The sequence below is a fragment of the Rosa chinensis genome, chromosome 6, assembly GCF_002994745.2.
Source record: "Rosa chinensis cultivar Old Blush chromosome 6, RchiOBHm-V2, whole genome shotgun sequence".
Taxonomy (NCBI): Eukaryota; Viridiplantae; Streptophyta; class Magnoliopsida; order Rosales; family Rosaceae; genus Rosa; species Rosa chinensis.
In genome coordinates, this window is record NC_037093.1 from 58,239,125 (window position 1) to 58,311,067 (window position 71,943).

General features: G+C 38.5%; 4 protein-coding genes and 1 long non-coding RNA gene across 7 annotated transcripts in view; 4 read left to right on the plus strand and 1 right to left on the minus strand.

The window, feature by feature from the left end:
• Nucleotides 1–507, plus strand: part of LOC112174634 (chloroplast processing peptidase) — a 3,955-nt gene extending 3,448 nt beyond the window's left edge. Inside the window, exon 6 of the mRNA XM_024312435.2 lies at nt 82–507. Within this exon, the coding sequence (XP_024168203.1) occupies nt 82–151 (70 nt within the window). The 3' untranslated portion in view covers nt 152–507. The remainder of the gene's footprint in view (nt 1–81) is intronic.
• Nucleotides 508–18,174: 17,667 nt separating this feature from the next.
• On the plus strand, nt 18,175–20,686 carry LOC112172207 (amino acid permease 3). Its single transcript, XM_024309462.2, has 5 exons — nt 18,175–18,630; nt 18,749–18,982; nt 19,086–19,179; nt 19,277–19,491; nt 19,598–20,686. The coding sequence occupies exons 1-5, from the start codon at nt 18,525–18,527 to the stop codon at nt 20,389–20,391; spliced, it is 1,443 nt and encodes a 480-aa protein (XP_024165230.1). The 5' UTR covers nt 18,175–18,524; the 3' UTR covers nt 20,392–20,686.
• An 11,231-nt stretch (nt 20,687–31,917) lies between these two features.
• On the minus strand, nt 31,918–36,395 carry LOC112169892. The gene is made up of 7 exons (XR_005802364.1): nt 36,230–36,395; nt 35,396–35,495; nt 34,019–34,078; nt 33,049–33,541; nt 32,830–32,942; nt 32,465–32,553; nt 31,918–32,055 (listed from the first exon to the last, which is right to left on the minus strand). It is a non-coding gene; the product is annotated as an uncharacterized LOC112169892 (long non-coding RNA).
• Nucleotides 36,396–44,928: 8,533 nt separating this feature from the next.
• LOC112173544 (amino acid permease 3) lies at nt 44,929–47,834 on the plus strand. 2 transcript variants are annotated; one of them, XM_024311180.2, is made up of 7 exons: nt 44,929–45,051; nt 45,685–45,799; nt 45,982–46,209; nt 46,327–46,420; nt 46,515–46,729; nt 46,819–46,961; nt 47,058–47,834. In XM_024311180.2, the coding sequence occupies exons 2-7, from the start codon at nt 45,685–45,687 to the stop codon at nt 47,715–47,717; spliced, it is 1,455 nt and encodes a 484-aa protein (XP_024166948.1). In that variant the 5' UTR covers nt 44,929–45,051; the 3' UTR covers nt 47,718–47,834. The 2 variants fall into 2 exon arrangements, with proteins under 2 accessions (XP_024166948.1, XP_040365543.1); XM_040509609.1 differs by lacking the exon at nt 44,929–45,051 and having other exon boundaries at nt 45,423–45,799.
• Nucleotides 47,835–48,544: 710 nt separating this feature from the next.
• LOC112172372 (amino acid permease 3) lies at nt 48,545–52,582 on the plus strand. Of its 2 annotated transcripts, none has more exons than XM_024309682.2 (7): nt 48,545–49,464; nt 50,368–50,485; nt 50,577–50,810; nt 50,925–51,018; nt 51,127–51,341; nt 51,463–51,602; nt 51,685–52,582. In XM_024309682.2, exons 1-7 carry the CDS (start codon nt 49,459–49,461, stop codon nt 52,336–52,338), a joined length of 1,461 nt encoding a protein of 486 aa, XP_024165450.1. In that variant the 5' UTR covers nt 48,545–49,458; the 3' UTR covers nt 52,339–52,582. The 2 variants fall into 2 exon arrangements, with proteins under 2 accessions (XP_024165450.1, XP_024165451.1); XM_024309683.2 differs by lacking the exon at nt 48,545–49,464 and adding an exon at nt 49,705–50,221.
• Nucleotides 52,583–71,943: the final 19,361 nt, after the last annotated feature.

Below are 71,943 nucleotides of genomic sequence, written 5' to 3' on the forward strand. Positions count from 1 at the left end.
GTTTCATGAACTTGAAACTGTTCATTATTTTCTTCTCACGCTTCCTTTTCTCATTCTGTAAATCTTTTCTTCTGTGAACAGGGGGCCCCTTCCCATGAAAAACATCATGGCAAGATATGTCACGTGTTGTCACAGACCTCCATGCAGTTAACTCATATTTGAAGACTGACTAGAGGTACTCGAAGCTAAAGGATATGGCATGAGAGGTAGTGTAGATATGCGTCGAATGCAGTCATTCGTACCCCGATTCTGATTGTAATTCCATTTTTAACATTCAATTCAAGGCAACTTGATGCTGGATGCTGTCTGTATTTGTCTGTACTGTAGTACAATGCCTATGACTTGCTGGTAGACAATTGACAGAAAACTAAAATTCTTGTCAATGCTCTATTATAGACAACTCAACTTCTCTGCAGTAATCGATTATTGGTCTGTACTCTGGTGTAGAATAATGTAACTTAACTTCTTGTGATTGCTTTAACCATAGACAGCTGTATTGTGCTTGCTTCTGTTTGATTAAGCTGTGATTCATATTTGCATGGAAAAAAGAGATTCCAACTTCTCTAAACTACCACATTAGAGATGGAACCTTGTAAAAGCAGCAGGTTTAAGATTTTTTGGTTCATGGTTCAGTTTTTTGGTTGTTTCATATTCTGATCTATCTGTTTGTGCCTAGTGTCCTATGAATCCTGTTAGGAAATTAATCCCCCGCCATGCAAATACTAGTTGTAGAGATGGAAAGAAGAAACAACCAAGCCAAGAAGACAACAAGTTTTAACGAGGTTCGGCCAAAATCCATGCCTATGTCCTGGGAGAGCTTTCATTTTCACTATAAGAGAATTAAAAAAGTACAAGATTACACTATTCAAGTTTATGCCAAATTCTAAGCCCTTTGTATCCAACAAATACCCCTTGTACACCCTCTCTCATCCTAGAAGATCACTCTACCTCGAGAGCTATACATGCCCTTGAACATAACTCCCCATATCTTCTACATCTTGAAGACTCTTGGAGTTGCTCCTTGTCCTCTTGCTTGCCTCCACACAAGCTCCATTCATTTATAGCCATTGATAGAAGTCTAGAGTTATTTCATCAATGCTCATTCATGAATCAACTACCCATCTCCCACATTAACTCCTTAGTAAGTCTAAAAGGTCAATACATGAATTTAACCATGCATAAGTTGTCACCCCAAATGCATAAACCATTAATACCATACATTCATGCCATGCCATGCAAAATATCTCCACCAAGGAGGGATATGCACCAAACCTAACAAATCCTAGTTTCCTCCCAAAGACTTTCTTGAAAATGAGACTAGGTTGGTTACAGCACAGAAAGTAAACCAACTTGGATGCGTAACAAGTTTTTGAAGTGGCGGCATGTCTATTTCATATGTGTGCAAAAGGTTTCTCCAACTTTTTGGAAGGTAAGATTGCGTTGTGCCTGGATCGATCCTCCTTGGGATATTTATGTGAATCGAATCAAATCGATCAGTACCCGCCAACGAAAAGCTAAGCTTTTAACCTTCATAGGCCATTGTTGGAGTATTGCCCAACTTTACAAGTCCACTATCAGCAAAGCATACATAAACTATCAAGCAAAGTGCAGGAAGCAGCTACATATAGAAATTTTTTGGATAAAAGACAAAAGATAATCAACATCCCAAATGCTCTATGCCTCTATATTAGCAAATTTACTGCCGAGATAACCATAAAAAATAAAAATACAAAAAAATTAAAATAACGATAGTTTATCTGATGTGTTAATATTTCATGTAACATGAAATTATTTTAACCATTAGTGTGATCCTAAGTCTTTGATTTTTTTAATTTGTTACTTATGCTCTAATTAGCATTTTATACTAAATATAAGAGTTATTGACTCAAAGCACCAAGATGAACCAAAATTATCTCACTTATCCCAGCAACAATTTTTGTTCCCACCTACACAATTTAACAGCAAATGACCATTTTTCTCTTAATCTAATTAAGAAACTACATCATGCCACTCTCTATCTCTCTCCTCCTCCGATCCGGTTTCTCTCTCTCTCTCTCTCTATCTGATCATTCCTCTTTGCTCCGAGTCGCCGCATTCCTTGCTCCGATGGAGTCGGTGGTCATGATCTCCGTGCTCTAATTTCCAGCGAAGCGTACGATCTCTCTCTCTCTCTCTCTCTACCATTTCTGGTTTCGATCAACTCCAGCTTACCTGGTCTGAATTCGACGACGATAACTCCGAAGCAGTCGACGACGGTGGAGTCGGCATCATCTCATAGTCTGTCCGAGACCTCACGCCAGCCACTTTATTCTCGGTCTGCGGCCAGTCCCTCATCCTCATCGCCCAAACTTCGTCGTTTCCGACCTCGTTTCCCAAACTTTATTCAATTGTGTTTTTGAATTAGAAATATGCAAAATCACGTAACAGATAGATGGATCAGATGGGACTTGGTCTATGAGGCGTCCATCTCTTCATGCATGTCTCATAGTCCAGGTCTGCAACCTGTGAAGGGAGAAAAGGGAGAAGACTTGGGTGCCCCAATTATTATTATTATTATTATTATTATTATTTTTTTTTTTTTTTTTGCAAAATGGGGGCAGAAGCCCAAAAGGAAATAAAAAAGAAAAAAATTTGGTTGGCAATAAATGTTTTGAATTGATGTAATTTTCCTCATTTTTTTCTTTAATCAAAGTTTTATTTGTCTAATTTTAAGGAGATTGATTCCCATTCCGGCGACCGAAATGTCTATTGGGGGGCAATTTAGGTCTATTGGGGAGGACAATATACCTCTCCGGCCCCATATGAGATCTCTGACAACTTCTTTGAGGACTTCTGGCGAGGTTTCATAAACCTCTATTGCCCCCCAATACATGTCTATTGGGGGGCAATAGAGGTTTACTGCCCTTCTATTGGGTGGCAATAGAGATTCATTGGGGGGCCAATATAGATTTATTTGGGAGCAATAAACCTTTCCGGCGACCTATAAGATCTCCAACGACCTTTTTAGGGACCTTCAGTGAGATTTTCAGAGAAGTACGGTGGGCGGCGGCCTGTGACCGGACTCTCTCTCTCTCTGTAACAAGAAAGTGAGGGTAAAATAGTCTTTAAAAAAAAAACTTAATTGAGTATTAGGGAACACCTTATTAAAGTCTCTATGGGTAAGGGGGAATTAAAAAAACTTAATGGGGTAAGGGGGAATTAAAAAAACTTAATGGGGTAAGTGGAAAAAAAATCCCTAGAATTAGGGTAAATTGACAAAAACCCCTAAAATATAATACTGTTCATTTCTTATGAAGGTGAATCTAAAACAAAAAAACTATAAACTAACTTAAGTTCATGCTCAAGTCTTGCGAAAACTAGACCCCATAACTTTCTTAAAAAAAAAAAAATTTGAAAACCATCATGATTTTTTTACCAAAATCGCATATTTATATTTTCTCACCAAATTATGATTTTTAATCACTTTTTCAACTGGCAGAGCTAAAAATCATGAAATTTTTTTCTACGATTTTTCAAAATCAAAACAAAATAAAATTAAGGTTTCAGTGTTTTATTAATTAGAACACGTTCTAAAAGTCATTCTTTACGAATGGTGATATTATGATATGGACTTCAAGAAAAAAATAATATTAACAATGTTTAATATGTTTCGAGTCTTTTGGCATGTTATTGCATTCCACAACTACCACGGCCGACTATGCAAAGCTCTAATGCTATTCAAATGATCATGTTTCTTAACCTCACCATTGATAAAACATGTTTTTTAAAATGTGTTTTAATTGACAAAATAATAAAATCACTTATTAACTAGTGCAGCTATACTGGCCAACCCTAAGTTTTTGGTTTTACCTTCCCAAAGAAGTACCACAGCAGTCATAAACGAAAATTCTATTATGGACCATGGTTCAGGTGGACCACGGTTATATGTGGCGCGTGTTGTTCATGTGCCGTTTGCTGGCGAGTGGAATTATGAGTTTGTGGGTCCCATTGCTTCCATTAACGCGTTGGATTTGGGCGACTTTTGTACTCGTTTTCGATTTCCGACCACCTGCACCGAATACCTGTAGAAACAAATCCGTTCAAATCCTCCTAAATTCAATTTCCGACCAGATATAGTTCTAAGCTTCTTCCTACTGCCGGACAATTCGTTGGTCGAGTCCATGGTGGCGATGGGCAATGACGGCAGCGGTGTCCTGGTTGTTGGTCCGAGATGCCCGAGAGCGAGTGGAGATTGGTAAGGGGTAAACAGAAGAAGAGAGCGAAGAGGACGAGAGATGAAAGCGCTTGGTGGAATGAGTGGTGCGACCAAACGAAGTTAATGAAGAAGGGGCTGATGAGGTGGCCTCCACCCGCTTTCGACTCTGGGTTTCCATACAAGAACCCCAACCCCCTCAATTCGATTCCTCGCTCGCCACCATTTGCAAGCGGCGAGCACGATCCGATTATCTCCTACATCACATAAATCCAAACCCTAGAATCGATACAGATCCCAATTCCACATGAAATTAACCAAAAAACGCCCATCTGAAACCGTAGGTTCTTCTTCCACTCTTGTCAATTTCAAACCTTACAAAACCCAATTGAACTCAGACCTAGACCTACAAAGCTATCAGATACAAAATTGAAGAGATTATAGAATGAATTGAAGCCCACCGCCGCCATGGACTGAGTGAGAGAAGGAAAACGATCGATTTGCATAACCAGAACCAGCCACGGTTAAGTAAACGTGCAGCACGCCCCGAATTTTGACTTGGTGCAGGTGGACCTTAGTCCACAGAAGACTCTTCGTAGTCATAAGTCATAGGGAAAATGGTCCGTACGGTACCCCGTCTTTAGCTCCTTATAACTTTTGGTACCTGACAAAAAAAAAATATCAAAACGGTACCTGAAGTTCTATGCCCGACCGAGGATTGGTACATATGGCCGTTAGCTCCGTTACATCGTCTGCCTGCTGGCAATTTTTGAAGGGTATTTTCGTCCTTTGATGCGTTAATTTTTTTTTTCTAAGCATCTCTCTCTCTCTCTCTCTCTGTTTCTGCATATCTATATGCTGAGGAGTAATAACTTCCTCGTCTCCGACGCATTTTCCGACGAGGCCATTATAAATATTCCCGAAACTCAGATCCCCGAGCACAAGCTCAGGGCCCTATCAGAATATTATGCACAGCCGAATCAAACCCCTATAACCCAAACTCCAATTCCGACTCGTCTTCTAAATCATTCACCAAATGAACCCCAAATTGGGGAGTTTGGCTGCTTCAAACGGCGATGGTGGACGGAAAGCCACCTAAAGAAACGGCGCTCTGCACCTTCCTTTCACTTTTCTCAGTCCTCACACTTCACCAGCTTCAATGGCGTTGGTCCGTCGCCGGTCTGAAACGGTGGCTCCCACATCTGGATGCGTGGAGGCTGATTTCATCACTCAACTCTTCCTCCTTGTTGGTAGCCGAGCTCAAGAGCAAGATTTTCAAGTTCAAAAATATGGGGCACCCAATCACTCCCCCCTCCCAAAACATAGCTGGGTCAGTTCTGGGTTGTTTTTGTTTCTCAAAATTGCATCTTGGATCTTTGATCTGGAAAGAGGAAGAACGAAGAAGAAAGAGAGAGAGAGAATCAAGGTGAACTGTTTGATCTGCATCTTGGATTTCAGCCTCTGGTGGACTGTTTCTTTTCCTCTTAGGGGTTGATTCTGTCAATGAGCAAGTTCTCCGATTTGGCTTTGGAATTTATGTTCTTTACGACCTTGACGCCATTTTTGTCTTGCTCGATTTTCTCCGGAGTCGGAATCGCCGGCGCAATTGAGAACAGGGAGGCGTTGAAAGTGGTGACCCGAATAGGCCTGGACTTCTCAGTTTTCGACCTGCCCAGCTGGCCGTTCGGGTGAACCGTCGCCGACGAAGACTTGTTGGAAGTGGGTTCGTGCTCGAATTGGGACTTGGAGTTCGTTTTCCAGAACCGTTTGATGACGACTTTGTTCCAGGACCGGCGGCGGGACGGCCACCGAAGAAGGGAGCAGAGGCGGCGGAGGTTTCTGAGCATTGCAGGTGAAATGGGTTAGGGTCAAAAATGGGTCTTGGGTTGTGGGTTAGTTGGGGGAGGAGAAAAGATGGAGTCTTTTGCAGAGATGAAGAAGAAGAAGAAGACACAAAAGTCTCTAGGGGTGAGGAGTTGGGTTTGGTATGAATTTGATGGAGGATTAGTTAAAAAAAAAAAAAAACCAGAGGAACTAAGGAAGAAGAAGAAATGAGGAAAAAACGTTCACAAAAAAAAAAAGGGTGCGGCTATTGCCACCCTACCATTTTCTTTGTTCACCCTACTTGCTTATTACACCCTACATTTTAGTTTTAGTTATTCAATTTACTTATTTAACCTATTTCTCTTTCCAAAAATATCCTTATATGACATATCCAATTAAAAAATAAATATTTTTAATGAAAATCTCTCATTTAATTTATACTCATAAAAAATTAAAATTTATTAAAGTTTCCTAATAAAATCATAATCTGATTTACTCCCATTTTTTTTAATTTTTTCTTTCAATTTCAATGTTCTCTATTTCAATCTATGTAAAAAGATTAATAAATTTACAACTATGATCAATGAAGAAGAGATTGATTTTTTTTCTTCGTGTACGTTTTAAATTTTTACTTTCGGTGTTCACAAAGAATATTACAAAGATTTTGATGAAGTTAAAGGTAATGGTTTTGTGAATTGAATAACAAATTAATGATGAGGAGGCAACAAAAAGACAAAAAAAAATAGTAAGAAGATAAAGATTAATATTATCCAATGAGAAATTACGTAGTCTTTGTATTTAATTAATTACTTATATATTTATTTTTTTCTTACATATTTAGATTTTAGAAAATTAGTGTATTTATTAGTCATTTTGCACTTGGGTAATATAGTCTTTCAATAATTCAAATATTCGTAAGGTGAACTAAGAAAATGGTAGGGTGGCAATAGCCGCACCCAAAAAAAAATCTAAGGAAAAAAAAAAGGAAAAAAAGAATAAAGGGTAAACTTGTCATTTTATGATCAAAATTGCCAGCTGGCAGATGATGTAACGGAGTTAACGGCCATATGTACCAATCCTCGGTCGGGCATAGAACTTCAAGTACCGTATTGATATTTTTTTTTTGTCAGGTATCAAGAGTTATAAGGAGCCAAAAACAGAGTACCGTAAGGACCATTTTCCCTAAGTCATAACTTCTTTCATTGTGTCCAGTTTGGAGGCTAGGTTTGTAAAGAGACAATAACCCTAACCATATTACCCACTGAACCAAATAATGCATTAGTGATATCCATGAGAAGGACACCACTGACATTGTGGCCGGTCAAGAGACACGAGTCTTTGCAGGTCCATAATGATCCAAATTTAGGAGTCATCGGAGTCGTCCACCAGGCAGGTCCAGAACTCCAGATCCAACATATCGCCGCGTGATTAAGTTACCGCCACACGGACACTACAAACACGTGGCCTACCCAGCCACGCATAACGTTAATTAGTTCAAACCCTACACCTGCAATCCATATTATCAGAAGTGATCTATGGATGTGGTGGTGTCACCACTGTGTCACAATCAACTAGCACTAGCTGCAACTTCTTCTTCATTCCCAGCCAGCTTATGATCGATCTTTCATAAATATTAAGCGATGGAAAAGACATGGAAGAAAAATCTGCAAAGCAGTCATGGCATGGACTGCCATAGTTGACCGCCGTATATATCTTCGATTATTTCTTTCTTCTATTGGGTCCTAATTGTTGAATTTTAATTCGATCACCCACCAATGAGGTCGAATAGTCTATTTCTTAAGTTTTTCTTCCAATAGAAAAATATGAACTATGGCAACGCCAAATTATGATATTGTTCTTGGTTCAATATTTGTCAACATATATATGCGGAAACTTGTAGCTATCGCCTAGGTTAATTCTTTCTGATAACTTCTTCTTAATTTAATTATTTGCCTTTTTGACATTAAGTGATTCCAATATATTCAAAGAAATATATGAAGACGCGAAAACAAGAAACAACATAAGTACCCTACCCTAACTAAACCGGAAGACTGATTACATCCTCTCAAATTTGATCATGATCGACTAATTTAAAGTCGGTTATTACTTAATTACTGCAAGGAATATTTCAAACACAATTAACTAAATTAGAATCTAACTAAACCCGACGACTGAGTTCATCAGCATTAAACTAAGTCGCTTTAGGTCCTAAACTTCAATAGGTTTTGAATTTTTCTGGGAACAGTTGTCTTTTTTCCAGAAAAAACAAACCATTAGATCCATTGCTTGATCTAGAACCAACATGTATACAGTCTCATGAGTTTGTGGTTAAGTATATGCAAGAGTATTATAAATCTATTTTACGAGTTAAGGGTCTAACATGACATCACAACAAAGCAGCTACTTTTTCTCAAAAGTCCACATACTTCCAGACACTTGTTCCCAATGTCTTTGATTTTCTAGTGAAATAATAATAGAGCACATGTCGGTAACTATAGTTTGTAGTTTTCATCAATGCGAAACAATTTTCCTGCCCCCAAATAATACAGATCGACTTAACGAGGTCCGAAAATGTTATATTTCCGCCTAATAGGAATATATAATCTTATATTGATTTTGTGCTTATTTTTGTCAAAATAACGAATTTGGATTCAAAAGTTGATAGTTTTTTTTTTTTTTTTTTCTGTCATTATGTCATTTGGAAAAGAGTGGGAGAGTATGAAATGTCACTCCTGCTGTCCTGCATGCAAGGCAGCACTGGATATACTCATCATATCTAGATAGAGACTTTGCCTGCATGATTTTAAAAAGATTGGGATGCGTACATTGCATTTCCTTTAACACCGAGTTATAATCATGTTCTCTCATTGGCGCTACGTGCTACATATAAATGCACCCAAGCATTAAGATATATGAAAAGAACTGGAAAGATAACGCACATATGAATATCTATCAATACTTTTTGGGTTTTAGATAAAGCACAAGAATGTATATAACTATAAAGAAATAAAGACCCATCGAGGCGTGTGGATGTGTCAGCACTCAAATTTTAAAGGGCCCAGTTCAAGAATGTTCCCAAGAAATCTAGAGGTTTAATAACTTAATTCGTCACGTTAGTGTAAGAGAAAACATTATCAATTAATCCAATATGGGGTCGTATCAAAAAAAATAATAATCCAATATGGGGTGCAGATGATAAATTTTACTAACTTTCCATCTAAGTTATTAAGGCAAATCAATTGTCTGAAGTTCTCTTATGATTAAGTCTCTCTGCAACCTAGCGAGGCGGCGAGTTGCGTAGTTATTTGCTTGATTAAATTGACGCAACTTCTTAGTGGCATAATGAAATTGAGTGTCGCCGGATTTATTTCCGTACTGTAACATGGTGGGAAAGCTGCGCTATTTATAATGATGCTTCTTCATGATAGAGTTATCTTTCTGGTATGTCACCGCTATGTCAAAGCAAATAGAGTAGTCATTCGCGCACTTTTTGCTAATTGGTGCTTGTTAGAATACATAGGTTTTGTAGAGAATCTTGGTATTATTTCAGGATGTTCTTTTTATACTTATTGTAATATGGGGCTCAGACTTTATGTCCCCCGCCTTGTATTCTGTAATTTCATTAATTAAGGCTTGAGGACAGTTGCACCAGCCCTTCAAAGGAAAAAGGAAAATAAAAACCTTGGTCTGCAAGAAACAAAGGCAAATCAATTTTCAATTTGTCAAATGATGTTGAAATGAAATGTATGATAGGATCAGTGAAGGAGAATAGAATACAGGGAGGGCAGTTTGGGTATCTTCATTTTAGGTAGGTGGGTTGGTGATGATCGATGCTTAAAAAGTCTTGCCAAAGATATTTACTTCTTGGAAATTTTGGACGCAATAAGTGAATAAGCCAATAAGGCATCTAGAGAAGTAGAGAGAGCACGCGCCCACACCTAATCCTGGTACGTACTTTAACTAGAGGTATCATAAAAATATGGATTGCCATCTTTACAGGTTTTGTAGGGTATCAATTGAGTAGTAAATTTTTTGTTTACTTGTTCCCAAACTTGATTTGAAGATGCAAACTTCAAAAGATCAACTCATGTACATGAAGTACGTGCATAAGTATGTGAATTTTCATCAATCATTATTGTTGCCAGTATTATGTACTTCAATATTTGAGAATCGTTTATACATGTATATATGTAAAATTAACTCATATCAAATCATATAAGAGGAGAAAACAATAATTTTTTATCTGCATTCCATAACAAGTCATTTTTCCTTCAGTATAGTTCTTAAAATTAAAGCAAAGATACGTACGTACTAAAAAGATAATTGGCTATGCACTTGTATGTATGATTGCATCCGCGTGCTTTGAAAGCAGAGTTCGAACTTCAAACTTCAAAGAGAATAAACCTTACAAATTAATGAGAGAATAAAAAGAATCAACTTTGTTTGTACTTTGTAGCTTATGTTTGTGTTCACTAAAAATTTAAAGTACATGTTTTGATCGATCGCTTTGACGAGTGAGTGCTTCAAGTCTCTTTTGAGTTTGAGAGTAGGTGCTTGCTTTATAAGCGCCTTCGAAAGAGAGTGAAACATGCGAAGCACTTAAATAACTAAAACCCACTGTGCTAGCTTTTGCAGATAAAGGAGGCTGTTTATTCTCTACCTTCCAATACAGAAATGACATCAGACAATATGTTCAAACATGCATTTGATCCAATGCCCAGAACATTCAGCTGTCCTTGGAAGACCTTTGACTAGTGTCAGATTAGGTTTTAGAATATCTCAGGTCTTTAAACAAAAACTGCAGCTGCTACCTTTCCATGCAAGCTAGCAACTGGGTACTCTCTTTTCCAAAAGTTTTACTTTAAATTTAAACAGTGATCGACGCAGCATCAGAGCCGAGTTCACACTGCGGCCCTCAATACTCCTCTTCATGTTCAACAATATACATAACCTTTTTACTCGTGTATATACATGTGTATATTTCAATGAGTGCGGCTATTACCACCTTATTATTTTGTTTGTTTACCCTACTTGTTCATTACACCTTACATTTTGATTCTAATTATTAAATTTACTTATATAACCCATTTCTATTTTCAAGAATATCCTCATATGACAGGTTCAATTAAAAAAGAGATTTTTTTAACGAAAACCTATCATAATCTTATTTACTTCCATTTTAAAAAAATTTTCTTTCAGTTTCGATGTTGTCTATTTCAAATCGATGTCAAAATATTAATAAGTTAACAACAATGAGCAATGAAGAAGAGATTGATTTTTTTTCTTCGTGTTTTTTATTTTTACTTTCGGTGTTCACAAAAGGTATTGCAAATATTTTGATGAAGTTAACACTAATTAATGGCTTTGTGAATTGAATAAACAAATTAATAGTGAGGATGCAAAAAAGATGAAGAAAAAAAAAATTCAAATTTGGGTGGAGATGATCAAGACTAATATCATCTAATGATAAATTAGGTTGTCTTTGTATTTAATTAATTTGTTATGTATTTATTTTTCTTACAGATTTGGATTTTAGAAAATTAGTGTACTATTAGTCATTTTACACTTGGGTAATATAGTCTTTTAATAATTTAAATGTCTGTAGGGTGAACTAAGAAAATGATAGGGTGGCAATAGCCGCACCTTATTTCAATTCATCTAAACTCATATGTAAAAAACAGGAAACAAAAATGCACTTAAAATTTCAATTAAAAATTTAAGTGTGCTCCTAAATCAATCACATGGGAAGAAATTTACACACATTACCAATTAAAAGATTTTTAAGTATACATTTTTTTTAATTGTGAATGAACCTCCTAAATAGTTGAAGGACAAAACTCTTGATATTTTTTATGTTAGACTTGAAGCATACAAAAGATATATGTATAATTTAATAAATCGATAATATGGAGAGAGGGCCTCCAAAACTTGCGGAACAACCCGATGAGGCGAACTTTCGATTTCGTGATGGCGGTGGTGAGCCTCGTATTCTCTAGACCAGGCCAAGGCGAGATGACAGTGGCATAGGCATGGAGAGGCCGTGGTTTCTTTTGCAATGGCGCTGGGATCTTGACCTAGTTTCTCGAAGGCTCCGGTTGAGGTGATTCTCAGTTGAGGATGGTGTTTTTGAACGTGGTTTGGCGGATCATGTCGGAACTGTGACGTTGGTGTCGGCACCTGCAGCTTTCGAGGTGTTTGGGCTCTGTGTCATGGGTCGGCGTCATTTGACCGAGGGGATTAGGTCTGAGTAGTTGGAGGCGTCGGTGGTGGCGTCGGGCTGGAACAGACCCGACTCGGGCTGTGATGGCGCATGTCTCCAGCTAGCCTTGGCAACAATGCGGTCACGGGCAGGTAACGGGCGGTCTTAACGGGCTCAACCCGTTATAACGGGTTGAGTCCGATGGGTTTGCGGGTTATCCGTTGGAATCCGTTAAGACCGTTTAAGTTTTTTTTTTTTTTTTTTTTATTTTAAAATTCTTTTCTATTCAATTATACCGATTGAAACCCGTTAACACCCGTTAAAATAAATATATATATATAATTTATTTTTTGCACTTTAAAACTCTTTTCACACCCATTATCCACTAACCGGAACACCAGCCTCTAGCCTGATCATTTCTTCTTCTACTCGTTTCATGTCCACTTTCTACCATAGCTTCTTCTCTTTCTTCTATTGGTGTATTAATTGTCTCAGCATTCATACTTGTCTGAACACATTCAAGAAAATAAATCATTTACAGAGCTGTTGAAAAGCAAATTAATTAATATGGAATGAGAAACACATGCATATATAGAGCTGATTAGAAAACTTGCAGTACAGTACTTGCCTTTTTATTCATACAACATTCTTTGTCCATTAACAATCAATAACATTAGTAGAAGCAAGAAACTATTGAACCAAGAACTTGTACCGTGTATAAAAAACAACTAAGAACATTAGTCTTCAAAAGGTGTCTAATGCACTTCCATCTATAAGAGAATTCGAAGCAGTTAAAAGAATTGAATACAATTCACATTAAAGGACAAACATGGTTTCTGATAATGTGGAGGACGTGAACAATGTTCTCTCTCATGTCCTCTTAACTATAAATGGAATCAAGAACGAGAAAAAGTTAAGGTTGAAGTCAATTATTTACTAGAATAGTAGCTGCAGTTCAATTATTCAAAACAGAAATAGACAGAGGGGTCTTGGTGCATGGCTGAAGTCAAAAAAGCCGAGAAACGGCAAGAGGGTTCGGCGTTCGAGCGGTTAAATGTGGAGAAGAGGAGAGAAGGTTAGATGGGTTAGACGTTTTTTTAAAATTCTAATCGGGTTAGATGGCTTCCATCGGGCAGCCCATTTTCGCCCGTTAACTACCGTTAGTTAACGGGTTGGCAGCCCATTGACACATTATGTTATTGGGCTAAAATAAATAGGTTTTAAGCAGGCAGTTAATGGGTCATGGGCTGAATTGACAGGCCTATCTCCAACGATTTGTGATAGCGGCAGGAGAGCCGAGCCCAGTATCTGTAGCGTCGGCGTTGGCTGGGTCGAGGTTAGGGTTAGCTGGTGATGCGGGTGGTGACAAGCTGCAAGCAAGAACCACTTCCGGAAAACCGGCGGGAAACCCTAGTTTTAAACTAGGGTTGACCATTGTTTTGACTAGGCTGGTTGGAGCATATGGACCAGTGCAGGTGACTGGGCTTGAGGCTTCTTTCTGTGGGCTGCTGGTGGTGACTAGGCCTAGTGGAAGGCTCAAATCTGGAGAGGGGCTGCAAACCTTCAAGAAGAGCCCGAGGAGCAACTTGTTGCTGAGGTTGTTGGCTACTGAGGAAGTTGAAGATGGTGCTGGTTCCAACTCCAAGGGAGAGGGACTAACGCTCTCTTAAGTTCTCTAGGCTTTTAGACATTCTGGACTCAAGCCTTTTGGAGTAGGGATAATTTCTATAGGCTTTTCTAAGATGTTTCTAGTTGATATTTGTACCACAATTGCGTGATTGACATATTAAACTAGATATATGAATATATTTTCTTAGACAACAAGATTATTTTTTGCTTAGTTTTAGGTTTGCTGTTCAACGAGCGTCCCTTTAGACTTTAATGAGTTTAGTTGTGGCTTAGATAGGTTATCCGGTTTGTTCCGGAGTTCCTTATGTGAATTATGTTAGACTTTAACATATTTTCATGACTTAATTAGTAATGAAATAAATCCTATTCCAAAAAAATAATACAAAAGCTATATGTATAATTTAGAATGACAAACTGAGAATACAATACTATTGCCTAGCTAGCTTGGTTAATATTAATCAAATTTCCATTCCTTCCAAATGCTTTTGTTTTCTCATAGACTCATTGTCACAGACCAGGGTCAAAGCGCTGAATTAATGAATGGTACCCAGATAAAGTTGAGCTAGAAGAATCAAACCCTTTGCACATTGGGTATTACTGTTAAATGTTAGTCTATAAGTCTATAACATATACGCAAGTATATTTAATTTACGTATAAATATTATTCCCCATCTCAATCAGGTTCCGTGATCATTTCCAAAATTTCAGACTAATCACCATCAAACAAAATTTCAGATCATTTTGATAATATGATGGATATATGATGGACTGACGATTACGCATTTGTCTCTAACCAAACATACAACATATTAATTATTCTCTATCGTTTTCTTCACATGTATATAGATGAGCCATAAGCATCAGGAGAATAGCTAAGCTAAGGACATCACAACTCATCGGTACAAAATTAGTTGTTAAACTTTGGATGACATGAGAATTATTCAAAAATCATTTTATTATAAAGATAAATTATTTGTGTGGAAATTCAAATATATATTCATGCTGAAGGCTTATATTGCCATTAATATTGATCGATGATGATGTTCTGATTGATCCATATATTCTGAATGAACAACAATATATGCTCATTTATCTGATCTAAGGGATCACTGTTTAGAATTTGGTTACCTCCTAGAACATTTCCAAGAGCTTTTGATCAGTCCCTGACACCTTTGTAATCTTACTATGCATTGAATATATATCACTACCACTTAGTGGGTTGGTCAAAGCTTGAACCTCACTTGTTCTTCCTTCATTACCTGTATACGTGTAACACGCTAAAGCCATATACCATAATGTATGCTAATTAGGTTACATCAATTTCATTAACCAGTTAAATCTTTTTAGATAAAATTTAACAATAATATACTATAGGCATCTCATTATGTTCTACATTTGGTTTCACAGTACGTATAAGGCTTAGTGGTTTCTTAATGATGTAAAACATTAGGCACAACAAGTTGATGAGCTCCTATGCTTTGTGGAAATGACCTTTCTTTGTTTCAATGATTAGTTTGGATAGCAAGGGTAAGAAAAAGATAGTGCTTGCTGTACACCTCTCGTATGGGAACTATATGATTTATATTACCAAAAAAAAAAGACCGTTGAAAATGTTAACAAGTATTTGAGTTACATTGAGATCTTTGAATAAAAGTATTTTTCAATTTCAATTGTTAAATTTGTGTACAGTAAATAAAAAGATGAATTTCGCGAGCGCCGACCATAACTTCAACAATTATACTTAGTTTGGATCCAAAACACACAAACATAAAGTAACATGAATCAAGGACACTATAAATGTACTATAGCCAGTGGGTGTGAGTGAACTAGATCCCTTATTTTGATATGATTAGCACTTAAAAGAAACATTTGAGTGATATAGTTATCATATAATATGCTCCAACCCTATGAGTTAATAAAGAGAATGAAAATATGAGAGAACCAAATTCTCTTTTAGTAAGGGACGGCTGATAGCCTTACCAGCTGTGAGAATTTTAAATTCTCGGTGTCTTTTTGAATCAATGGCTACTTTGGCCTTGTTCCTGAATGGTGTACAATTGTTAGATATAGATAAGAATCAGAATTTTCAAGTGAGGACGTCCTCATTTTCGTAAACAGCAGGGACATTTTCAAGTGAAGATGCATCTTCTACATTATCACCACTCTAATATGTAATATGGAACAAATATTTTTCCTCAATAGTGTAGGTCAACGTTTCCCAATGAATACTACCGCACAAACTACACCCTCTAAATTTGCTTACTAATATACAAATGATGAGACCGTGTCTCAGCTCAGTGAATTATTTTTAATGCGATAATTAACTTATAACACATCATTTGCTAAATACTTTTCAGTAATAATGTTGTCTTGGATGTTATCCTCATTCCTAGTATAAGGTTGTCTTAGACTATCATGTATTCATGATCCGCAACAACTATATATTTATCTATGTCTTATTATTTATTTTTTGGTTATATTAGAGAGAAATTGAACTATTAAATTAGTTTAATTCTAACCAAATTCTCAGTTTCTCTTACTCTTTGGGTTAACCCTAAAAGCCTAAAGACTTTACACTTAATACTGCTGATAAACTAAATTTGTTATACTTTTTATTGTGCTTCCTATTTAAATATTTACATATGTGGTTCATAAAATATATACTTTGCCTTAACAACCATTCAAACATCTCTCTCTAGAACACACTCCCACGCGCTGAAACCCTAGATCTTGCCGTTGGTCTTGTCCGCCCCTGTCCGGCTGCGCCGCGGCCTTGCTGGTGCTAGCCTTTGGCCTCGCTGACGTTTGCCTAGTGCGGCCGGATGAGATGATTGCTTGAGGGGCGAGTCTGGTGCTTGGAGACAGAGGATGGGAGGAGTTTTCCGCCGAATCCATTGGTTAACGGCGATGGCTGCATATGGACAGAGGCATGGCAGTGGAATGAGATCGGAGGGGATTTGGATCATAAATGGATCGGGACTGGAACTAGACGCCATCGGTGGAAGGGGCGACGAGATCGTTGGCGCAAGGGCTTGGTTGACGGTGGCACTTTGGTTTCTGGTTTGGAGCCCCGCGTCACTCTATCTTGGGTGTGTGGGTGGTGGTGTAGTGGAGCAGTAGGATCGGCGACATGGGAGATGGGGGTGAGTGGTATGGAGTGGTGTTGATTGGTGTCGCCAGTTTCGGGTTCGATTGCATGATGGTGGTGGGGCTCCTATATGGGTGCTGGCGCGGTGGGTATGGTGACGGGGTGGTGCAGCTGCTGAGTTGGGCTGAGGGGTTTGCGCTGAAGGCTCTCTTTGTGACCTTAGGCTTCTGGGCCTGGATTTTGCTCATGGGCCTCATTTGGGTTGTTTTATTTATGTTTTTTGCTTTCTTAGTGTTAGTTTGGTTCATGTTTCTAATAAGTCCCCATCCAAGTATGGTTAGAGAAGGTGGGCTAAGTCCCGGTCTACACACTTTGTGTGCCTCAAGTGGAACCAACCTTCTGGTGGTAGAATGAAACGAAGTGTCGCAGGATTAGATTCCGTGCGACAACATAATAGGAAATCTGTGCTACTTGTTATGATGTTTTTTCTTAGTAGAGTTATCTTTCCGTTGTGTCACCGCTTTGTCAAAGCAAATAGAGTAGCCAATTGAACACTCTTTGCTAAATGGTGAATATTAGAATACGTTACTTATTGTAATTTGGGGTCCAGGCTTTATGTCTCCCCCCTCCCCTCCCCCCTTTGTGTTATATGGTTTTATTAATCAAAGCCTGAAAACAGCCGCACCGGCTCTCTTTAAAAAAAAAATATATATATATATATATATTTACATAACGCAACATATTTCTCAGAACCAGTAAAATATGGTACTCTCAAACCTCATCAATTCATCGCACGGTGATTATTGTTTGACAGTTACTATAAAGACTCAACGACTAATTAACCGTCTACAGAATTTGGGTAACTCAAGACGGCGAATCTTCAATCTTCTGGCCAGAAGTAAGAAAGACGGCGAATCTTCTGGCCAAAAGTGAAACTAGACGGTGACTGTTACCCATGTGGGATTGTGGGTCTTCGTCGACGGTTCTGAGCAAAAGAGAAAATACGTATGCAGTTGAAAAGGAGAGCAGTAAGAAAGTTACTCTGGTGGGGCCAGCAAGTAAATATCTGAGGTAGGAAAAGATGCAAAGATTTTTGCTAGAAAACAGAGAGAGAGTCAAGTTGGAGCGATGATGGGGCGTGTTTGGTCGTTGACGTACGCGCCCTTTTGGGTCACTTTTAAACCACATGTCCATCACTGTGGCTTCCTCCTCCAGAAAACGGCTATATATACCCCACTCCCCATTCCAATTTTGTATCCCATTCGATCTCACTTTCTGGCTTCTTAGTTCTCTCATACACTTCTTCTTGAGCATCTCCCTCACTGTTTAGAATCAAACCCATCTTGCATTCTTAATTTGGATAGTGAAATCATTTGGGTTTCTGTGCTTCTTGGTGTGTGTGCTTAATATCTGTGTCAGTGATTCAGTTGGTTGCAGCACGATTTGAACCACCCTCCTCATAACTTGGCCGGCCAATTAAAGAACAAGACCCATTTTTTTTCTCTCATCTAATATCCCCAGATTTTGAGTATATACACTCCAAAAACTTTTGAGACTTTCTTACACAAAAGGCTTCTGCTTTCAGTACAAAAATGGGTACTGTTCTTCCCCAACACCAGGCTTTTGATGTTTCTGTGGATGTGCAACCACAGAGTGGCTCGAAGTGTTTCGATGACGATGGCCGTCTCAAACGAACTGGTAAATTTTAGTTCTTCTATCACCGGTTTGTGGAAATGCCAAGCAGAATTTTCATGTGCTTTTGGCCTTGAATGAATGTGAAATTGACACTCATTATTTGTTTTGTTTTATGGTCCAGGAACCGTTTGGACTGCAAGTGCTCATATTATCACCGCTGTGATTGGTTCTGGTGTGCTGTCCTTGGCTTGGGCCACAGCTCAACTTGGCTGGGTTGCTGGTCCCGCCGTGATGCTCTTGTTCTCTTTTGTCACTTACTACACTTCTACTCTTCTCTCTGCTTGTTACCGTACCGGTGATCCTGTCACTGGCAAGAGAAATTACACTTACACAGATGCTGTCAGATCCAACCTTGGTAAATTTTCAAGCTGTAAACTTTTTGGTGGAGATTAAAAAGTTGGGTCTTTCTCAAAAATACTAAAGCTTGAATCTTTATTCTCTTACTTTTAATCTTTCAGGTGGGTTCAAGGTGAAGATTTGTGGGTTTGTTCAGTACTTGAATCTTTTTGGAGTTGCTATTGGCTATACTATAGCATCATCTATAAGCATGGTGTAAGTGGTGTTTGAACTCATGGATTAAAAACTTGGTGGTTTTTGATTATGTAGTTTTCTTTGGGCTAATGGGTAGTTGCTATTGATTAATTTGCAGGGCTATAAAGAGGTCTAACTGCTTCCACAGCAGTGATGGAAAAGATGAATGCCATGTGAACAGCAATCCTTATATGATTGCTTTTGGCATTGCAGAAATCATATTCTCCCAAATTGAAAACTTTGATCAGCTATGGTGGCTCTCCATTGTTGCTGCTGTCATGTCCTTCACTTACTCCTCTATTGGACTTGGCCTTGGAATTGGGAAAGTTGCAGGTACAAATATGAATTAGTGTTGCGTAGATCTTATAAATTTGAACTTGGTTTTTAGTATTCAATTGAAACTAGAACTGAAGCTTGTTCTGTGTTTGTCAATTATCAGAAACTGGAACAATTAGGGGAAGCATGACTGGAATAGACATTGGAACAGTGACAGAGACTCAAAAGATATGGAGGAGCTTCCAAGCACTTGGTGACATAGCCTTTGCCTACTCCTACTCTCTCATCCTGATTGAAATTCAGGACACTGTCAAATCCCCACCGTCAGAAGCCAAGACGATGAGGAAGGCGACTCTAGTCAGTGTGGCAACCACAACCCTTTTCTACATGCTGTGTGGTTGCATGGGCTATGCTGCTTTTGGGGATGCATCCCCCGGAAACCTCCTCACCGGTTTCGGTTTCTACAACCCTTACTGGCTCATTGACATTGCCAATGCTGCCATAGTCATCCATCTTGTTGGTGCCTACCAAGTCTTTGTCCAACCCCTCTTTGCTTTTGTTGAGAAATCAGCAGCAGAGAAGTACCCAGATAGCCAATTCATCACCAAAAACATCAAAATCCAAATCCCTTGTGTCGGTCTTTACAACCTCAATATGTTCAGATTGGTGTGGAGGACACTGTTTGTGATCACAACCACTGTGATTTCCATGATCCTTCCATTCTTTAACGACGTTGTTGGACTTCTTGGCGCTTTGGGATTTTGGCCACTCACGGTATACTTCCCAGTGGAGATGTACATTGTCCAGAAGAGGATTCCAAAATGGAGCACCAAATGGCTTTGCCTCCAAACCCTAAGTGGTGCTTGCCTCATAATCACCATAGCTGCTGCTGCTGGCTCAATTGCCGGGGTGGTTTCGGACCTCAAGACCTACAAGCCATTCCAATCCAGCTATTGATTCAGCAAAACTTTTAACAGTTATCATTAATTTAGTATTTCCGTTCCCGGTCTAGCTTCAGTGGTAAAAAGTATTTACCCTCACTCGAGATCAAAGATCTACTCTGTAACAGAAAAAAAAAAAAAAAAAAGGGAGGAAGAAAGAATTGGTCCTTAGGATTTCATTTCTTGTTCATGTTGATAATGATGCTTGCATATATAGAGTTGTTTTAAGTAGAGGTTTTATTTTGGTTTGGTGCTGATGTACTAGTTCTTTTGTCACCTGTCAAAGTTGTGATGGTTTTGGTTTCTTCCAACCCTGCTGAGTCCATGACCTGAATTAAATGAGAATTCTGAAGAACCAATTGGAATTGAAAATGGTCAATTCCCACACATTCACATACTACTACCAATTAAGAAGAGAAAAAGAAAAGGAAAACATTCTGATTTCAATCAGAGACACGATCAAGTGGGCTAAAACGACATCACAACCATCTTGTGCTTTTCTCCAAGTCTTCAATGGTTTGTTTCAATTATTGCAACACTTCAAAATAAGATAGTAGTGTCGTGTGAGACCGAGGCTGTGAGTGTTCTCTATGGATGAGTTGTTGAAGAAAAACCGAAATCCTGGACTGCCACGGTTGACCAGCCTGTCGTTTCTTTTCATTTGTGGGTCTATATCACACAAAGGGTTCGGAGAAGTTTTTTGTCAGGCTGTTGAATTATTGAAATAGTCCGATCAACTAATAAGAGAAATTCACGTAGACAAATGAGTCAATTATATATCTAAAACACTCCGCTTTTACTTGAAAATATGAAAATATCCTTACTTCTGCCATTTTATTGGTCGGGCCAATTGTATGGTATGATGGTGAAGGGGAAATATAAGAACTTCTCACTTATTTGATCTTTTTTCATTTTAACTATTTTTTCAAAAAGAAGATATTTACGATATGCATTTCGATTATCATATAGAATACAAACTTTTGACTAGTGGCATAGTCTTCCCTTCGTAAGTGGGAGGTTATGAATTCGACTCACGAAATGTTATTTACCTGATCAAAAAAAAAAAAAACTTTTGTATCAGAGTAAAGAAATCGTCTAGGAGGGCATTTCGCTTATCATATAAACTTTGATATCATTTAAGAATACACACTTTTATTACAAGGGTATGTTTGAATTTAAGGCCAACAACCCTAAACAAAACGGGAGGATATCACCTCTCTCTAAAGTCTCTATCCCAATTCTGTCCCACCACTAATATTTCGTCATGTGTTTTTCCGTTAACAAAAAACTTAAAACACTGTTAACTTTGATTACTTTTTAATAAAAAATACAAAATTGATTAAAACCAATATGGCGTAGACTTCTGGGTTTCCCCGTTCTCATCTTGAAAAGAAATTTAGGCTTCAGTTTATGGCTTCCAATGAATCCAACCAAGATTTGTCCCTGTTTTCCCTCTTATCAACCCATCTCATAGAATCTTGCTTTCCCTAGTAATTAACCTTCCTGTACTAGCTCTCAATCAATTCATTCCAGTTTTTACCCATGAACTCAGTGAAGACGTTCCATGAAAATGAACAGCGTTCAGTTGCAAGGAGATAGACGACGATGAGCGGCAATCGACCCGGCCTCTCCATTTCAAGGAAAAATAGATTCTCAGCTAAATCATAAACAACAGCCTTCTGCGTTGCTTAGAAGCGCCATTTGTATGCCTCCAAGCGGAAAGAAAGCCCAAGCTCAAAATCACATTTTTTCGATCAATTTCGTTTGGAGATTAGAAGCACCATTTGCGACCAGATTGAGAAGCAGGGGACCCATTTTGACCCGACCCGACCCGACCCGGTTCGACGACCTCCAACCAAGACGACCTGGAATTTTGCCGTCCCTCCATCCTTTTCTGTTTTTCTTGTTTTCAGTATTAGAAACCTAACAATAGAGATGGGTATTGCTGGAGCCTGGAGGTGAATCTGGATGGGTATTCTTCTTTCATTGTTTTTGGTTGTTGCTGCTTCGTAGAACCCTACATCGCATGTGAGAGATATTTCTCATTTTTCTAATAAAAAAAATTACATAAGTTAAATCTAAAAATGATAAGTTAACGGAGTTGCTGCTGATAAGTTAATGGGACATGTGTCAGTATTACAAGCAGAGAGACAGGCTTGGGACAAAATAAATTAGGGACATGTGATTTCCTCCCAAACAAAACTTGTTATGAATGCGAATGAAGTATTATGAGACCAATAAATAATTCACATGTAAACTATGACCATGCTATCCTTCAACCACATTGATTATGTATTATTCAAGAATCATTTCATTATTTAACTATGCTATCCTTCCCCAATTAATGACTAGAAATCTTTGTTTGTCAGCATATGCGGAAACTTGTAACAGACGCCGAGTTACTACCTAATTCTGACTTCTTCTACATTGAAATATACTCATTTGACCTCTACTGCAATCAAATCGTATAATCTACTTATTAATTAACGAATTCCAAATTTAATCAAATGGGTTTCATTAATTTCCTGCCAAACCATCTAGAAACTATATTACTGCGTGGTTGTTTTAGACACGACTTAGAATGCAAGACCCTAATCAAATTTGAAGCTTAAACCAAGTAGCTTTAGGTTCTAAACACAAACTTTCCTGTTACACATTAGTATGTTGAGTTTGACAATTTGTCCATTAAAGACTAAACAAACGTCACAAAGGCCTTGCCTTGGCGTAATACAATTCTTCATCAATTATTCAATCGTACTTCGTCTTCGGCCAAGTTTGGGATTGCTTTGTTTCTATAAAAAAAAAAATTCCTCTAAAATTTTAGGTTTGTTTAAGGAAAATCAAAATTGGGAGAGAATTGAGTCGTGCTTTCATTGATAATAGAGACCTCTTTATATAGAGGATTATAAGCATAGAGATAGAGTTGTACATGGAAACATTTTGGATATCTCCTAAGATTCTCCGAGAATATCTTTAATATAAACCTTATTTCAACTAGAGCAAGTAACCTCCAGTTTGGGCCAGACACATATTCTAGATTTACTTGAACACTCCCCCTTGTGTCACCCAAACGTGGTGCTCATCTCGTTGCCTCATTAAAAACCTTGCCGAGCAACAAAAACCCTGTGGGACAAAAATAACCTCGGTCGAAGGGGAAAAAGAGCACAACACACCCTTCATGTTTCGAGACCATACATGTAGACATCTCCTCCTGACGTCTACATCTCTGCCTGATGACTACGGTCATGGGAGTTCGGATAATTTCCTCAAACGATGCTACCAACATGTTTCTCGAAAGTGGAATTTAGGCAATGACTTAGTGAGCAAGTCTACCACATTGTCTTCAGATTGAGCCTAGTTCACTTTGATCTTGAGGAGAGACTGTTGTTGCTGATTATCCTTGGTATTGTCGCTTTTGATGTAGCCTTACTTCATTTGATCAAAATAAAGGTGGCAAAAGGGCCGTTAAGCACGAGCACGGCACGGGCCCAACACCCTTAAAGCGGCCCGGCACGGCCCAAGCTTGTTAGTGACTAGGCACGACCCGAGCACTTTAGAATAACGGGCCGGGTTGGGCCTAGGTGTGATGTCCCGAACCCGAATTCACCGGTTTACTAGTCACTTGGACGGTGAACGATCTTTACTTTCACTTTTACTATCGTTTTAGTGCTTTTAGTGGCCCTAAAAGTTGGCTTTTTGTTTGGGTCAAAATTAGAGAAAATGTTCTTCATAAAAGTTGTAGAGGACGTTAAACTGAGTCCGTGGACATGTGGTACGTAAAAATCGGAGTTCGTATGCGAAAGTTATAAGCGAAAATGTAAAGTTACTGTTCATAGTAAGTTTTTATAAAAGGTGAAAACTATTGTGGTAAGTTCCCCCGATCCTTTCCTCCTCTTCGGCTCGATTTTTCCTCCACCGATTTCTTCCTCCTCCGGCCACCCACGACGGAATCCGGGCACAGGCAAGTTCGCCTCCTCCTCCTTGTCACACCTGCGGTGGTGTTTTTCGATGACTCGGCCGGAGGAGCTCGGATTTGAGCCGTGAAGCTCACTGTAGCAATTAGAAAGTTTCGTCGATTTCCGGCGATTCCGACCGTCTCCGGCCACCAAACCAGCGTCGAAGGTGCGGTTTTTGCCAAGGATCATTTTCCCCCTAGCCTTGAGCCACGATTTGCAGTGTAGAGGGAGAATCGATCAAAACCCAATCCGAGGGTTCTTGGATTTTCTGGGTTTTCTTCACCGGCCAATTTCGAGCACTTAAAGGTGAAATTGGAATGTGCTGTAGTTGAGAAACTTGTTGGGTCTGTTGTGATGTTGCTGCTGCCAAAATTTGGTGGCCATCGGAGGCCGGCGCGTGGAGGCACGTAGGGCAGTTTTCTAACTTCGATTTTTTAGCCTATTAAATCCTATAATAGATGTAGAGCTCGTAAATGTGAATTTGGTTGGAATTGAAGAAAAGTTGTGTTGATAATGAAATTTCCGGAATTTAGAATTCCATTACTGATTTACGAGAATCCGACCGTCAGATATCTCTCGGTTCTGCCTTGGAACCTTTAAATTAACGAATTGGTATTAGTGGTATAATTTGGGTTGAATCCGAGAAGAAGTGAAGATATGATTATGAGGATTTTATTTTAGGAATCGTATTTAATTGCCGAATCTATATTCACGAATTATAATTGTGTACAGGGCGATATATCGAGTTATTACTCGATGAAGGAACTCGTATGCATGATCGCCAAAATTGTACTGTGAGTGGACATTTATTTTAAATTAATTGTGCATGCAGTATATTAATATTTTCCGATTGAGATTTAATTTATTATTTGAATTATTGAGTTTTATGATTTTATGATTTGAGCTTTATGAATTACGAGGTTAGTATTGAAATTCTTTCCCGAGGGCTTTTAGTAGATTTTCAAGATAGTTATTTATGAGTTATTGAGTTGGGGAATGATTTTCGGGAGGTGACTGATTAAGAAAATATTATGAGAATTATTGATTTCGAATATTGGTTTTTATGAGGATTCACGAGTACGAATGTTTCATCGAATATTTGAGCATGATTGAATTATCGAGATTTATTGAGCTTTGAGCTCCGCACTTATCAGCCTTGAAGTTAGATTGAGATTTTTTTCCGAAAGCATTTATTGATTTACAGAGTATTTGATTTATGCTTTCGAGGATTTATGGAGATATTGAGGTTTGAGTTAGCGAGTTAATCTTGAGTTATGCTTTCGGTGCATTATTATTGACTTATTGAAGTAAGATCGAGTTTCTTTCCGAAAGTAAGTAATTGAAAGAGGTTGTTTCCAGTTTATTGAGGAGGCTATCAGTCAGCGCATGTATGCATTACCTAGTTGGCAGTCCCTTCTAGGTAATAGTCTGGTTGGCAGTCCCTTCCAGACTACATCTCGGTTGGCAGTCCCTTCCCATGCGTCACCTGGTTGGCAGTCCATTCCAGATGACATGAGGTAGTTAGTTGGCAGTCCCTTCTAATTACCTGTGGTTAGATGGCAGTCCCTTCTATCCACCGCCTCCTATTCATGTTGGCAGTCCCTTCCGATGCGTCATCTGGGTGGCAGTCCCTCCTAGATGGCATGAGATGACTAGACAGCAGTCCTTTCTACTCATCAAACGAACCTCTTGAAAAAGGATGTTTTAAAAAGGATTGAGGATGAGATCTTAAGAGATTGCAGGAAAGGTGATGATTTAAAGTATTTCCAAGATTGTTACTGCATGCGAGGTTTTAGAGAATAACTTGGGAAAACATTAAGTTTTACTTATTCATTCGAAATTACTAATTTTTCGTCCACTCACTCTAACGATTTTTAAATGTTTTCCCCTGGTCCTTTCGGTTTTAAATGCCCAGTTTGCAGGCCAGTTTAGCTTGAGGTCGAGAGTAATTGGGGTTGAGACAGACTTGGGGTTGAGACATAGCTGTCATAGCTTCCGCATTATAAAAATATTGGTCATTTATCTTGTATTCTATTCTCTTGTACGCCTGTACATTAGATTGCTCTGATAACCTATGAGATTAATATTCTTCAGTTCAGAATTGTTTGTGAAATGGATGTTGTGATATAGGGAGCAGGGTGGCTCTAGTGAGAAGAATAAGGGTGGATTATTTTAGAAGTGTAAATATTTTTCTACAGGTTTTTTGGGTAGTCCACTTTTAGAGGGAGTTCTGCTAAATTTTTGGTAGAATTTCTTCTGAGATGGGCTCCGCAGAGCCACTTTGGATTTTCAAGGTGGATTCCCGGGTGGGTCCTGTCACTAGGAATATTAGCACATTGGCCCAGCCCGGTCCGAGCTCATAACGGGCCCGGCACGGCCCGAGCACGACATATTTGGGCCGGCCCGTTCCAAACACAAAATTTCATTTTGTTTTAAAAAATATTAAAAAACTACAATAATGAGATTTGAATATTAGACCTCCTTATTTAAAATCTCATGATAATTCCATTAATGCTATTTCTTTTATGTTGTCAAAATAGTGAAAAAAAACATTATATCATTGTTTTGACATAAAGTATTTTTTCTAAATATTAAATATATGTTTATGAATAAAGACTAATCTCATAATAATATAAGGGCTAAATACTAGTTAGTACCCTGTGGTTTAGGTCCAAAATCAATTCAGTCACTGGACTTCTAATTTCATCAAAAACACCCCTGCACTTTCAATTTTGATCTAATAGGTCCAATTCGTTAATATTCTATTATGGATTCAAGTTATAGTTGGATTATTTGTTGAAAAACTATTTATTTTTAATAGTAGGACTCACTCCTAAATTGACTATGCAGACCACCTGGACACCACATCATAAAACATAGGTCATATATGAGCCACATTAACAAGTTAAATAACTCAATTGTCGGAAAACTAACAAATTGGACCTATTAGATCAAAATTGAAAGTGCAAGGGTGTTTTTGATGAAATTAGAAGTTCAGGGACTGAATTGATTTTGGACCTAAACCACAAGGTAGTAATTTGTATTTAGCCCATAATATAACTATAGAATGAAAGAAAGAATAATATGATACTAAATCTTCATTATATTAATAAAGATTAATCTCACAATAATATACTAAAAGCAATATATTTTTAGTAATTTTTTTTTTCTTTCTTTCTTGTAGTGGAATATAAAAAATTATTAGAAAACTAATCTTAAAAAGCTAAGATTGAGAAAAACATTGTAGAACTTAATTTATTTGAATTTTCTAAATAGTTAAATAAAATTATTTTTTATTTATTCAAATTAAGATTTTAAAATCATGCTTTATAGTGGATAGGCACGAGCACGGCCCGTTTATTGGCCCGGCACGATATGGGCTCGGGCCATGGGCTGGACCGGGCTTAATGTTTAAGTAAATGTGCCGGCACGAGCTGGGCATGATAATCAATGGGCCGGCCCAATAACGGCACGAAGCACGACTATGCCCGCTTAAAATGGGCCGGGCCGGGCCGACCCGTTTGCCACCTCTAGATCAAAACAAGCAGTATTAACCTAAATGCTCGTAGGCTCATCTGTGGTAGACTTTAAACCACAATTGTTCGAACATGCGTAAGTATGGATCCAATCCATATACATTCACGAACCACTTCGTGAAGAGCAATAATCTTTACATTGTTCGAAGATATAGTGACTAGGGTCTGTTCTGTAGACCTCCAAGATATCACGGTCTTTACCCATGGTGAACACTTAACCAGTTTGGCAATGACCTTTGTATGGGTCAGAGAGATACTCAATATCAGCAAAACCTTTCAAAACACATGTCATTTTGGGACGGGGATAGTGGACGTAGGCCAGTGCTGGCGGCGTTCCTGGCGTGTGATGGGTCCGAATCCATCATCTCTCTGTAGGGATAGAACAAGCCCATATTAATCGTACATCTCAAGTACTGAAAGATATCTTTTACACCAATCCAATGGCGTCGCGTTGGCGCAAAGCTATATCTAGCTAACAAGTTCACAACATATGAGATGTCCGGTCTTCTGCATTGAGCTAAGAACAATAATGCGCCTATTGTACTCAAGTAAGACACTTCTGCCTCTTAGCACATCTTTGTCATTATCTTTCAGACGAAGAGGATCCTTTTAAGGATCAAGACTACGGACGATCATGGGGGTGCTTGAAGTTTTAATCTTGTCAAAATGCCTAAGCATCTATCAACAAGATGCTCAAGTTCCAAACTGAGACATAATCGTGTTCTCCCAAAATCGTTCATCTCAAAATCAGATTTCAAGTGTTCAACGGTTTTCCTTAACTCTTTAAAGGCTTTCAATAAAGATCATGTTCAACATGAACCGCGATAGAATCCGGAACTTGTTATGGAAACGCGTGGACATATCCCTTTCCAATCAAGTAGTCACTTTAGTAAGCGTTTCAACCTTATTGTAAACGCGCTCAGTGGTCTAGAGCCACTTGACTTGGGTAAATGAAGTTCATCATGAACCTTCATGTATATTCCGTATCTAGATCCCCATAGAGATACGTAGTGACCACATTTGTAAGCTGCATGATCAGTTATTCAGAAACTACCAAACTGACAGGGTAGTGGAGTGGAGTGACATCCATTACGAGAGAATATGTCTCATCGTAGTCGGTTCTAAGGCGTTTTGTGAGAAGCCTTGCGCCATAAGGCGACATTGCCATCTCTTTTTCTCATCACGCTTTCTAATGAAGACCCATTAGTCATAAATTTTATGTTAGGAGGTGTTGACATCACTGGCTCAAAAACCTTCCTCTTCCTTAGAGAATCCAACTTAACCTGAATCGCATCTTTTCATTTAGGCCAAATTTTTCTACGTTGGCATTCATTCATCAACGGAGAGTGGTTCGATATCATCGGACTCAACAAACTCATACGCAACGAAATGCTCGATTACATCATCAATTATGATGGAGTTTCTATCCCACGTCTCATGTACTCTAGTGTAATTGTTATAGAGCTCTATATTCTCAGGAATAGGTTTTGACATTGAGGCATCCCCCAACGATAACCATAACCCAGAAGATTCTCATGAGACGGATTTTGAGTCTTGATGATCAAATGATTGGAATGTGCTAAAGTATCATTCGAACCAACGGGCCTCCTACGTATCCTAGCTGGGGCCATGGCCTATAACGCTAGAGTGCCACTCTTTTTGGCGTTGGCGCTATGCCTACTTCCGTGTAGGGCGGCGCTACGTCCTCTCGTAGGGACGTCCTTCCTTGCAGGCAAGTTTGCAGCATATTTGTGTGATCTCATCACTTTAACCGGGATCGAGATGACACAAAGTGGGGACATGCCACGACAATTCCTGTCGTTCCAGCTGAAAATCTGTGTTCTTATCTCCCCCTAACGACGGGAAGACTGTCTCATCAAAGTGACAACTCGCAAATCTAGCGGTAAAGTGATCGCCTAACAAGGACATTAAGTGGCGAACGATTGTTGGAATATCAAATCCAATGTACTTGCCCATTCGTCTGTAAGGACCCATCATAGATCGTTGTGGCGGCGCAATTGGCACATAAATGGCACACTCAAATATGCGTAAGTACAAAAATACTTTTTCCTAGTCACTAGCTGTAATGCAGAGGTAGATTGAGTGGTTGTGGGTCGTAGATGAATTAGCATAGTTGCATGCGATATTGCATCACCCCAAGCGGATATAAGGAGATTGGTGCGCATTACCAATGTCCGGACTACCATCGTAGTCATTTTCGCGAGACCATTTGGATGTGTTCATGGGAATATGATATCCAACATCAGTCCCATTGCAATATCTATCGAAAGTCTTCGATGTAAACTCTATAGCATAGTCAAATCTAATTGACTAAATAGGATGATTCGAGGAGTGAGCCTGTTGTCATATGATATGTGCTAGGAGTATAGCATAAGCAACATTACAAGTGGACAATGGCATAACACGTGACCAGCGTGTTTGCCTATCAACCAACATCATGTGATATTTAAACGTCCGCAAGTTGGTTGAATTAGTCCACAGAATCCCTATGGATTCTATGTAAGAACAGAATGAGTATTATCATATCATTTACAAAGGATGGTCTCAGTCCTAATTTCTCTAAGGAACAGGCTTTATAAAACAAGCGAGAGGCTTTAAAAGCAACCAATGAGGATTTTGGTTGGGCCTGAGCATCTGAAACGCTATTTGAAGCAAAGTTGGTGATTGCAGCATCACCTAGGACGCCATCACCATGATGGATGCCATCTATGGAGTCATGGATAGAGACTGTGCCAGCCCTAGGCTAGTGGTGGACAGCGGCGGTGCCAAAGGCAGCAGCGACGGTTACACTTAGTCCAGGAATCAACTTTTGATTCATGCTTCGTTTTGCTTGAAAGAATAGATGTCTGTGTGAAGTCTTTAGTAGAAGGATCATCATGACTAGGATGACCTATCTTGTCGTGACAAACCCATTATGTGTCTAAATCCAAGAGATCTTCTCTCATGACTTTATTAGATTTAATAGCTCGAATAGTGACATAGAGTCCACTAGAGAGACACATAAACTTCTTTAAGATGCGCCTTTGTTCGCAATCATTAGAGGTATTGCAAAGGAACTTATTTCCGTTCTCTACATGCATTTTGGCATGGAATCCGTTGGCTATTCATAGGTGCCACTATGCCAAAAAGGCCTTCAGACGACATAACTGTTCTGTCGTCTGAACGAACAAAAATGTGTCGTCTAGTACGGTGTCGTCTCTTGGGGGCATCAGACGACAGAAGTGTTCTGTCATCTGATTTTTCAGACGACATAAAAAAAAAAAAGTCTTGTGTTGTCTGATGAGTTTTGCATTTTGGGAACATTGTGATTTGTATCTTTAAAAGCATTCAAACAACAGTTTTGTATTGTCTGATAAACAAAACAACCACAGTATTTTTTAAATGCTATTGTGTGAAGCATATTTGCAAGACTTATTTGTGTGGTCTGAATGCCCTTAAATGAACACTCATATGTAGTGTCTTCTCTCATACAACAACAATTAAAGGTTGTGCTAATTTACTTTAAACGACAATTATATGTGGTCGTAAAGAGCATAAGAGGACAATTAAGTGTCGTTCTGGGGTCCATACATACGACACTTAAGTGTTGTGTGAAAGGTCTTTTATTAGGTCTTTTATATTGTCTGTGATTGATTCCAACCACACTTATTTGTTGTTATTATACACTTTAGCCAATACTTTCGCCTAACTTATGTTGTTGTTTTGCCCTTTAGACTACAATTTTCTGTCGTCCCAATGCCAAAAAGACAATAGACTTCTAATTGATTTTTGTGTTGTTTTTGTTCAACTGCAACCACACATTTTGGTGTGCTTTTGTTTTAGCTTGCTATTTGAGATAACACATTAGTAGTCTCCTGTTACAATTGGTATGCATGCATCTGGAAATTAAAATTGCATATTCATGAAACCACAAAATCCACATCCAAAATCACTCATTGCAATTTCCACTAATCCACCATTGTCTCATGTACACAAACCTAATCATGAGCATCAATTCAAAATGGCCCATATCTACTAATCTAAATCTGCAGACAAGTCCAAATGCTAATGAAGAAAGAATTTCTACTAGACACAAGTTAAATATAGGAACTAGCTAGCTGTACTACTGTATTACACCTGATGGCTTCCCTTGGGGATCACGTAATCTCCATAATTGTCCCTTGACAGCTTCATACGCAGAAACATGCATGATTATCACCAAAATAGGGGAGAAACAAAAATAACATGTTAAAAGGAAATCTCAATTAAAATGTCAGTCTTGTAGAAATGAACTAATATAACATGACCAAGCATCTTGGGGTACTCATGTGCTTAGACGAGAAGATATTTTGATGTAATAGTTGCCTATTTTAGTTTCTTATATAGAAATAAACAGGTTTATAACAAAAATGTCTGGAAACTTGGCATAAATTACTGGATACTAATGGTTATAATGGCAAGGACTCATATCCAATGGTCAAAACAAGAACAAATGCAGATGTCCACTCAAGAGAAAGATTTTATGTGTGCATATGTGGGTGTAGCAGTCAGCTGGGAGCTAGTTCAACATCTCAGTCCGATTGAAAATGGATGATACCTGAAGAACTCCCTTGGTTGTGAAGTCAAATGCAGTTGACAGCTGTCCCGTGCCATCAATCCAACTTATTATTTGTTGTCTGTGGCTATCTGCACAAATGGAGTCCACGTAAACAACATAAGCACTTCTAATAAAGGTAAAACGAGAGAGAGAGAGAGAGAGAACCAAAGTAACGTCATTACTAATAAATTTAAGCTAGCCTTTCTATATTAACTAATACTATGAACGTTGAGGTATTTTAATTAACACTTCAGACTAGAGCTTCATTCATGCCTATAACTTTATTCATATAGAATAACTGAAGTGACTGTGGTTCGTTGATCTGATTAGTTGAATAGTGCTCAATAAACATCAATATATTATACCTTGGTTGTAGTCCAAACCATGACCATTGTAGTTGCAAGAATCCCAATACTCCCCAACAGAAAAAATTGGTTTTGCTCCTTCAATATACTCTTTCACATATTTAGCTGCATAACTAATTGAATATTCGAAAACACGAAACAGAGTAAGCTGTAAATAAATTAACCCAATTTGATGGAATATATGTTCTAAGGGAGGTAACCCAATTTTTTGTAGTAAACCTTTTAATTGGTGCTCAGATCCATATTTAGAATTGAGGGAATATATGTTCCGAGGGAGATAACCTACAATATGAGGAAAGCAAAGTGGACACAATGATCCGGTCATCTATATGCAGAAAGAATAAAAACCAATTTGATGAATTTCATGCACCAACCTTCTGAGGCAGAGGAATGAGTTCATGAAGTAAATCTATATGCAGAAAGAATAAAAACCAATTTGATGAATTTCATGCATCAACCTTCTGAGGCTGAAGTAAATCCAGATTTTGTAATATCCAGAACTTTACTTTCTAAATTTTTCCTACAATGATATCAGCATGCTTGCAATCTCTACCTCCCTTTTCTGTTCAGTTGCTGAAGCATGTCTACTCAGTGCATAATGGGCAGCATATAAGTAGCAATGTTAAACAACCAAACCACACCCTTCAAGCCCCAACCGATACTTGATATGTGTAAATTCCCAGGTTGCAGTGGCAGATATAGCTGTAGCAATCTGCAAGGGGTAGGGCACAAGCATTTAATTTTATCAAAAGAATCATATATTTTGATGTAATTAGTCGAGTCGAGTATAAATAAGTTCATTGTACTTCAGTCCCATTTGAGTTATAATGAAGGATATTGCAAGCAAAAAGCCTGGTCTATCCATGAAAGACCAGCCCCTAGAGTGAGTAACGAATATTTATGACATTCTGATGGTGCTAATTTGAAGATACAGAGCATAAGTGTCACACCCCAATCTCTATTAATTGTGAGTTCATAAGCTGTAACAAAAGTTTACCACCAGAAAAGGTACAAGAAAGTAAATAAATTTGAGAAATCCCAAGTAGAACAAAACACAAGTTCAAACACCCACACATATATACAATCCAACACACGTTTAGAAGTTTCAGAGTATGATTACACTCTCGATAAAGGTAGAGGTTAACAAAATCAACATATAGTTGGTAGCTTCTTTTAGTAAGACTCTCACCTGGTACAAAATAGGTCCTCTAACCACAAAAAGCAAAAGTTCAAGTACATCCGTCAACACCTTCAAAACACACAAAAGTATCCAACTTTAGAAGTCTTTAATTGAATAGTTATTCATGACTTAGTAAGATAAACAACCAAAAGCAATGAATAAAACTACTCCAAGACTACATGGTAACCTGAATAAAGCAATTTAGAATCATTTTGTCAAACACCTTGTGTGCATGAAACATTGATACTGAACAACAAAAGTAAACCAACAAAATCACACTACAAATAACAAGGTTCCAGCTCCTCTTTCAAGAGTCAAAACAAAATGAAGAGAGAAGGAAATTAACCTTCAAAATCCGTTGAGAAACCAACAAGATTGATCTCCCCTTAGTTTCGTCGATCAATACCCAAACCAAACTAAATTCTTATCGTTTATTCTCTTCTCCGACCTAATTTCCTGTCCAAAGCAAGTTTTCTACCCACTCCTAAAAGCTCCAGCGGCCTCCCTTTACAAGTTCAAATAAGAACAACGTTTGAATAGCCAAAAGGTAAACTAGTTTGGTGTCTTTCTAAACTCTAGCCACGTCAAGCAATTACAAGAGCAAACTTAAAAAAAGAAAAGAAAAAAAAAATAATGCCTTGTTTCAGTCCACACAATAGCAAACACAATAAAACAAAGATAAAACAATAAAGAAGAAAAAGAAAACAATAAGCACAACAGTGGGATGATACCAAGTTACTAGTCTAGATAACAAGCACTCAATTAAAAAATTACGGATATCACAAGACAACCTCTCTTCGTATGCAGTATAATCAGGCAGAACTGCCATCTTATAGTTATGTTGATTGAAACTTACTACATAGAATGCATTCTACAAGTAGAGAGGTCTTGACCATAAATCAAGAGTCTAACAAATTGGTATTCACTGTTTCCTCTATTACTACAACAGATGATGACCTGAACTAAAAGTTTTGCTAACTTAAAAGGAAGAGAAAAAAATGACCATGGTTATGTGTTAGAATGACTAAAATCTGAAATGACCATACTTGGGTTGCCTGATCAAGCCTATCAAGTTAGTTACGAGTTAGATGACTGCAAGCTGGTAATTTTTCACACTTTATAATATACATCTGAAGAAATGCTTACACATATTTATCATGAATTCAAATTTCTCACCATATTCATCAATGGGGGCATGGCAGTCGTAGCTGTTAACAATAAAAGGGCAGAGCCGGCCCTGGGATTTCCGGGGCTCTAGGCGGGAAAAAAAAATGGGGCTCCCTACCTTTAAATATATTAAAAAAAAAAATTTCTCTTCTGTATCCTCATTCACATTATCATTCTCATTCTCTTGTACTTGTTCATCATTTGAGTTAAAGTACTTACGAAGGGATCCGGCTTGAAGCTTAACCAATGCCTCTCTCTTTTGCTTCTCTTTTCTTTTTTTAACCGCAGAAGGATACTTCCTAATCGGAGCCATCATAACCTATAAAAGATAAAATAGATATCGAAATTTTGATCTAAACATATTGCCATATAATAAAAAATACCAATGTATCAAACCAAGAAAACCATTTTCAATCCAAACTTACTGTCATAGTGCCATACAAATTATACAACACCATTATCCTAATATTAAACAAAGCAAAAGCAAAGCAAAACAATTTTCAATTAAAACTTTAAGATATGTTTACAATACTTTTGTAAACTGATGAATCATGAAGTTTCTAGTTTAATTTTCATAATTGAGACCCTAATCCATGTGCCTTGTACTATTTTTTCTTTTCTTTTCTTATATAGCTCGGTTCTCATATCTATGGTTCAATTGCTCTTTGACCAATAAAGAGCAGCAGAGATGGGAATGAGAAAATAATAAACATATAATGAAGGTATAGAACAATGATCATAACTAGACAACCTAGAAATGAACTTCAAAACATTATTCTTACTAAGATTTGATCAGCACAAATGAATCAAGAGATACAAAGCACAATAGTAGCACAAACAATCAATTTGAAATTAAAGAATAAAGGAGAACCAGAGGCTTTCATCTCTTACATTCCTACAGACCCACTCACCAACCCAGTACCCAAATGCAAATTATCATCACCCAGTACCCAAACACAAATCATCATAACCTAGAATCCCAAATCTCGACCTTTCGTATCTACCTAATTGAAGAACTAGAAGAGACATGGAATTCGAGCAAGAGAGAATTACCTGGACAAATTTCTGGAAGAATTTCGTGACTTTCGTCTGAAAAGTGAGGAGAGAGATTTGGGAGAGCACTCAGAGTAGCAGTCGGCAGAAGAACAAAAGTCAGGAACAACCAATTTTTTTTTTTTTTTTCAAAACAAAATGTCCAGAATCTTTTTTATAACATATATATAAGGGGTTATCTTTTTTTTGGGGGGGGGGGGGGGGGGGGGGTGGGGGGCCTAGGCCTGGGGCCTATTGAGCCTATGTCCAGGGCCGCCTCTGTTAAAAAGGGACTCCAGCAGTTCTTCCGAAATTAGTTCTCCTCCATGGTACTGCAAGCAATGTTTAAGATGTAAGAAATAAGCTCAATTATTCCTTACGTTTTAGTTACCTCTGGGAGTGATATACCATATGATTAAATCAATGGTTCACCCTAAACTTTATTTAGCATGACATAGTGCTTCATTTGATTGCTGAAAAGTACATACAAGTAAAGACTGTTAGATCATAATGTCATGGTGTCCTAAAAAGAACATTATTGCTATCTCACTGCTTTATTACTGATCCTAGTGTCCTGGAAATTGCCGACTCACTTTGGGACTAAAGCACCCCATTTAGAACATTTATTCAAAACCTCAGGCTAGCTTAGCCCCTCCCCTCCCCTTCCCAGGCCTTAGGCTTCCTTTGTACCCAAAACAAAAAAGAAGACACTGGGTGTTGAAACTTTTCCCTATTAGCCACAATTAAAGAACCAAACTCATCCCTTATAATTGCCCCACCATCAAAACATCCATCATTAACGTTAGCTGCACCATCACAATTTACCTTCAGCTGACCACTTCTAGGAGGCTGCCACCTCCGTAAACTGCCCAAGCCCACCTCCTCCGCTGCCCTATATTCCACTCTAGCTCGGCAGCACATAGCCTCTGTGAAACTCTTCAAAAACTTCACCCAATTCTCATATAGAATTCCAGAAACTCAAATTCAAATAGCACAATGCCCACATAATTAGTAGAAAACAAAATCACACATACTTAATTCATTGCTATAGAAAAAGTAATAAAACAAATGCGAACTGCACAAGGAATCAAAAGAAACTATCTAACAACAAGAACTCAATCAAAATGGTCGTCCAACATTTTGAGAACCAAACAACAAAGACCAATCTCAAAACAGAAGATGAAGGGAAAATAAAAATAGTTTGGAATCTATATGGATCTAATTGCCAAGCCCCGTCCCAATTAACTCTTCATAGTCTTCAAAATTTGAACAAAAGAAACAGATTCAGAAGCTCAAATAAGATCAAACCAACAATCAAACAGAGCCCATTTCATTTTCTCTCTCTTTTATTTTGTCTTCAATATCCCAGCAACCAAAGCTAGCAAGAAAAGCATGAAAAACACAATAAAAACCAAATCGAACGAAAACCCAAATCACATAAATCCCGGAGAAATTCACCAAAGCCAACACCTTTTTCAAAAACAAAGCTTAAACGAGAACTTGCACCTGATCATTATCAAGGAGAAAGAGTCGGTGCCGTCGGCCTTTGAGGATAGAGGGAGAGGGCTAGTGCCGACGACCGTCCAGGAGAGATTGAGAGAGAGGGACGACGAGTCACTTAGTGATTCACTTCATATTCCTGGAGAGACCAAGACAAGAGTCACTGAATGCCGTCGTTTCGCTGCCGTCGACATTGAAGGAGGTTGAGAGTTAGAGAGAGAGAGGTCTGGGTTTTCAGTAATTAGAACACCGAACAGTGTTGGTCATTTTGGCGAGGATAAGAGGAAAAGTAAAATCCATTCACCCCATCCCTAAATAGAAGGAAAACCTAATTGAAATCAAACCCTAAAATCAAAACTAAGAAGAAGAGGGAGAGACTAAGAAGAAGAATTGAGAGAGAGAGAAGACGAATGAGAGAATGAGAATCGAGATCTGAGAAAGCTGAGTGAGAAAGAGAGAGGCTGGTTTTTGAGGTTTTTAGTTTTGTGAGTTCTAGGTCAAGTTGAGAGAGCTGATCGAGTGAGAATGACAGAAAATGACTTAATTGCGAGGGATCTATGTCCAAAAGCACAAGTCAAAATAACTTGGAAAATTTTAAAACAAGCTCTACACTCAGACGACATTTAAATGTTGTCTGAATGTCACAAATTCTAGTCAACTAGAGCGTTGCTATTTGAGAGGGAAAACACTCAATCAATTTTTGGATATCCCTCCAAATTTGATAGGAAATCGCCACCTTCTACAACTACACAAATATGTTGTCTGAATGCTAACCATTTATCCAAATTTGAGATAGGAAATCACCACCTTCTACAACTACACAAATGTGTTGTCTGAATGCTCACCATTTATCCAAATTTGAGAGAGGAAATCACCACCTTCTACAACTACACAAATGTGTTGTCTGAATGCTCACCATTTTTCCAAATTAAACCAGTATGGTTTTAGTGTATATTCAGACGACAGAAAAAAAAAATTATGTCGTCTGAAAAACTCAGACGACATAAAACAAAACTTATGTCGTCTGATGCGTGTCGTCTGAAGGCCTTTTTGGCATAGTGTGCGATTTGCCCTAGGAGCGTAGAGAGTTCCTGTGACAATAATCAAGGTGCCATTTGGCAGGGGAACTTGGGCTATTCCATGTCCTTGAATTAATATTGATGACCCAGCCATAGTAGTCACAAAAGTAATATGCTCAGAATCAAAATTGAGTCATCATGAGAAGAACTCGAAATTTTATTCATAAGCCAACAGAGTTACATCATTGTCTCTTTGACCAAAGAAAATCTAATCCAAAATGCTAGCTAATGCAAAATAATGGTAGTCGTCTAACTTCTTTCGGTAATTCCAAAATAAATGTGACCGGGTGAGTAGAGAGATGTCGGTGGAGCAAGGCTCGCTTAAGTACCACTTATCTCAAAACCTTCCTAGACATCATACCTATTTTGGATGAGCCTATGTGAAGAAAAACTAAATCAATGACATTTACTACAAAGTATATGGCAATTGCCTATTACATCTCTTGGAAAAATAAACTTTAAACAGAATTGGCAATCTATTGATCCCAGCCAGATTTGTAGTCTTCAACCCTTCACTCTAGATCATCTTCTTGATCTTCTTGTTCCACATAGTGAGCTTCTCTTACTTCACAATATGCTTTGTAGGCGGTGAAAATTTCTTCACAAGCTCTACAAATGTGTGCCCAATGACCGGATACTCCACATCGAGAACATACATATTTTTGCTCAGACTTCATTGATTAAGGCGCTTTGAAAGCGTCATTTAGATGGTTCTTAGTGTTGGTGGTGCCACCAACATGGCCAAAGGCGTTGCCTCCCTCTCTCTTTCCACGTTGACCTCTTCGGTTCCGTGTTCTCCTATTTTGGTGGTTACCTTCCCAAGTAGAGCGATTATATAGACCAAAATGTCCAAAAGTATCCCTAAGATTAGGGTTTTGCTCTTGGCGCCCTCTCTTAGGGGCGCGACTATAATTAGATTCAGGAATATGCTTTATTTCCACGGATCTCGAATTATAGTTCTTCACAAGGATGTTGTCATGCATTTCAACGACACTTATAGATCCAATGAGCTCATGAAACCTTGTGATCCGTCCTGCAGTAACATCGATTTGATAGTTCTTAGCAACCTTTAATGCAAAGACGGGGAAGGTAGAGAGAGTCTTCTCAATCAACATTGCATCTGGGATCTCTTTACCACAGAATTCCATTAAGGATTTAATGCGAAGTGCTTTCGAGTTGTAGTCAAGAATTGACTTGAAATCACAAAAGCGAAGGCTATGCCATCTCACTTCTAGGTTAGGAAGCAGGGAGTCACGGACGTTGCCAAATCTTTCTTCGAGTGAGACCCACAGCCTTCTGGGGTCTTCTTCATTCATACAGTCGTACTGGAGCGAATCATCCATATGACGAGGCATCAGGATGATGGCTTTCGCCCTATTTGCCTCAAGGCTGCTCTATTTGCTTCCAAAGCTTGAGCTTGCTCAACAGTTAGCACGTCCTGGCTAGGCTCGAGAATCATATCCAGGATTCCATAGGCCTTGAGATACTGGCAAACATCACGAACCCACCTGTGATATCCAGAGCCAGTTGTTCCCAATGGAGCAAAGTCCAATTTGTTTAGGTTACTCATCCTGAAAGAGAACAAGAAATTAGGGTTAGTTTCGGAGCTTAAAAGGCTACCATGAAAACATATAAAATTTCTGAGCGTAGTTGCTCCCAAGAAATTATGAATTTCTGAGCATAATCACTTCCAAGAAATTAGGAATTTATGAGCGTAATTGCTTCCAAAAATTCAATTCCAAGAGGTATTGGATTAGATCGAAACAATGACGTAAGTGGTCGATCATAAATTCTCTACAAACTCTAAGTTTGGAGATCTCAACAAGCTCCAAGCTTGGAGTGAGCACGAACTCCCATAGTTCGGCTTAATTAGGTCTCCCCTATGATGAAGAAAGGGGGGGGGGTAGAAGAAGGGAGTTTGAAAGTCCCCGAGAAAAAGAAGAGAAAAGAAATAAAAACTTCAAAAGTGGGAACTTTTAGTAAAAAATACCTCGAAATAGGTTGCTTGAAAAGTGCCCTGAAAAGTCGCCGGTCGCCGGAAAATTTGTCGGAGTTGATGTGGCAGTGCCGAGTGACGTGGCGCTACGGGGCTGATATGGCATGGGTGAGCTGGCGTGCTGACGTGGCGTCGGTGGTAAGCTGACGTCAGTGGGCAGTAGTCTGACGTCAGTGGGCAATGGTCTGACGTCAGTAGGCCAGGCGGTCAGTGGGCTGTGACTTGAGTTGTGGCTTGGGCTGCCTCCACCTTTTTTTTTTTTTTTTCTTCTTCTGCCGGTTTTCTGCCTAATGTTTAGTCTGCCGGTTTGGTAATTTTTAGGCCGGTTTGCAGGGTTTTTCTTCTGGTTCTTGAATGCTGGGATCGAAGTGCTTCTGGTGGCAAATTTTGGTCAGAATTAGAGGTCCGAAACTTGGTGAACCGGTTGAGTATTTGCTGCATGTGGTTTGAAACTTCCGGTGGCCGGTTCGGCAAGTTTCCGGCCGGTTCTGGTGGTTCTGCCGCAGGTTCTGGACTCCTGGAGTCGAGATCTTCAAGTTATGTGATGGAGGTAGAAAAGGTTTCAAGGTTCTGTATTCGGATTTAGGGTTTTAGCTTCTTGAATTAGGGTTTGGCTATTTGTTTCAGGGTTAAGGCTTCGTGCTGATAACGTGTTTAAGGAAAACCAAAATTGGGAGAGAATTGAGTCGTGCTTTCATTGATAATAGAGGTCTCTTTATATAGAGGATTACAAGCATAGAGATAGAGTTGTACATGGAAACATAACCGTACATTGATTGGATATCTCCTAAGATTCTCTGAGAATATCTCTAAGATAAACCTTATTTCAACTAGAGCAAGTAACATCGAGTTTGGGCCAGACACATAATCTGGATTGACTTGAACAAGGTTTAAGATGTTTGGTAAATTAAAATAAAATCAGCTTTAATTAAAAATTATAGGTCTTTGACAACGACTTTTAGAAGTAACTCTAAACTATGGGTCAATCTATAATCTATTGTGGATCAAAGTCACAATTCAGCAGAAACAGTTTATTTTTTTTATTTTTTTTTAATAATACTTTTTTTTAAGTTACAATAATTCCAAACTAACCTAAAAACACTAAAATCTTCGCCTCTTTATTTTTTTTGGATAATAAATATTGGCCTCTCTATAAAAGCATTCTTATCATATTAATTTTGAAGTATTCTTCTAGCATGGAAAACGCATTGTCACTCTATTGGTTCTGGGTGCTAAGTTCTATAGTAAGCTACACAGGGCCGGTCTTGACATTTTGATGGCCTGAGGCAAATAATTTAAATGTGGCCTCACATAAAAAAATCATATAATCGAACAAATTTTTTTATATATATAAATTAAACCCCTACATTAATGGTAATGCAAGGAAAAAAAAAAAGTGTTCAATTCCAAAATAATTTTTCACTTAGAAATTGAAAAAAAAAAACAGAATATATTTAACTACAAAAGAAACCAATGAAAAAAGGGCAAGTACATTAATATTCAATTTCAAAATATTCTTTCCATAGAAGCTGGAAAAAGAATGAACACAAAAGTTTAATTGCAAAGAAACTAAGACCAAAAAAAAAAAGACAAAAAAGTGCAATTAAACTAATTAAGAAAAAGAAAAAAAAAGACAAAAAATAGGCCACTGTGTTTCGAACCTTGATGCTGCAAACAACAGCACATCTATGTTACCACTGCGCTAGCGTGGACGCATTGTAAGAAGGACGCGAAAACAAATTATATAATCATAAACGAATATATGTAAAATAAAATAAAAAATAAAATAAAAAACTTTGTGGAGGGCCGTGGGAGAGTGGTGGCCTGAGACGGCTGCCTCAGGCAGCAGCCCTCAGGGCCGGCCCTGAAGCTACATACATGTTGAAATGGTGAAGAAGTGCGCAAGATGTACGTTTTATACTTTACGTTGTAGTAGTTGAATCGTGTTGATAATTTGACGTATTTATTTTCAATATATACGGCAATAAAGTTTGGATACCCAAAAAAGAATAATATATACTCATACATAATGATCAGATACTTTGGTCAAAGCTAATCCAATAGACCGAAAATTTGGATCACATGCTACAGAATCTAACTAGACACATCATGAAAGCCTTCGCAATAAAGAACAAAAAATCTACTATTTTAACCTAAATGGTATGGAAATTAGGTATATGAGTTCTCTGCTATATATGACGAGATTCATTTCCTTCATGATCCAAACCAATTCATTCGTCCAAAACCAAAAGATGCTCAAACCCAAAGGACAAGACTATATACAAAGCCAAGTTCTTCAAGTAAATTGTAGTTAAAATACTTCAATCTTGCTAAGCTAAGGATCTGACCAATTCGAAGTGTGTACTGTAATTTCCAAGTACCTCAACCAGTTTCATGTTTCAAAGAGGTTTTCAGTTACAGCACTTTACATGATGAGCAGTGTCGGTCAGTTGAGGTATGAGAGACAAAATGGAATTAATTCTACATCATCGCTTAGATTCCTTCATCATCCACCCTCGCATATTTAGGTTTTGATCTCTGGCCCTATGACCTTATGTTTCGTATATAGTTATACCATTATTCCGATCTGATGGTGGCACGACTGGTGAGGCCTCGACGGTGGTTGCAGACAATCTGAAGAGAGCGGTGGCGGTCCGCACTGTTTGGAGTGTTTTGGGTGTCCAAAACAATTGGGAAGGATATGAGTTTTTTTGCCCACGTTTGGATCCACCTGATGGCCTGGTGCTCTAGGGTTTCGTATTTGGGATCCCGGATGATTATTCCAAATAAAATGCTATTTGAATGATTTATTATGTAGCAATTTTTACAACTCAATCCGTAATAATAGAAAAAAAAAGTCTTAAGTTAGGCTTGTGTTCAGCGAGCGTCCCTTAATTAGTTCTTAATGAGTTTTGTTAGGCTTAGATAGGTTCTCTTGGTCATCGACTAGTTACTTGTGTAAGCTTTGTAAGCTCTGGCCTGTTTTCATGGTTTGATTATTAATGCAATCAATTCCTATTAAAAAAAAAAAAAATAGAAAAAAAAAGTCCAAAAGAGGCCCATTACATAAGTTCATATATATACGAGAGAGACTTGCGTGGGGCAGCCGCACCACGTGGATATAGGGCAGACCAATCAACCCCCAGCAGAGGGGTTTTTGGGTATTGTACTTTTAAAAAGCATGGGCAGTTTCGGAACAAGGAAAAAAAATTCTGATGTCTGATTGGCTTGTCTTATATCCACGTGGTGGGGAAGCCCCTACCTAAGAATTTTTCTATACATACATAGTAACATGTGAATTCTAGTGCTATTTACACCCGCATATTGATAATTATGAAAAGAGAAAAAAATTAGCATAGATGATTATCCACAATGATAATCTTTTAAATTTAAGACTCTGGCTCAGACCAAATTTTTTTTTTTATAAAGCTCAGACCAAAACAGTTCTAGTTAATGCTTGAACATATCACTCTCAAGACTGATTCAATGATATGCCGATGCCCTAAGAATAGGCAGCATATTTAGCTTGGACGGTTACTTCATCAATTGGTAGGCGCTCTATTTATAGCTTTGAAAATGCTTAAATAAAACAAGCTATAGCAGTACTACTACTAACTGTGCTTTTGCAGAAAGATCACACAACAATACATTCAAACATTTTTGAAGGCAATTCATCAAGCAACAAGAGTAGCCTCTAATCGAGCACAGCAAACTTGGTGAGGATAGCATTTTTATTAAGTCGATACAATCCAATTTAGATTGAGCTGCATTATTCACTTCCAGAGTTGATAGTTTTGGTTGACTAGGCACGACTTCGGGTCGATGTGTCTACTCAATCCCTTTAACTAGACGTGCGCATTAAGAATGTTGTGAATATGCTGTTCGAGGATGCAAATTAATGTTCTTAGAAATTCCTGCTGTCCTTTACCAATTTTTGCGGTGCAACATTTTACCTGTCAATGATGTAATTTATGTAAATATGGTAATATGACATGAATCATTGAATCTGGTATATATATGCTCATTCTCTCTGTTTATGGGAATGAATTTATATTGAAATCATATGGAAGACATTACAGGTGGTAATTTTGGACACTGAGTTGGTCACATATGAGACACATTGTATATTACCATGTATGCAGGGGGTTATTGCAAAATAGGGTACTACTTAATCAGAGTCTCCGTTCTGTTTGCATGACCCAAACAGAGAGAATCCCATATAGAGCAAATCAGAAACATAAGAGAAAGAAGTGCAGCAAATAATAAAGGTAAGGATCTTTCACAAGATTTTGTTTTTCAGTGCTACTGTTTATCAATTTCAGCTGCTTGGGACAATTTCATTAGTTAATGAGATCTCTACCTTGGATTCATAATCCTTGGATGTGTAGTATAAGGCTAGGATTCATTCAAGGAAATCCTAGCAGATAAAATCCAAGCAGAAAATCCAAATCCGACTCTCTTGAGTTTGGAACTTTGAGGCACTTAGGCAGAAGCAAAAATAGGGATTTGGGAGAGATTTTGAAAATCTCGACAACTTTGGATTTTATTTTACTGATGGTTGAAGATTTTCATTTTCCTAGAGTCAATGAAATAGTAAAACCATTTGACATATTACTGTTTTTTTTTTTTGGGGCTCAAATTATATGTAGTGTTGTTAGTCAACCTGATTACACTAGTCATCCTCACTATAATGTGGGTTTCTGTTATTGACTCATTACCAGGCTCAGATCCATTTAATCAAGGGTCATCTCTTTCTTTTTCACTTGTAGTTTTCATAGATTTTGCCTACATGATTGCACAAACTTTGGGATTACATACAAATTACTCCAAGAATTGGTTGAGTATGACCAAGTACAAAAGGCTAATTATGTGTTGTTGTGGTTGTTCTCTTTATCACAAAGATGGTGGACAACACTGCTTCAAGGAACCATGTTCATTCCAACCCAGCTTTTGATGCCTCAGTTATGGATGGAGGCTCCAAGTTCTTTGATGATGATGGCCGTCCCAAAAGGACTGGTAGTTTTCTTTTTGTACTTATATATCTTGCGTAGCCTGTTAAAGTTAGAGTATATTTCAAAATCAATTGACAATAAGTGAGGAGGCCTGAAATTGTTAGATTGTGATACACGCTCATAATTCACAATGTTAGATTGTATATTCAAATTTGTCCTCATTACTTGTGTTGCTTTATGGACCAGGAAATGTTATGACTGCAAGCGCTCACATAATTACTGCAGTGATTGGTTCTGGGGTTTTGTCATTGGCTTGGGCCATTGCTCAGCTTGGCTGGGTTGTTGGTCCTGTTGTGATGGTCATGTTTTCCTTAGTGACCTACTACACTTCATGTCTTCTCGTTGCCTGCTATCGTGACCCGGTCACTGGAAAAAGAAACTCTACTTACTCGGCTGCTGTTCGAAACCATCTTGGTAAAATTCTGCCAACAGTTTGATCTTTTGGACCATATGAAAATGTTGGGTCTTTTTTAGAACTTCTGTTCTAAATAGTGTCATTCTTCATGCATGGTGCTTGTTTTAATTTCTCAGGTGGACTTAAGTACAAAGTTCTTGGAATAGTTCAGCGCGTGAACCTTTTCGGAATCACCATTGGCTACACCATAACAGCATGTATAAGCATGGTGTAAGTCTCATTGTTTAAACCCAAATAAGAGCTTGGTAATTGATTAAAACATATTCTTTGGTTAATAAAGGATTTTTGGTATGTGATTAAACAGTGCAATACAAAGGAATTCCTGCTTGCACAAGAGTGGTGGAGAAAAACCATGCCCGGTAAACAGCAATCCCTATATGATTGCTTTTGGCATCACAGAAATTATATTATCTCAAATTCCAAATTTCGATAAGTTGTGGTGGCTATCTACTGTTGCTGCAGTCATGTCATTTACATACTCAGGGATTGGACTTGTCCTTGGAATTGCTAAAGTTGCAGGTACAAATATACCAAACACAGACATTCTAGGACTAGAACGGTATTAGTAAAATTAACCCAGCCTTATTTTTCTGCTCGAAAATTACCAGAAAGTGGAACAATGAAGGGAACTCTTACTGGAGTACGCATTGGAATTCATGTGACTCAAACCGAAAAGATATGGAGGATCTTCCAGGCACTTGGTGACATAGCTTTTGCTTACTCATTTGCTATCGTCCTCATTGAAATTGAGGTCTATATCTCCTTTGAGATTCCCATAGTTACTACTTTTTAACCGTGAATTATACATTTAACTAAAACATATAAATTATACATGTAACTATTGCAGGACACAGTTAAATCTCCACCATCAGAAGCCAAGACAATGAAGACGGCCAGTAAAATTAGTTTAGCAGTCACATCCGTTTTCTACATTTTGTGTGGTTGCTTCGGTTATGCTGGTTTCGGAGATTTAGCCCCCGGAAACCTCCTCACCGGTAAAGGCCTCGGAGATTTAGCCCCATATTGGGTCATTGACTTGGCCAATGCTGCCATAGTTGTCCATCTTGTTGGAGCATACCAAGTCTTCAGCCAGCCCCTTTACGCATTCGTTGAGAAAAAAGCAGCACAGCTTTTCCCAGATAGCCACTTCATTTCAAAAGAAATCCAAATCCCCATCCCTTGTTTCAAGCCTTACAAGCTTAACCTTTTTAGACTGGTCTGGAGGACACTTTATGTGACGGCAACCACTTTGTTATCGATGGTCTTCCCGTTCTTCAACGGCGTGGTTGGATTTCTTGGGGCTTTGGGGTACTGGCCAATGACAATTTACTTCCCTGTGGAGATGTACATTGCTCAAAAGAAGATACCAAAGTGGAGCACAAGATGGCTTTGCCTCCAAACTCTAAGTCTTTCTGTGCTAATTATAGCTTTACTAGCAGCTGTTGGCTCGATTGCCGGTGTGATTGAAAGTCTCAAAGATTACAAGCCATTCAAGACCAGCTCTTGATTTTGCAGAGTTTTACTTTTCAGCTATGCATGTTATTCACCAAAATCAAAACTTTTAAGTATTTCCCAGTGCAAAAAAGAACGGTGGCAAAAGAACCCTATTAAGTTTAATGTTTTGAAATAGTTTCTTGGTCCAACTGAGTTGTTTTTTCATCAAACATATTGATTGGTTATGGTACCTTACTAGTTACTACGAACCATTGATAGTGCAGATTGTTAAACCTCCACTGACAGAGACACAGACTCTACACCATCCGATGATTGCCCTAGAGTGCGTCAGATCTAACAGAAAATGATGCTAGTCCCAAACGCTCAAATTATTTCTCTCACGAAATTTTTATCATTAAAAATCATGTGAATTAATTCGTTCCACCATTAGAGACATTTGCTTCCTAGCCACAATCCTCCCTTTGACACTATCTAATTCAATCATGTTCCTCATGAAACGAATTTTGTGGCGGGACTCGGGAGATGGTTTAGTTAGTTTGTGACATCAGGATGTTGAGAAATATGGATTGACAATATCCATGTTGAAGCTAGTACTGCTCTTTTGTTCCATATATTGTTCGATGTATGAGGGATTTTGGTTTTTCATGTATATTTATTCTCCGTACAAAAAGATCAGAAATTGAAAAAAAATCTCACATTGAAAAAGTAATTGATCTAACATTAAAAATTTTATGATCAAGATTTTTCAAACCGTGCATATGTGATTGTGTAGCACATGTTAATGTCAGTTATACTTTAATGTATGCAGAGAGTACGTTTGGCTAGAAGTAGGCTCTCAATCCCTTCTTGATTTTATTGAAAGAAAAAAAATCCTACTTATAACCTATTCTTTTGCTAAATGAAATGCATAAGTTTTTTTATTATGAAAAAAATGTTATTCTTTTTCTTTTTAATCTCATTGAGGTTTTGTTTTGTCTTATTCCCTTTATGAAAGTTAGACAACTACCAATCGAAAGGAATTAAGTTCTTAAAAACGTCCATACACACAACTAGGCTCACAAAGCTGAATAGCGCGCTGATAATGATCAAATTGCTTTCTGGGTTGCTTGAGACCCTTGAAAATTCATACTGGGTTTGCCTTTATATCCAAAAACCATTGAGACTGACTTCTGATAGTTACATTCTTTGAGCCAGTCAATTCTGAAACATGCTTTCCCTGAAGACTCAAAGAAGTTCAATATATTTACCAAGATCACTCATACAAATATTCCAAAATTTAGTCCCTGGTATATTTTCATCTGTCCAATAAGATGTTGAAATTCCACCCCAAAATCGAGCGAGTGTGGTTGATCACCTGGTGGGGTCTTGGTTCCAACACTATGAGTATGCATATATCCCTTATTTTAATATCACAAATTCACAATCACTCGAAAGAAAACCTTGACTGGTAAACAATATGCTCTGAGTGGCTTTCTTCCATCTTTTGGTGTTCTGGGAATTATTATTTATGAATTATGGGAGAGAACCATATTCATTATTCTCTTTTGCAGTAAGGGATGGATGCCAAGCCTCACACGTGGGAGTTCTTTTATTCTGATTTGTAAGGTGGTCTTTTAAAAAAGATCGATTAAACTAAACTACTGGTTTTAGTAGCTCTCAGCTCTACTATATAAGGAAGGTTGGTTCATCCAAGAGAAGCACAGCAACAAAGTAATACCCATCTCCCATATTTTCTCTAATACAGTTGCTGCTGTGGCTTAATTTCATTACACACAGGAAATCATATCCAAATAATGACGGTAAGGCTCTTCATTAAGCTTTGGTATTTCAATACGTAGAAGTCTTTTTAATTTCAGCTATTATAGATATGTCATGTTATCAAACCGCCCATCAATAATTCATAAACGAATTCTAACACGAATTCTTTATATCGAACATCATTATTAAGTACTGGTAGTCGGGTACGAAGATATTTCGGTAGATATGTCACATTGTGCATGTAGTTTTCATGGGCTAACATTTGGTCGATGCCCAACCATCTAAACCAAAGGCATGACGTGTAAACATGACACTTTTGAAGTGTCATTACAAGTACCAAGTTAATCACTTATCACCAAAACAGGGCAGCGGCTTCTCCTACTAATCTGGGGATTGGCCTTTCCGAACAATATAGAAATTACGTGTTGGTGTTGAAAAGGAGAGAGGCAGAGAGCGTGAGAGTGTTCGGGTGGTGAGTGGTGGGTCAATAAAAATCAAAGGTTGGGAAAGATCTTGGAAATCTAAGAACAGAGGAGGAGACTAGTCAAGTTGGTACACCACCAAAAGAATTGGGACATCGGTGCTTATTTGGTGTATTAAGCCACGTGGATGGTACTGGGAACCTTCGTGTCTCAAACGGCTATATACACCCCACTCCCATTCCTATTTTGTACATCTAATTCAATTCACTAAGCAAGCAAGCATTAGACACTCACTCACTCTCCCACTGCCATTTTGCTCGAAGCAGAGACTTCATTTTGGGGTCTTTGTGATTCTGTGATTCTTGTTTTGTGTGTGGTGAGAACTGAGCAAAGCTCATAACTAGCCTCGGTTCCATTGAGGAACAAGATCCATTTCTTTCTTAAACGGTAGGACTTGTTTAGCTCTGCATATTACATAATTTAAAACCGCTCGTGTTCTGTGTTGGTTTTTCTTTGTAAAAGATGGGTGATAACAAGAACCAGATGCTTCAACACAACCAAGTATTTGATGTCTCAGTCAATATGCCGCCACAGGGAGGCTCCAAGTGCTTTGATGATGATGGCCGTCTCAAAAGAACTGGTAACTTTTGCTTATCCAGCACTGTAAATATGCTAAAGTATTAGCCTCTATGGCAGATTGGGTGGTAATTCTTTCATAAACCATGAAACAGGAACTGTTTGGACTGCCAGTGCTCACATAATTACTGCTGTAATTGGGTCTGGAGTTCTATCCTTGGCTTGGGCCATAGCTCAGCTTGGATGGGTGGCTGGCCCTGCTGTCATGTTCTTGTTCTCTTTGGTGACTTACTACACTTCAACTCTGCTCTCTGCTTGCTACCGCTCCAATGATCCTGACACTGGAAAAAGGAACTACACTTACATGGATGCTGTTCAATCTAACCTAGGTAAATTTTAAACAGTAGTTTTTATCTTCCGGCATATAAATTATGAAAAAGGTCGAGTCTTTTTCTCAAAAGTTGTAAAGTTCAAATCTTTATCGTGGTAATCTCATTTCTCAGGTGGAGCTAAGGTCAAGATTTGTGGATATGTTCAGTACTTGAACCTTTTTGGAGTTGCCATTGGATACACTATAGCATCATCTATTAGCATGATGTAAGTCCTTGAACTAAATCATGAACTTGGTGATGTAATCTGGGCTAAATTAAGAATTTACTGTTTTACTTGAAATAATTTGCTCGGCTAATGGTGGCAAATAAACAGGGCAATCAAGAGGTCTAACTGCTTCCACAAAAGTGGTGGAAAAGATCCATGCCATGTCAACAGCAACCCCTACATGATTGCATTTGGCATAGCAGAAATTATATTCTCTCAGATTCCAGACTTTGATCAGTTGTGGTGGCTTTCCATTGTTGCTGCAGTCATGTCCTTCACTTACTCCACAATTGGACTTGCCCTTGGAATTGCTAAAGTTGCAGGTACAATATTTAGCTCTATGCTATACCATACTTTCAAATCTGAAATTAGTTGCCTGCATATGATTAAATTGATCTTGTAAACTGACTCAAACTTGTTTTTTTTGTGGTTGTTAATTATTAGAAACTGGAACAATCATGGGAAGTATGACCGGAATAAGCATTGGCACTGTGACTGAAACCCAAAAGATGTGGAGGAGCTTCCAAGCTCTTGGTGACATAGCTTTTGCCTACTCTTACTCTCTTATTTTGATTGAAATTCAGGTATATATCTCCTTTACCCAGAGCATAATTATTATATTTCATAGTGAATTATGCATGTAACTAACCAAATAGTGCATAACAGGACACAGTTAGATCTCCACCATCTGAAGCCAAGACAATGAAGAAGGCCACTATAATTAGTGTTGCAGTGACAACCCTTTTCTACATGCTATGTGGCTGCATGGGCTATGCTGCTTTTGGAGACTTATCCCCTGGAAACTTGCTCACTGGTTTTGGCTTCTATAACCCATATTGGCTCTTAGACATTGCCAACGCTGCTATAGTAGTCCACCTTGTTGGTGCATACCAAGTTTACTGCCAACCCTTATTTGCCTTTGTTGAGAAAGCAGCAGCGAAAAAGTATCCGGAGAGCGAATTTATATCAAGAGAAATCAAAATCCCAATTCCCGGTCTTGGCCATTGCAATCTTAACCTCTTCAGATTGGTGTGGAGGACTGCCTTTGTGATTGTGACCACTGTAATCTCTATGCTCCTCCCATTCTTTAATGATGTGGTTGGACTTCTTGGAGCTTTGGGATTCTGGCCATTGACTGTTTACTTCCCAGTTGAGATGTACATTGTGCAGAAGAGGATACCAAAGTGGAGCACAAGATGGCTTTGCCTCCAAATCCTAAGTGTTGCTTGCCTTATAATAACCATAGCTGCTGCTGCTGGCTCAATTGCTGGGGTGATTTCTGACCTCAAGATCTACAAGCCATTCAAGACCAGCTATTGATTCATCAAGAGTTAACCAATTTCATCATTAATTAGCAGTTCCTTAATCAAGGAAAGAGACTTGGTCATTAGGGACAATTCCTCCTCATGTTCATATAACTAAAGCTTCAATTGGTGATGTTGATGTTAGTGTTTGTTGTTCTGTATCTGTGTTGTTTTTTACTGTCTTCAAGTGGAGGAAAGGCTTTGGCCATGTAAGTATTTCTCTGAAATCAATGAAGAGTATTCTCAAGTTATTTTCCCTATTTTCTTGACACAATTAACAATTCTGGATCAAGACGAAGTCCATTTCATCAATTAGATTGCCCAACCACCTCAATTTCCATAAAAAAAAAAAAAAAAAAAAATATATATATATATATATATAGGATTTTTCTCACGGACATCTCGGAATTTCTATTTTCACCCACTTTCGGATCACATATTTTGATCTTAACCGTTTAGTTTTTAGGTCCTAATGTATAGATCATCTCTACAAAATTTCAGCCAATTTGGTGATCCGGAACCGTTCGTGTATATTGTTGTAATTTGCAGTTTTGGATGCCTTAACGATCACCAAATTGGCTGAAATTTTGCATAGGTGATCTATACATTAGGACCTAAAAACTAAACGGTTAAGATGTGAAAATGTGATTGGAAAGTGGGGAAAAACGGGAAATCCGTACCGTTTGCACGGTACAGACGTTATATATATATATATATATATATAAATTGTATCTTCATAGGAACCACTGAGAGTGCTTATATATATATATATAAATTGTATCTTCATAGGAACCACTGAGAGTGCAAAATTTTAAACCCTCCACTAAAAAAGAAAGAATTAACAGGGTGAATGTGAGCCGTCCAATTTTCAATCTCCATGTGCTGCAGATTTGAGAGAATGTGATAGGCCATAAGATGAGATAGCATGGTTAACTTATCAGATGTTACTCTTCTCAGCTTGAGACCCTAGGACCTAAATGATACAGTTGTGAAAGACCTCTCTGTGAGGATGGAATTATAGACGGTTTTGTGTTACAACTAATAACAGCACCAAAGACCAAAGATCATTGACTTCCACTTAATATGAAAATGGGTGGTCAAGAAACCCATTTACCTAATAACCAAACCTAACAAAGTCACCTGGCTTTAGCTAGCTAGCTAGGTTGATATGCCCATTAAAAGAGTAATGATTGATTACTTGTGTGTCAAGCTAATTTCCCAACCCCATCACTATAATTTGTAGGTAGAGAAAAGATTCAACTGACCACAAATGCGGGAATTTGATCCTGATATCTCTAGACTGACATCAAGTTGCATCATCACAATAAAGAATTGAATTCAGAGTCCCACATGAACAGAATCACCGTGCTGCAAGAACTTCTGCCTTGTTTCCTAATGGATTTTAGAAATGCAATGATTTGGCACAAGTTACGCGCATATTGCTATATTAAAGTAAACAAGTGTACGTTTCCCTTTAAACTTTGATATTGCACGTTTCTATTGAACAGCAAAAGGGGATTAGTTTAACTAAAAGTTCGATCTGGATTCTGGATGGATATAGATTGATTCTCTAGAAAATTCAAAAGGGTATGAGAAGGGTGGAAGTTAGATAATGGCTGTGCTCATGAAAATCCTGACTCTTTGAAGTTAAAAATATCAAAATTCAAAAGGGTAAGGAAACATAGTTCTTGGTGATGATGATGCCTGAACTAGTGCTGTACTGCTGTCCATTCATCTACATCGTCAATGCCTAAATTAACTTTCATTGGGGTCAAGAGTTGGAAATATAAATTATAATGTATCTTTTCTTATTCATACTTCGACAATATAATATATCATAAGAAGAGATCATTATTAACAAGTGAACATACCATGTGATCGAAGCTAGTGGGAAGTCGGCTGCTCCGGGCCGCCAGCTGAGGACTGTGGACGGCAAGTGTTAGGTCCTCTGCTTTACCATGGATGCTGCTATACATTACTTCAAGGATTTAAATTTCCTCGAAACTGCCGAAATTTCTGTAATTTTAAAGTACTGAAACGAAATTCATATGCTATATCATTTCCGTCAAAAGTGTCCCGAAATTTTCTGAAATTTTCTGTACATTTCTACGAAATTCTTAATTTCTGAAATATCTACACACACAATATATATTTAAAAATTCACACCGAAATTTTGTCCGAAATTTCTCTAAAATTTCTGTTAAATTTTTATGTCACCTACAATGAATTTTTACTTCATACTTTTATAGAGAAAATATGAAATTTTGATTTTTTTGGCAATCAAGTTGAATACAACAAAAAACTTTTTTGTTTTTATCTGCTACAAAGTTGAATGCTCCAACTATAACATTATTTCCTTTTTGCTTCGTCTCAAATATTGTATGCTTCATACACTGTAACATCATATTAGGTAATTCCACAATATCCGATATATGGATTGCATGTGGAAATGGAACAACACGTACACATACAATAACCATGTGATGAAGTACGAAAATCATTTCCAAAATTCATGTACTTGGGAGCAATATTGTATGATACTAAATGAAAGCAGTTCAACCAGCTACATCGAACCACATCATAGTAGCTTTTATATTCCTTTTGTTGTACTTGTTCATTTTCATTTACGGGATTTTGGTTTTACGTGCCCCGCCCCACCCCCTTGTAATTTTCTAATTATTAAAAAAAGTAAATCATATTTACATTATCAATACACATAGATAAAAACACTAGTTTAGCAACCTACTATAGTACTAGTTAATTACTCGTCCATATAAAATATCATAATTTTATTATAAATGTATAATTTTAGAGATGTTACATTGTAAATAGGTTTATTATAAGTTAGTTTAGTCTATGTAAAAGTTTCATTCAAAAATATCATTTTATAAATGCAATTAATTTGATTTCTTTATTTTTAACTGAAATTTCCACCAAAATCGAAACTTTCTCCGAAATTTCCTTAAATTTGAAGTATCGAAATCGAAATCGAAACTGAAATTTGAAACCTTGCATTACTTATAGATTTTCACTTTTCATTGGTAACACAATAGACCTTTGGTGAGTTGCCTTTGCTGGTAGGCGAAGATTAAAGAAACAAATTAAAGTGTCCCTTTGTTTTCTAAAAGAGAGTTTGTACGTACTTTAATAGCAACGGGGAACCAAAATATAATTTCTAAGATTCAGGAAAATGTCTAATCAACTTATAGTAAACCTACTTACCAATACTTCTCCCACTTTAGTCACCGGGATAGGAAAATGGATCGATACAGATAGACTTTTACAAATTGCTCATGCTCCAAAACTATATGCATTATGCCAAGGATAGTACTGTTGTGTTTTTGGCTCATTGATACAATCTGAAAATTAGGATGCAGAATTCAAATCCAAGTCTAGAAAGGAAAGAGGTTTGCGCGCAGCTTTTCTATAAGTTCTAGGAAAGTTAGTCTTTCAATTTCTATTAGGATTTGTATTAAAGGTTTAGTCTATTAGGATTAGGAATCCTAATTGTATATTGTATCAGCAGCCTCTATGCCCTATAAATAGGAGCTGCAGTCAGTTTTCTGGAATAGGAAGACAGAAAGTGCAGAAAACTGAGAGTCAAGGTGATAGAGAGATAAGAACTAGTCAGAGGGGTTTGAGGGATCTGCAATAAGTACTTGTAAACACCTAAATTCTTCATAGTGCTAGTGAATCTCTCAAGAGAGATCACGAAGTGGACGTAGGCTAAAGTTTTGGCTGAACCACTCTAAAATCTGCTGTGTTGTTTCTGTTTTCAGTTCATCTATTTTCTGATTTTGCTTAAGTAAAACACAAAGATCCTAAAGGGGGCTTACACAATAAGTGGTATCAGAGCCAGGTTCAAGGTGTTTTGCGATGGTGAACGACAAAGTCATTGTCGAAGCAGGAGATGTGAAACCGTCCATTAAGCCCTTTAATGGCAAGGACAACTTCACGCTTTGGCAAAGGAAGATGAAGAACGTTCTGGTTCAGCAAGAGGTTGATGAGGCAATTGGAGATAAGCCTGCAACAATGATTGAAGCAGATTATACAAAGAAGAATAAGAAAGCAAAGAGCTCCATTGATCTGCATCTTGCTGATAATGTCTTGCTTCATATTGGTGAGAATATGACTGCAAAGGAAGCATGGGAGAAGCTTGAAAGCGTCTACAGGGGTAAAACTATTAGCAGCAAGTTGCTCTTGAAGGAACAGCTCTTTGGCCTCAAAATGGAGGAAGGGGATGATCTTAACGATCACATATGTAATTTTCAGAATTGCATATCAAACTTGGAGAAGGTTGGAGCAAAGATGGATGACGAAGGCACGGCTGTCATGTTACTTCACTCGCTTCCACCTTCATTCAAGCACTTCAAAACCACCATGATATTCAAAGATACTATCACACTTTCTAAAGTGTGTGAGAACTTGGAATCATATGTCAAAATGGACAAGATGAAGAAAGTTCTCAAGCACGGGGACTTCATGTCAGAGGCAAGGAGAGAGGAAGGTCCAGGAATAGAGGTGGTGGATTTGAAGAAAGAGGCAGGTCAAAATCCAAGGGGAAAGGCAAAGAAAAGAAGAATGGTTGCTTCGAATGTGGTTCACTCGACCACTGGAAAAGGAATTGCAAACAATGGAAGGAGAAAAAGGCGCAGATGTTAGGAGAAAGCTCCAAGTCAGCCAATGTCGTTGCTGGAAATTATAGTGACGATGGAGAACTTCTCGCAGTAATAACCAGCTCCAGCGCACTTAAATATTGGACCTTGGATACAGCCTGCACATTTCATATGTGTGCACACAGAGATTGGTACGACACATATGAAGAGAGGAACACTGGGGAAGTGTTGATGGGAGATGATTCACCTTGTAGGATTATGGGAATCGGAACAGTAAAGATCAAGATGCATGATGGAATTGTCCGAACGCTGGGAAACGTCCGACATGTCCCAAAATTGAGCAGAAATCTGATTTCATTGAGCACTTTGGATAGGGCTGGATTTTGGTATAAATCTGAAAAAGGACAGCTCAAGGTAGGAAAGGGACAAATGGTCTACATGAGGAGTGTGATGCAACCAGATAACATGTATAAACTTACGGGTTCTACGGTGGTTGGTGGAGCTGCAGTTTGTATAGAGGAAGACAAGACTGAGCTTTGGCATAAACGGCTAGGGCACATGAGTCAGAGAGGGTTGCAGGAATTACACAAAAGGGATCAGCTGGAAGGTGTAATGAGCTGCAAACTTGAATTTTGCAAGTATTGCACACTCGGAAAGCAGACCAAGGTGACGTTCAATGTGGGCAGCAGTGAGAACAAATCTAAAGGAGTATTGGACTATATTCACACAGATGTTTGGGGGCCTACACCAACAAAATCAAAGGGTGGAGCCAGATACTTTGTCTCTTTCATAGATGATTTTTCAAGGAAGGTTTGGGTATACTTTATGAAAACTAAAGACCAGGTTTTCACTAAGTTCAAGGAGTGGAAAGCTGAGGTTGAAAACCAAACAGGCAGAAAAATCAAGTGTTTGAAAAGCGACAATAGAGGTGAATATAGAGATAATCTGTTCTTACAGATGTGCAAGGATGCAGGCATCACAAGACACTTTACTGTTAAGAAGACTCCTCAACAAAACGGTGTTGTAGAAAGGATGAACAGAACTCTCATGGAGAGAGAAAGAAGCATGAGACTTCATGCAGGGTTGCCTGAAACTTTTTGGGCAGAAGCGGTTAATCATGCATGTTATTTGATTAATCGATCACCTTCTAGGGCTATTAACTTCAAGTGTGCAGAGGAGGTATGGTCTGGAAAGCTAGTTGATTATTCCAACTTGAGAGTGTTTGGTTGCAGTGCTTATGCACATATTCCCAGCGATGAAAGAACCAAACTGAAACCAAAGTCCCATGAGTGCTTGTTCATCGGCTTTGAGAAAGGGGTGAAAGGTTATAAGTTGTGGGATATAGTCAACGACAAAAGAGTGATCAGCAGGGATGTAATCTTTGATGAGAAGACTATGCCATTAAATGAGGAGGTTAATAGCAAGAAGGAGAAGATGGCTGTTGTTGAAGAAGAAGCAATCAAGATTTCATTAGCTAAACCATCAGATGAAGATTCCCAAGTTCAGGTGGAGCAAATTGAGCAAGTAGGGAATGATCAAGGAGCTATTGAAGAAACAGAGCAGCAACAACAGTCACCAGTTAGGGCTCAGGTGGAGCAATCCCCACAGAGGGGTCGAAATTCCCCTATCTCACAAGCACCTGAGTCATTTAAAAGAAGCATAGCACTTGACAAACCTAAGAGGAATCCAAGAAAAATACAAAGGTTTGGGTTCGAACCGGAAGAAGATGTGAGTCATGCTCTGAGTATAAGTCAAGGAGATCCAACTACTTATCAAGATGCCATAGAAAGCGAAGAACGGGCAGGTTGGATTGGTGCTATGATAGAAGAGATGGAATCTTCGCATAAGAATTCCGTGTGGGAGTTGATTCCTAAACCCAAAGAAAGAAAACTTGTTGGCTGCAAGTGGGTGTTTAGGAAGAAAGAAGGAATACATGATGCTGATGCCATAAAGTATAAAGCACGTTTGGTGGCAAAAGGGTATTCGCAGAAAGAAGGAGTGGATTATGACGAGATTTTCTCTCCGGTCGTCAAACACACTTCAATTCGGTTATTGTTGTCTATAGCAGCTCAGTATGATATGGAGATTGAGCAGATGGATGTGAAAACTGCGTTTCTTCATGGGGACCTCGAAGAAGACATTTATATGTCGCAGCCGGAGGGTTTTGTTGAAACAGGAAAAGAGGACCTGGTTTGTCGGTTAAGGAAGTCCCTATATGGACTTAAGCAATCACCAAGGCAGTGGTACAAGCGTTTCGACACATACATGCTGAAAATAGGCTACACAAGGTGTCTATATGACTGCTGCGTTTACTACCATGTATTCGAAGATGGGGAAATTATTCTACTACTTTTGTATGTAGATGACATGCTAATTGCATGCAAGGATATGTCGAAAATTCAAGAGCTTAAGAAGAAATTGGGAGCTGAATTCGACATGAAGGATCTAGGAGCTGCACAAAAGATCCTTGGAATTGAAATAAGGCAGGATAGAAAAGCTGGTAAAATTTGGCTGTCACAAGAAAAGTACATTCTGAGGGTACTTGAACGCTTCAACATGGATGGAGCTAAGGTTGTTTCTATCCCATTGGCTGCACATTATCAGTTAAGTGCAAAGCAAAGGCCATCAAGTCAAAAAGAGATTGATGCGATGAAGGATGTTCCATATGCAAGTGCAGTAGGGTGTCTCATGTATGCGATGATTTGCACAAGACCAGATTTAGCTCAAGCATTGAGCGTTGTCTCTAAATACATGTCAAATCCGGGTAAGCCCCACTGGGAAGCAGTGAAGTGGATTTTGAGGTATTTAAAAGGGACTAGGCAGCTTGGAATCATGTTTGAGAGGAAACAAGAAGTAGCATGTGTGGCTGGTTTTGTGGATGCTGATTATGCAGGAGACTTAGATAGAAGGAGATCCACAACAGGTTATGTTTTTACTTGTGGAGGAGGACCTGTGAGCTGGAAATCAACTCTTCAAGCAGTCACAGCTCTATCTACTACTGAGGCAGAATATATGGCATTAACAGAAGCTTCAAAGGAAGCTATTTGGTTGAATGGGCTAGCAAGTGAATTTGGAATTCACCAAGAAGGCGTGGTAGTGAAGTGTGACAGTCAAAGTGCCATTCACTTGGCAAAGAATCAAGTGTTTCATGCAAGGACGAAACACATTGATGTTCGCTATCACAGGATCAGAGATTGGGTAGAATCTGGAAATATTATTGTGGAGAAGGTTCACACAAATGACAATGCTGCAGATTGTCTTACCAAGCCCGTTGCTGTAGAGAAGTTCAAGCATTGCTTGAACTTGCTCAGTGTCACAACATGCTGAGTTGTGGTGGAGCACCTCCTCACTTGAGGTGCGTTGAGGCAAGAAGAGTCTTGCCAAGGTGAAGGTTCTTGAAGGTTTGTTCGGGATTACTTCAAGAAGTTCAAGACATCCTGAAGGTTGCAGCAATCGTTTTGGTATCAACTCACCAAGGTGGAGATTGTTGTGTTTTTGGCTCATTGATACAATCTGAAAATTAGGATGCAGAATTCAAATCCAAGTCTAGAAAGGAAAGAGGTTTGCGCGCAGCTTTTCTATAAGTTCTAGGAAAGTTAGTCTTTCAAGTTCTATTAGGATTTGTATTAAAGGTTTAGTCTATTAGGATTAGGAATCCTAATTGTATATTGTATCAGCAGCCTCTATGCCCTATAAATAGGAGCTGCAGTCAGTTTTCTGGAATAGGAAGACAGAAAGTGCAGAAAACTGAGAGTCAAGGTGATAGAGAGATAAGAACTAGTCAGAGGGGTTTGAGGGATCTGCAATAAGTACTTGTAAACACCTAAATTCTTCATAGTGCTAGTGAATCTCTCAAGAGAGATCACGAAGTGGACGTAGGCTAAAGTTTTGGCTGAACCACTCTAAAATCTGCTGTGTTGTTTCTGTTTTCAGTTCATCTATTTTCTGATTTTGCTTAAGTAAAACACAAAGATCCTAAAGGGGGCTTACACAATAAGTACTTGGTTGACTAGGTGTGGTTAGCACCTCCTGACCAGGTTTTGGGATGTCCCTATAAGAAATGTACACGTGTCCCTTATTCCCTTTCTACTTTTATCTTTTTATCATCAAGCCTGTAGAAAAAGAAATCTAAAGCACAGATCTAGCCTTCAACATGCCACATTTTCACCTAACGACTTCCTGTCTAAACGGTTACTTTCAGGGCAGAATCACTGCTGTTCTAGGCTTTAGACTAATAATCTTTAGCTTGGTAGGATAAACAGATAAATTGCAGAGACTAAAAACAAACAGTTATTGAGACAGTATACTAGGCTCACACAGAATTTATTTATGTAAACATGAATACAGATTAAAAACTTAGAGCCTCACTCTTGAGTAAACAGCTAAAAAGTTGTTTAGCTACTCATAGTAAAGCTTCATAAACACTTACTTGAAGAAAAAACACACTTCACACTACACGGGAAGGAAAGAGCACACTTGCTACTATGACTTTCTTACTTCTTGAGAGAATATGATCCTTCTCAATTTTCAAATGCCTTACAAATGAAACTTAAAGCTCCTTATATAAGGATAAGGAGCGGACCTCAAACTGGAATTCAAAACATAAAAATGTACAGAACAACTTCGTGATTTTCTGCTCTCGTGAGTGCTCCTGATGATGGAGGTCGGTTGGCAAAAGCAGATTCCTTTAGGTGAAATGTTTTTTACCTTATTTCTTTTTGAAAAGCAAAAGCAGCTTTTGCGAAAATTCCAAAGTTGCTTTCGATGCTTTCTACACTTGCTGCTTCACATGTTCTCGTCTGTTTCTGAGTTGTGGCCGAGGACAAAGGAGTTGCTGTCCATCTTGGCCATTCTGGCGGTAGTTGCATTTTCCTCGACATCTGTATTTACATACATCTTGTAGTGGTTGTCATTTTCAAGCTTTTCAACCCAGTGTAAGCATGCCAGTGTCGAGTCTATCTCTTTTCTTGTGAGAGATATAAAGAGGTCACTGCTGATTGCTTCAGGATGATCATAAGCAGTGATTATTGTTTTTTCTCCTACTGCCAGGAAAGTATTTCTTGTATCTTCTTGGATGATCTTCTTGATATATTCGAGAGACATGACCCTCATCCATGGAATACTTGAATTTGGCTGGCCATTGTATCCAACACAGGCGGGCTAAAGATATATTTTTTGAATGATTCTTACATAATGATAAGGATAAATGTATTCAACTTCACCGTTTGTTTTATGAATCCATTCTGGTGGAGTAGATCTGAACTTCAGTCTTAGAGTATAGTCATTTTTTCTAACATTTTTAACTATGTTAACGATGATAGGGGGTAGGCTTTTGATATCATCATTTGTTTTGGTCCATAAATTATGGACAAAACCACTTTCAACAAGCTAAAACTTGTGTTCTTGAGGATGTTCACTCTGAACATTAGCTCCGTATCTTCCAACATAAAGTCCTGCAACAATGAAGAGGGTTGGAGGAATGCAGTCTTCAGAATTATGGCTTCCAATCAGATTATGGAATTCAAACCAATCTGATTCTTTTAGTGCTATGATAGGAACTCTAGCACTTTCTAGATCTTCAAGATAGTGAATTTTTTCCCTTCTAACAACACTCTGCTGTATATGAACTTCTTCATGCTGTGGTCTAGTATTTTCATGGAGTTCTTCAACTAATGCGAACAGAGCTTGGAACATAATACCACTGTTTCTTTCTTGAAAGGCAAATAAGAGGTTATCCATGATCGCCTTCTAGGTGTAAGCTAGCCTCCTGCCAGTTCTGAACACAGGATTAGCAAAAGTTCTTAATTCATAATTAAAAACATTTATAACTCCAGTTGGAGTTGGTTTGCTTTTTGGCAAAGCAACAGCCGTCAACGGTCTTGATGAGCCTTTACTGTCTGCCATTTGAGACTGGCTAGCCATTTCTTTACCCTGGGATTGATCAGTTGTGGCTAAGCCTTTTGGACTTAGCAGAAACCTTTTGAGGATTTTTTTTTCTTTGGGATCCTCAGCAGTTTCCCAGTTCTTCTGCTCCTGGGATTGCGAACTTCGTCTTTATCTTTTCGGTTGAACATTGCCATTTCTCTGGTTAAGGCGTCTGGAAGATAGTTCTTATTTCCTGCAATTAATTCAACATTATAATCATATTGGTTAAGAAATAATTGCCAGTTTGCTAATCTTCCTCTATCAGCAGCTTTATCAAGTTTAAAATTTTTAAAATTCTTTACTCTAGCACAATCAGTGCGTACAGTAAAAGGTTTTCCAAGAAAAGCTGGAGAATTTAAAATTATTTTCTTAACAGCCAAGATTTCTTTTTTGGGGCTGTGACCACTTACCCAATTTTGGGCAAAAAATTGCCCACTTACTCCACCAAGAGTTTTTTAACCTCGTTTACCCAATCTAACATCTATTGACATTTTAGCCCCTATTAATTAAATTTAAACCCATCCATCTCCTCTCAGTCTCTCTCTCCTTCCCAAACTCTCGCTCTCCCCCCGATCTCCACCTCCTCTCTCTCTCTCTCTCTCTAGCCGGCAGTGGCGACCACGTCTTCAACACCTTCTTCGTCGACCTCGATCTCGGCGCCGGCTAGCACATCCCAAACCCCATCTTCGTCAACCTCTGCCAATCACTGAACACCGTTCTGGTGCCGATCACTGATCTGGTGCCGACCATCCTCAATCACGGATCACCGATCTGAGGCCGGTCGGAGATGGGCTGCAGGTGAGAGACTGGAGAAGAGGGCCTGGGGAAGACGAAGGCGGAGATGGGACCGGTCGGAGATGCGCTGCAGGTGAGCGACTGGAGATGGGCTGCGTCGGGGCTGGGACCGGTCGGAGAAGGGCTGCAGGTGAGAGACTGGAGAAGAGTCCGGTCGGAATCGTGCCGGAATCAGGCTGGAGAAGCATGGGTGTCCACAGGAGAAGCATGGGTGCCCCCCAGTAAAAAAACTGTGGGGTTTGTTTGATGGTCTACTGGGGGGCAGTAGAAACATTATTGGCCCCCAGTAGACTTTGATACGAGGGACAGGGATCACTATAGTGTGGTGTTTTGATAAGTTACATGTTGTTTTCTGTGTATTAAAGTCAAATTATCTGTGAATCCTACAAAAATGTGCATTTTTGGTGGTCTATTGGGAGGCAGTAGAGACATTGGACTTTGTATTGGGAGGCAGTAATATGATTACTGGGAGCCAATAATATGATTATAAATTGATCAATTGTGCCTGTAGTGTATTCATTTGGTTTTGGGAGTTCATACAATTCACTGGACGGCAATAATATGATTATTGGGGGGCAGTAATATGATTACTGGGGGGCAATAATAGCCGGATTTCGGATTCCGGTCATCGGTCGTGGGATTTCGAATAGCCGGATTCCGGTCATCGGTCGCCGGAGTCCGGTCACCGGTCGCCGGAGCACAGCAAGGTGGAGGGTGACTTCTCTCACTAAGTGAGAAAGAAGGAGAGGGCAAAAAAGTCTCAAAAAGAAAAAGAAAAAGAATTAATTGGGTAAAGGGGAAATAATCCCTTAGAGTGTTTTGGGTAAATGGGGTTAAAAAACAGTTGGTGGAGCAAGTGGGCAATTTTTAGCCTAAAATTGAGTAAATGATCATTTTCCCTTCTTTTTTCCTTGTAGGATAATTTAGTTATGTAGGGCTGAACTTGCCGCTACAAAATTTGCTGATCTTTTCAATGTTAGTTCCAGGCGTTTTTGCCAGAACTACATAGGACCAATAGTTATCACTCGCATCTGTTTGGAGGATAATTTCATCATTTTCCTCTGGTTATTGTAGAGGAGGGAGGTTTTTGCAGAGATTTTTTATCTGCTTCACAATTTTTTCATCATCTTCTGTGAAGTTCCATTTTCTCTTGGAACTTGTTTTAGGCGATAACATTGCTGTTAGTCCTGAGATTTTGGGAATGAAATCTCTCCCATAATTGATAACTCCTAAGAATCTTTCTAGACTCTTAGCATCAGGAATTCTATCTGGAAACTTCCAGATTTTCTCAAGGATGTGAGGTTGGAGTTTTATTACTCCATTCTTGGTATTTATTCGTAGAAAATCAACTTCATCGAGGATAAAGAAGATTTTCTTTTATCCTAGGATAATTCCATGCTGAACTATCAGCTTTACAACCTCATAGAGGTGTTTCATGTGTTCTTCTCTGTTTTTGGAGAAGACAAGGATGCCATCAATATAGACTACGCAGAACTCAGCCACATGCTTGAAGATGTTGTCCATCTTTCTTTGGAAGATTGAGGGGGCTTGTTTTAGACCAAAAGGCATTACTAGCCATTCGTAATGGCCTTGTGGTGTTCCGAATGCAGTGAGAGGAACACTTTCAGGATGCATCTTGACCTGCCAAAAACCTGACTTTGCATCGAATTTTGAAAAGACTTTAGCTCCTCTGAGCTGGTTGATCAGTACTCTAACTTAAGCAATTTGATAACCATCTTTGACAGTCTTCTTATTGACATCTCTGAAGTCAATCACCATTCTAGCTTTGCCTCTGAGGTTTTCTGCATGATTTCTTACGTGGAATGCTGGAGCATGATGAGGGCTAGTGGAAGGTTGAATTAATGTCTTGTTCAGGAGATCTTTAATATCTTTTCTGAATTCTTTATGGTCTTCCTCTTTGTATTGAGGAATAGGTTTGACATGACAGATGACATTCATATCATGTAATCTTAATTCACAGACCACTGAGTCTTTTTCCCAAAACTTCTGAGGGTCTACATCGATATTCTATTCGAGTAGTTTCTTGATTTTATCAAGAGTGAGAATTTTCTGAGACTCAAGCTTATTCTGAAAGTGCTTAAGGTTATGCTCATGAATGAAACTAGCTTCTTCATCTGCGCTAGTTGTTTCTTATTTTTCTTCATCTTCAGAAGATGATTCAGATGATTTTTCAACAAGTAGTTCTTCTTGTTGTTTAATTTGGAGGATGGTTTCAAATTTGGGTTTGTAGGGGGTAAGATCACCACTATTCTGTTGCGATCTCTGATATTGTGTAGTAAAGTTTGGACCTACTACACTTTTGGCTTGAGTAAGCCGATCTGCCCAGAACACCCGTTCTCTTTTTCTGAAGCCTATCGCTTCTTCATCTTGAATGAATCTTTGTTGGAGAATAAAATCATTTCCCAACAAGAAATTAGATCCTTGGCCTTCTGATTGCCAAAGAGTGTTGATAATAAATGTTCCTCCACCAATGGTGATATGAACATTTCTAGCTACCTTGTTCATGGTTAGGTGGCTTCCATCAAACTGGACACCAGTAGCTATTCTTTTCTTATCTCCTTTCCAAAGTTCTTCTGGAATTGCAAATCTCTTTGCAACTGTAAATCCTGATCCATTGTCTACAAATGCATGTAGATGATATTTTTTGTGATCAGGGAATTTGAGTCAAATCTGTATGTAGTTGTTGTATTTACTAGTAGAGACGACTTTCGATTGTTGAAGCTCGTTTTCCTGAGCTTGTTCAGGCTCATTTTCTTGAGCTTGTTCCTTGGGTATGAATGGTTTACATTCTTCTGGAACATTTTCTGGTATTTCAACCAGTTCAATGGTTGTATCGAGGTTTTCTTCCTCGATTTTTTCTTCCTTTATTTTTGAGGAAGATGGTTCCATAATTTCTTGGAACTGGGTTTCTAATTCTTTCTCTTTTTTCTCACATAAATATTTTTCATATTCTTGTTCTACTAATTGGCTGACAAGGCCATCCTTGGTCTTTCTTCTTGTTTCAGCTATGAAGCATTCTTTGTAATAAGTCTTTTTTGACTTTTCACAGAACATAGGAAGTCCATTGTTTTCGTGACATAAGCAGAAGTCACAAAAGAATGTACCAGGGTTCACCTGATAAGAAGACGTTATTGCTTCCGTCTTACTTTCTTCCCAGTTTTTGACTTGTAGAACATTCATCTGTCTAGACTCCAAGTAATCTACTCCAGAATCTGTTTCAGAGTCAGATGATTCTTCTTTTTCTGACCAGGCAGAGTAGACTGACCTGTCATCATCTTCTTCATCAGAATGGGTTATTTCGTAGCCTTTCATGTTAGCTGTTTCTACTATAGGCTCGTATTCTTCAAATAGAGCTTTAGTAGATCTTTTACCTTTTTCTGGGCATTCATTGGCATAGTGCCTTTCAGCTTTAGATAACCAACATCTACAAGCTTTCTTGCCTAGTTGAGTATTCTGATGGTTCGCTCTGTGATTCTTCTTTTTCTTGAAGAATTTTTTTTTTGGATCTTCATCCTGTTGTTTTTTGAAATTGGAACTTTTTTTGAATTTCCAATCTTTTTTCTTATTACTCTTTTTGAATTTTTTTGAGTAATATTTTTCTTTTCTTTTTCTGTGGAACTTGGATTCATGACATCCCTAGTTGGTTGGTATATTCAGTATTCCATAACAGAAATTTTCTTTGAGAGTTTCTCTCTTCTTTTATGCCCGTGGGGGCTTTCTGCACAGGGAGTTTTAGTTTTCCCTTTTCTCCTATGATGAAAGTTTTGGAGCTATCTCCTTCTTCCATTTCAATATCTTGATAAGGAAGGATTTTTCTTACCTTTCTTGTATTGAATTTTTTCATTTCTTCGATTAGTTTTTCTAATCGTTCAAGATTATCGCAAGATTCTGCTTCATCATAGAGTTTATAGAGCTTTTCTACAATGAGCATATTAACTGGTCTGTTCAGATCAGCTTCTAGTTCTTCTTCAGTGATAGGCTCTGATGGTTCTTCAGAGTATTTGGTACCACTAACACTAGCCTCTCTAGTGCTGTAGCTTCTTCTGAGAAGATTTTTGTTTATCCTGATATTTTCAGGACAGTCATCACTTTTTCTGTGATTGTCGAAATTTAGATTGATTTCTCCAGTCTTTCTGCTTTCACATTCTCTGGTGTCTTTTTCAGGCTAGATAATTTTCATTCAATAGGAAAAGTTACCTCATTCCAAGTAACCTTGTGAATCTGTTGAGAATGGTTCTTCTGACTGGTGAGAAACCCAGTAGTAAGACCTGGGATATTTGATATCCTTGTCTTGGGTTCTACTGTGGTACTCATCAGTTTATAGTATATTCTGTATACTTTGCAAGTTCTTGCATATCTTCTTTCATTGATATTCCATCTGTCTTGACTCTCAGTCGTAAACAGTGAGCTGCATCTTTCAAGCTAGTTGAGAAGTTTGGGAAACAGTTGAAATATGCCACTTGATTGCATAGGGATACTTCAAGGTTTCCCAACAGACTAGCTTGAAAATCTGTTAGTCTATTGTCTTGTAGGACATATAGAACTGAACAGTTTATACCTTCTCGGGCAAGAAGTTTTATGCCTACTTGGACTGCTTCAATGTGCATAAATTGATAATTTTTGGTTCTTGCTCTGGCAACTTCAGCATGAGTGATCATCAAGAGAACTGTTTCTCCTTTTGTAGAAGGGGTTGTGAATTCCAATAATTTGAAGTGATGGCTGTCCATCAGATCAAACTTTCCCCTTTTGTAGATTTGTTTAAAATCTAACTTTGGAATTGAGGAGTTTTTTACCTCATATTCGATTTCATTATACTCAAACTCTTCAGCATTTAGGAGTTGTACTCCTTTCTTTTTTCCGAAGATGCTCATCTTTTTGACATCTCTTTTCTCTTCTTTCGAGTTTTCATACCGAATACTAGTATGACTAGTAGATGGTTCTAGAAAAATCATGTTTGGAACAAGATTCTTCTCTGGTCTTTCTAATGGTTTGAATCCATTAGCTTTCTTTGTTTTTATTGTAGGCACTTTCTTGTCCTTCAGTATATTTTTCATAGAATCCAGCATTTTTTTTCGTTCATTGATTTTTCTACTAACAGTTGTTAGCCTTTGTTCTTCCGTTTTTGGAAGTTCTTGTTGTAGAGAATTAGAAAAATTGTATTGTCTTGTATTCGTCTCACCATGAAGTTTATATAGGGTTACATTATGAATACAAAAGGCAATACATAATAGCTATATTAATCAATCGCATATTACAAGTATGTCAATCGCATACATTACGAGTCTGTCAATCGCATACATTATGAGTCTGTCAATCGCATACATTAAGCAATACTTATTGCATGAATAGTCATTATCATTTACAACACTCCCCCTTAGATATTCCATGTCAATAGTGTTGCCTCTGCTATGCGCTTCTAAGTTGCCTCGTCAAAAACCTTGCCAAGTAATAAAAACCCTATGGGAAAAAACAACCTTGGTCGAAGGAGAAAAAGAGCACAATGCGCGTGAATGTGGAGTAGTCGACATCCTTCCACACTCCCCCTTGTCCCGCTCAAACTCGATGATGACGCTTTGATTGTTGCCTCACTAAAAATCTTGCTAGGTAACAAAAACCATGTGGAACAAAAATAACCCTGGTCGAAGGGCAAAAAGAGCACAACACGTCCTTCACTTTTCGAGATTGAACATGTAGACACTATACCTCCCCCTGATGTCAAGGTCTCCCCCTGATTTCTACAATTATGGGAGTTCGGATAACTTTCTTAATCTGATGCTCTTTACATGTTTCTCGAAGGTGGATTTAGATAACGACTTGGTAAAGAAGTCCGCTACATTATCCTCTGAACGGATTTGATTCACTTCAATATTTAGAAGTGTTTGTTGTTGCAGATTGTAAAAGAACTTAGGCGATATATGCTTGGTGTTATTGCCTTTGATGAAACCTAACTTTATTTGCTCAATACATGTTGCATTATCTTCATAAATGCATGTAGGTTCATTTGTGGTAGACTTCAAACCATGTACTTACATAGGCATTTGCAAGCATAATTAGCTATAATGAGCCACGCTCATGCTACCCCCAGCGGTACCGACTCTCGCCAAAGGAGTGACCTACGGGAACATAGCTAAGCAGGCTACCGCCTGAGCCCCGGCTTGCCCCCAGATCACCGCTGACGCGCCGCCACGCACCGCGCCAAGACAACATCAGAAGCTCCAGAAGCTAGGGACTAAAGCACATTAGTCCCACATCAAAAACATGGAGAAGATCAGCTCCCTCCTCACCTATAAAAGGTTCTCTCCTCTCTCTTCATTAATTACGCATTTAATACTTACCTACTGTTACTTTGTCAACACAAATACATCGACTAACTTATCGGAGAGGAGAAGACCGCCCAGCGCGGTCTCCCTTTAACGCCGTCTGTATTTCACTTGACAGGTAGCGGGAGCTCTAAAGAGTATCATAGATAGCGGTCCGCCCATCGGACCAGTGTTAGCAAAGGTTTAGCTACTGCTGAACTTTAAACATTAACAAACCACAAGTTCCTCAAATATAGACAACTACAGACCTTAGCCATATGCATTCTCGCACGGCTTCATGTAGAGCGATAATCTCTGCATGATTTGAGGAAGTAGCAACAAGGGTCTGCTTTGTAGACCTCCAAGATATCGCAGTGCTTCCTATAGTAAAGACATGACCCGTTTGGGAGCGACCTTTGTGAGGGTAAGAGAGATACCCTACATCAGCAAAACCCATCAAGACATCGTTGTCATTTTGATGGAGGGGAGGAGGAGCACGGAAGGTGGCGTTTTGCCTTGTGGAGTTCGATCCCACACTTCCGTTATTTCTTTTCTCTCTGTAGGGATAGAACAAGCCCGTATTAATCGTACCTCTCAAGTATCGAAAGATTGTCTTTATGCCAATCCAATGGCGGCGTGTTGGCGCAGAACTGTGTCGAGCTAACAAGTTCACTGCGAATGAGATGTCCGGTCTTGTGCATTGAGCTAAGTACAATAGTGCGCCTATTGCACTTAGATAGGGCACTTCAGCCTCTAATAAGTCTTCATCCTCATCCCTTGGACGAAACAGATTTTTTTCAGGCTCAAGACAACGACCGATCATGGGAGTACTCACAGGCTTTGCTTTATCTTCATTAAAGCGCCTTAATAATTTTTTAGTATACGCTGACTGATGGATCATAATCCCATCACTACGGTGCTCGAGTTCTAGTTCGAGGCAAAACCGTGTTTTCCCAAGATCTTTCATCTCAAATTCGGATTTCAAGTACTTAGCAGTTTCCTTTAACTCATCTACAGTTCCAATTAGGTTCATGTCATCGACATAAACTGCTATAATTGCAAATCCGGAACTTGTCCTTTTTATAAACACGCATGGGCATAATTCATTATTCTCATGTCCCTTCCCAATCAAGTAGTCACTTAGACGGTTATACCACATCCGTCTGGATTGTTTCAATCCATATAGTGAGCGTCTCAATCTTATTGAAAACGCGCTCCGTAGTTTAGAGCCACTTGACTTGGGTAATTGGAGTCCATCTGGAACCTTGATATATATCTCTAAATCTAGATCCCCATAGAGATATGCTATAACCACATCCATAAGCTGCATGTCAAGTTTTTTGGAAACTACCAAACTGACAAGGTAGCGGAACGTTATAACGTCCATTATGGGAGAATATGTCTCCTCGTAGTTGATTCCGGGGCGTTGTGAGAAACCTTGCGCCACAAGGCGGGCTTTGTATCTAACAACCTCATTTTTCTCATTACGCTTTCTAACAAAGACCCATTTATGGCCAACAGGCTTTATACTTGGGGGTGTCAGTGTTATAGGCCCAAATACCTGTCTCTTTGTTAGTGAATCCAATTCAACCTGGATCGCATCTTTCCATTTAGGCCAGTCTGCTCTTCCTTGACATTCTTCAACGGAGCAAGGTTCGATATCATCGTGTTCTATAACTCCTTGAGCAATAGAATATGCAAATACATCATCAAGGATAATGGAATCTCGATTCAACGTATCATGTACACTAGTGTAATTCATGGAGATCTCCTTATTCCCTGAAATTGGTTATAACATTTGAGCGTCCCCCAATGATGTCTCTTGGACATAACCATAATTCGAAATATCTTCATGAGACGGGTTATTTATGTCGATGATTAATTGATCTTTCTGTGCCAAACTTGCTTTCTTTCTCGGGCGAGAATCCATCGAACTTTTGGGCCTCCCATGTTTCCTTGCTGGGA

Coding starts and splice junctions, on each gene's coding strand:
- LOC112172372 (XM_024309682.2), top strand. Junction 50,486..50,576: donor TGGCCGTCTCAAAAGAACTG/GTAACTTTTGCT, acceptor ACCATGAAACAG/GAACTGTTTGGACTGCCAGT. Junction 51,019..51,126: donor GCATCATCTATTAGCATGAT/GTAAGTCCTTGA, acceptor GCAAATAAACAG/GGCAATCAAGAGGTCTAACT.
- LOC112173544 (XM_024311180.2), top strand. CDS start 45,685: ATGGTGGACAACACTGCTTCAAGGAACCATGTTCATTCCAACCCAGCT. Junction 45,800..45,981: donor TGGCCGTCCCAAAAGGACTG/GTAGTTTTCTTT, acceptor TTTATGGACCAG/GAAATGTTATGACTGCAAGC. Junction 46,730..46,818: donor TGGAATTGCTAAAGTTGCAG/GTACAAATATAC, acceptor GAAAATTACCAG/AAAGTGGAACAATGAAGGGA.
- LOC112172207 (XM_024309462.2), top strand. CDS start 18,525: ATGGGTACTGTTCTTCCCCAACACCAGGCTTTTGATGTTTCTGTGGAT. Junction 18,631..18,748: donor TGGCCGTCTCAAACGAACTG/GTAAATTTTAGT, acceptor TTTATGGTCCAG/GAACCGTTTGGACTGCAAGT. Junction 19,492..19,597: donor TGGAATTGGGAAAGTTGCAG/GTACAAATATGA, acceptor GTCAATTATCAG/AAACTGGAACAATTAGGGGA.